Here is a 72,089-nt window from a genome sequence, read left to right on the forward strand (position 1 = left end):
AAAATTAGCTCCATTTCGATTTTCTTTTTTGAAAATGCAAATTGGTTTATTGGTTGGCCGAATTGTGCCACGGATTAGTGTGGATGGTGTATAACAGCAAAGATGCAAACTTATCCAGATGCTTGTTTTAGTGATTATCGCCACGGAGACTGCCCCTACATCAACACAGATTTCAATTCCTTCACCAAACTCGTGCATTTAAGGGAGCCTTCAGTAATTACAGGGGGTGGGCCGGGGGAATTGGGGGTCTCTTTTTGTAATCCTATGTTGGGGACAGAATCACTTTTGACAGGAACTGATTTTATGGCCAAACCTTTGATTGTCCGTGTGAAATTTCCTAAATCACCAACGAAATGTGCCGATTATTCGTAAAATTATTTGTAGTTTCATCATAGACTGCCAGGTATAATGAATCAACATTTCGGTGAAATTCCAAAATCACATTTCTTGCACAACCATGGACTTGTAACGACCGTAGTATAATCAAGTACATAAATATCAATGATGAAGCATAAATAATTGCATAGATTTACTTAATTTTGTATTTAAAAAAATTATTCATATTTTCAGTCATGTATAGTAAATATGCATTTTGGTGAAATTCCTTAATCAATGAATAAATAAATTTAAAAAATAAAATTAAAAAAAAATCAAATTTCTTGCACAACCATGGGCTTGTAACCACTCTCGTCTAATCAAGAACATTAATATCAAGAATCAGGCATGCAGAAATGCACAGATTTACCTTATTTTGTATTGAAAAAAAATATTCAAAGTTTCATCATAGACTGCCATGGATAGTGAATCAACATTTCGTTGAAATTCCAAAATCACGTTTCTTGCACAACCATGGACTTATAACAATTCTAGTCTAATCAAGAATATTGATTTCAATAATCAAGTATAATGTACAGAGTTACCTATTTGTGGATTGGAAAACAATTATTCATAGTTTCATCATAGACTTCCAAGTATAGTGAACCAACGTTTTATCTGAAATTCCATAATCAATTTCTTGCGCACAAATGCACATTTTACTTCCCAATTCTAGCAAAGTATATTTAAATACATCATCAAACATATATACTATACAGATATAGCATGTTTTGTGGGAAAAAATTGTAAATAATTTTCCTGATAGATTCCATGTATTATGATTTGATATTTTTGGATGAAGCACTATATCAGCCACATCTTGCCTTCTTGCACAAAATATGGTGACCCTCCCTAAAATGTATGAAATACCATATTTCTTCAAAAATTCTTGCCTGATAAATTGCTACTGTCCCTCGAAAAACACCAGCCCTCCCCTCTGTAATTTTTCCCTAACTAACATAACAATTTCATATATTGTTATTTAAATTATGTAAATGTGTGTGTGTTTGTGTGTGTGTGGTTGTGTGTGTGTAGCAGCTTCTGCTTATTGCAAACATAAAGTAGCATCGCACGTAACCAGCATACTTTCTTGAAAGCATTATGTCTCATCAAAAATGACATGAAAACTCTTTTTTTCCTATATATTTTCTAAATTCAGAGAAGCTAACTATTGGTATGGTAGAAATAGTTTACTTAAATGATGAAGGAGGTATATATTTGGGGCAGAAAACCTAAAGTTTGGTCTCCTAAGATATTTCATTGTTTAATGTTCAATTCTCCTTTATCATGTTCTGTTGTTTTTTCCACATTTGTTGACTGTTAAACCATTTAACCTCACGAGTCCTGTATAGCTGACATTTTGTAGAGCTTATAAGGTCAGTCGGTGGCATCTGTCTGTCTGTCTGTCTGTAATGTATGTATGTATGTATGTATGTATGTATGTATGTATGTATGTATGTATGTATGTATGTATGTATGTATGTATGTATGTAGTGTGTGTGTGTGTGTGTGTGTATGTATGTATGTATGTAGTGTATGTATGTATGTATGTATGTATGTATGTATGTATGTATGTATGTATGTATGTATGTGTTTGTGAGTGTGTATGTATGTATGTATGTATGTATGTATGTATGTATGTATGTATGTATGTATGTATGTATGTATGTATGTATGTATGTATGTATGTATGTATGTATGTATGTATGTATGTATGTACGCACGTACGCACGCAAGTACATAAGGTATTTTTACAGCTGCTTTCTCACTTTCTCACTTGTGTGTGTGTGTGTGTGTATGCATGTATGTATGTATGTATGTATGTATGTATGTATGTATGTATGTATGTCAATTTCTATCCTTGGACTATTTCACTACCAACATTGTCATCTCCTACAAAACCTGACCTTGCTAAAACAATTATCTTGCCTGCATGCTACAGGCACATTCAAGTCTATCTTAATCAGTACACTTCAACATAATCAAGTAGTTATAAACGATTTTATGTTATAGCACCCTCCATAGCCATTTCTGTATTTTCAATGCTCAAATCCAATTTGAATACAAGACATTTTCAGTATATATCACCACTTCTATTAGGGAGCCTTCAGTAATTACAGGGGGGTGGGCCGGGGGAATTGGGGAGGGTCACTTTTTAGAAAACAGTTCAAGGGGGAGGGTCACTTTTTATAAACCTATCTTGGGGGGAGGGTCACTTTTGACAGAAGCTGATATTATGGCCAAAACTTTGATTGTCCGTGTGATATTTCCTGAATCATAAGGAAATCACCAACAAAATACGCACACACTTATAGACCGCCATGCATAGTGAATTGACATTGGGTGAGATTCCAAAATCAAATTTCTTACACAACCATAGACTTGTAACCACTCTAGTCTAATCAAGAACAATAATCTTAATAATCAAGCATACATAAATGCACAGATTTATCTAATTTTGTACTGAAAAAAAATTATTCATAGTTTCATCATAGACCCCTATGCATAGTGAATCGACATTTTGGTGAAATTCCAAAATCAAATTTCTTGCACAACCATGGACTTGTAACCATTCTAGTCTTATCAAGAACAATAATGTGAATAATCGAGCATGCATAAATGCACAGATTTATCTAATTTTGTACTGAAAAAAAATTATTCATAGTTTCATCATAGACCCCAATGCATAGTGTATGGACATTTTGGTGAAATTCCGAAATCATATTTCTTGCACAACCATAGACTTGTAACCACTGTAGTCTAATCAAGAACAATAATCTAAATAATCAAGTATGCATAAATGCACAGATTTATCTAATTTTGTACTGAAAAAAAATTATTCATAGTTTCATCATAGACCCCAATGCATAGTGTATTGAATGACATTTGGTGAAATTCCAAAATCAAATTTCTTACACAACCATAGACTTGTAACCACTCTAGTCTAATCAAGAAAATTAATATCAATAATCAAGAGTACACAAATGCAAAGATTTACCTATTTTTGTATTGGAAAAAAACTATTCATAATTTCTTCATAAACACCATGGATAGTGAACCAACTTTTTAGATGAAATTCAGAAATCAATTTCTTGTACACAAGTGTTCATTTTACTTCTCTATTCAAGCAAAGTACATTTAAATACATTATCAAACATATATAAAATACAGATATAGCATGTTTTGTGGGGGTAAATTGTCAATAATTTGCCTGATAGACTCCATGTATTATGATTTGATATTTTTGGATGAAGCACTAAATCAGCTACATCTTGCCTTCTTATAGTTGCACAAAATATGGTGACCCTCCCTAAACTGTATGAAATACCATATCTCTTCAAAAATTCTTGCGTGATAAATTGCGACTGTCCCTCCAAAAACACCAGCCCTCCCCTCTGTAATTTGTCCCTAACATAACAATTGAACCAATTGTTATGTAAATTAGCTGATACTGTTTTAGTTATTCCCGGGGAGAATACCGCAGTGGTTGGGGGGGAGGGTCAAGTTTTAGAATGTCGGACAAGGGGAAGGTCACATTTTAGACAGGAGGATGGGGGAGGGTCACATTTTACGGTACAGGTGTTCGCGAAATTCCCCCGGCCCACCCCCCCCTTGTAATTACTGAAGGCTCCCTTAAAAAGACAGCAACATTCTTTTGCCTATTTGGCACTTCTGAACTTAGAAACTGCAGTTACAATCACATTTGTACACTTTTACTGTTGCCCATTGACAAATATATATTTCATAGGGAATATATCATACAGAAATACTTGTTTAATATGTACTGTATGTTTTTCACTGTAAACAGTGAGGCATTTCACACACATCCATGCTATAAGGAATGACAGATGGGTAAATAGCAGTCAGTAGAAAGAAGCCAGTACACTTCGGCCAAAAGCCAACTTCAAGTTGGACTAAAACATTCTAAGCCCTCCGAGCTTCAACCCAACTCCTCTAAAACCGACGTGGACTTAAACGTTTCATGCAATTTCATGGGAATTGATTCATGGGAATCAAAGAAAAAAATACCCCAGCACGATTTACTGCTATTACACACGAGCTGAAAAGTACCCATTCACTTCTACGCGCGCCCGGAGTGAAATTCAAACCTACTGTGATAGTGGGACCATGAGGGCGCAAAGGATGATTTTCCGATCATCGGCAGTAGGAGCCTCGGTCGTCTCAGGTCGACCTTCGTCGGGTCAGATTTTCCGCTTTGCCTGAACGTTTTGAATTTTTAACTGAAGGGAGTCTGCTAATAAGTTGCATTTCGCCTAAAATTCAATTTCGGTCGGTTGAAATACATAAGAATCACATGTTTAGAATTACAACGCATTTCGTCACAATATTTCAATTAGTCCGGTCTTGCTCAGTGCCCTTGAGAGGTACTCGTGCCATACTAAAACGTCTTTTTGGGTTCGATCTTGACAAGTCAACGTTTTCTGCCAATTTCAATCTGCAGCTAAGTGTTTATTTAACGACAGCAATGCGAGCTTCAAATTCCGTACTCATTGATCATGACGTACTATTTGGACTTGGGACAACCAACTACTTTACAGGCCGTAGAGAGGTATCCTTTATATAAGTGTTCATTTGGTAAATATGATAAATTAGAATGCCAGGTAGGATTGTCTAAGACTGATATGAAGACCTCTTTGTGTGTCGTGTACCATGCCCCCGTTGAATAGGGTAGGTTGGTCAGGAACCTATTTTCTATCTATCAGGTCACTATAAAGAACGCGATAAAATTCTTGCTCCCTTATTGTAAATAACTTTTGGCATGTGCAAGGAAGCAAACGATATGATATCAAAATTCACTGTGGGTAAAAAGTTGAATTCTCACCACAACATGATTTTGAGATACTGATATAGTGATCTCATAAATACTTTTAAGACAAATGTCATCGCGGTCATGGCATAAAATTATGTTTGTTCGTGAAACTAGCTGAACTCATTCGATTTTTCATCTATTTGGACATTTCTGACATTAAATTCCTGTAGGACCTGAACTTTCACTTTTGCTTCTGTAATCTTGCGTGTTTTACCCGTACAAATCCGCCATTTGGAAATACGACTCACTTCAATGGCAAAATCATATTTTGGGTACAGAGATTTGGTGATAGCATCATGCTGTTATGGAAATACACAGAAAAATCGGAATTTTTATTCGTGCTTTCCGGAAAATCGCTCATATTTTTTCCTTTGCTTTGGCATAAACACAAGAATATTATACATTCCATTACGGAGTAGTCACACACACATTATTTTGTTGCCAAGGACGGTTGTTACCGGACAAAGAGTGCCGGGTAGTGTTTGGCAAATCAGTCTGGCTTGTTTCCGTTTTCTTTAATTCAAATACCAGCTCGCCTTTTTTCACTTTCGGACGAAAAGCTGTCAGGTAAGTATTAAGATATACGAGAAATGGCACACCATGAACATCTATCATAAAATTCAAAGTCTGTAGATCTGATTTATCTTCTCTGACTCTTACTAGCATGATCAATAGTCCCTGCCTTGATATTTGTACTCAAATGTCATCATTCTTTATATCTGCTCCGTCAGAAACGCGTGAGTAATTTCTTTGTGTCTTTCTGTCTCACTGTATCTCTTTCACTCCCTCTCTCTATCGATCGATCGATCGATCGATCGATAGATAGATAGATAGATAGATAGATAGATAGATAGATAGATAGTTATTTATTATTAAACACATAACTTCCCTCTGAAGGGAAGAAAAGGGTTACAAAAACAAAAGAGGAAGTTACTCAAACGAAACCAAAAGTGTTTCGAAGTAATAATACGAAAAGAAATAATTCAAACCCAAAAAAAAAACCAAATCAAATGATGATTACATTTCTGATAGGCGTTCCATTCTCAATTTCATACATGTAGATATGTATTGTGCTAGAGGAATTGATATGCTAGTATTTTTCATTATGAATTCAAATTTGTTAGGCATATCATAAATGCGGTGTTATATTTTGCAGCTGCAGCAAACAAGAGATTTCTTTGGCTGGTGTAAAATTTGCAAGAAATGATGAAATGTTGTTCATCTTCTACAAATTTACTATCGCAAAGTTCGCAGATTCTTTCATGTACCGGAATTTTATTGTGGCGTCCTGTTTAAATTTTTAATGAATGATTACTTAATCTAAATTTGACAAGACTGTCTCGGAGATCAATATTATTGATAGTAGTAATGTAATTTTCAAGCTCGATACTTGTTTAAATATTCTGTATGTTCTCATTTATTTTTTGCATCTTTATTCGTTCTTTTATCATCTTGGATTTCTCTTTCCCACAATTCATCGTATGTGCCTTTAAGTTTGCCATAAATTTTGGTCGATTCAGACCTAGTGATAATGTGATCGGAATTAACAAGTTGCATTTCCCCGATATTAGTACAGATTGACTCAATCTTACAATACCACTTGCTTTTCAGAGTTTTGTTAACAAGGAATGCTTCCTTTAACAGGCAGTGTTCGCTATTATTAAGTCTATTAAAGTATTTGATCATCTGTTTTTGAATAAAATTTCGATGGGATAACGACCAAGTTCACTGTATGTTGCAAGTTTTGATGTGTTTCTTGAAATTCCCAATAAGAATCGGCAAAAGCTGAGGTGAACGTCTTCTATAGCTGATTTGGAGGTACACTCGTGTCCCCATACCTCACAACCATACACAAGAATGGGTCTGATAAGTTTATCAAATAATGATTGTGCTAATGGGACATTTAGATTTCTACAAATTTTTTCTTTTAAAAGGTACACTGCTTTCATACCCTTTTTCTTAAGATTTTCCTGCCCTGTTTTAAATTGCACTTAAGACCAAACCAAGGTAGTTAAATTGTTTGACTATTTTAAGCTCCTTGCCCCCAATAAAGAATACGTGATTATCCAAATATCTGTTAGACTTATTAAATATCATAATATTTGATTTATCCGTGTTGACCGTTAAGTGCCATTTTGTAGTGTACATGGCTAATTTGTCCAAACAATTTTGTAGTCCTTTTTTGGATTTTGATAGAATGACGATGTCGTCAGCGTAGAGAAGACAGCTGATGCTAGTCTTATCAAGGGTTGGTGGGTCACAATTATCATTATCAAAGATGTTTGGAAGGTCATTAATGAACAGGTTGAAGAGTGTTGGACTTAGGTTACATCCCTGTTTTACCCCTACGGTAGATTTGAATTGTTTGGTTAGACCACCATTAGTTTTAATCTTGTACGTCATATTGCTATATATGGATTTTATAATATTATACATTTTGCCTGTTATATTGTTTCTCAAGAGTTTAACGTTGACGCCACCATTCCAAACACTGTCAAATGCTTTTTTTTAAAATCGATGAAGCACGCATATATTTTAGTACATTTTTTACTTTTGTTTGTATTCGAACATTCACTATGATACAGATACTTATTGACAATGGTTTGTAATATAAACATGTTATCGGAGGTACGGCAGTTTTTCCGAAAGCCAAATTGTTGTTCAATCAGTTTCTTGTCTGTATTCAGGTATTCTGTCAATCTATGATTTAATATACTAGTGAATAATTTTCCTAAACAGCTTGAAATAGCGATTCCTCTATAATTTGAAGGGTTTGTTTTTGAGCCTGATTTATATATTGGGACAATTAGACTAGTATTCCATGATTTGGGCATTACTCCAGAATTAAGGACAACATTAAACAGTTTTCCAAGAGCACTTGTGAGATAGTAACCTCCACATTTAAACATTTCATTGCACAATTTATCTTCTGCAGATGATTTATTGTATTTGAGTTGCCCTACAGCGCGTTGAATTTCATGGTTTAGAATAGGACCGTTTAAGAAGTCGTTTTGTTTATCATAATCTGATTCAAGGTTCTCAAGTTCTTCCATAATGTTAGCTTCATTTGTGATGTAATGAATAATATCTGGATTATAATCGTTGTTAAGCAGCATTTTGAAGTGGTTCAACCAATCAGAAGGAGTTACAGACTCAATTGCAGAATTACTGTCACAATCTTCATTCATTTCGCGTAATAACTTCCAAAAGTGTGATGAATTACCTCTAGAATGTTCTAAATTAAATATTTTCAATCTTTTCATGTCATTTTTCTTACTTTTGATGAGTTTCTTCCATTGTTTTTTCAGGTAAATGCTCGTCCTCGAATCGAAGGGTCATTAGGGTATTTCTGTAGCAACTTTAATGCGTTTTTAAGCTGGTCACGAAGCTTGAAACAATTATGATCAAACCAGTTATTATTTGTTTGACGTTTTGATTCCTTGCATATTGTTATGTAATCCGGAATCTCGTTGTTTGACTGTGTGTCTTCGTTTAGGTGTTAAAAAGACTGAAAAGACAGGTGGTGCACCATCTTCATTCGGTAATTCTTCACAATGATCATTTTTATCGCTCAAGTCTTTTAGTTGACATTTCATTGCTTCAATATTCTGGTTCTGTTCTCTTTTTAGGCACTCTTTTTGCGATTGGTATGTGTTTTCAATTTCATTGAGCTTTGCATTAGAGTAGTCCCTCAGTTTTTCTTCCGTCCTTGTCACTCTCTTGTTTAAAAGCCGTTCAATGCTTTAAAAACAGTCTTTCAGTTGAATATCTAACGCAGTTTGAGTAGCCAGGATTTTATTGTCAATAATTTTGGATAAGTTGACCACTGATTTGTTTATTTTTTCCCTTTCCTTTTTCATTTTATCGCTATCTGTTTTCAAAACATGAACTGTCTCCTTAATATATTTAAGATCAAGCATGTTCTATGATATTATACGTTTGTCTTCGCTGTACAGATCAACAATCTCAGTATATTTTTCTTCCAGGAGCTGAATAATAGTATCGTAAATCTGCGTTTTCTGCTGCGCGTTTTTTAGGTGATCTGCCATCACAGACTGCGGCAAGACAGCTTCTTGCCTACTGGAGTAACATTGTTAAGTGTTTCTATAAGCGATTTCTCAAAAGCGGGTTTATCTTAATTTTGCTCACAAAACTCTTAATGAACACCAGAATGCAACTGACTTGTTTTTGTTTCAGCTTCAGTGTCTGAACTGTGATTGCCGTTGGCGATAGGTAAAAAATCGTCAACATGGTGCTCTTCATTTTGTTCATCTGGATGGATTACGGAATTTAGAGAGCCAAAAAACCTCTCAGCGTCTTCCCTGGTTTGAAAACCTTTGAATAGTGCACTTGGATACCTATCAACGCTTTTATAACACTCTTCCCATGATTCAAAAACGCCTACGGATCTGCCTTTGACTACGGCGTAGAACTTGGACTTACTGTTCTGTTTCGTTGTCTTTGTTTCCTTTGTTCTGTGTTTATCGGTTTCACTTCGTCTTCACAGGCCAAGTCACGGTCACGGTCACGTAGTCTGCGAGTTCGTTTTTCTTCAGCCATTCTTGATCAGATAGTTCTTGAGTTCTTTACAATCAGGTGTATGTACATTCAGTCATGAAATATTCCAAAGTTACCAAGACAATCGATAAAATTATCGAGCGCTCGACACACGCGTCATTTCAAGATGGCGTCGACGTCCATATCACACAACGCACTATATTGGCGAGGTTGATATTAATACTTTAGGGAGCAGAAGACAAAATGAAGAAAGATTTATCAAAGTTACGAGCATTTTCCCTCTAAGTTACCAAGATAGAGAATAGATAGATAGATAGATAGATAAAATGCTGTTTTCACTTTGGTACATGTGCACTCTTTTTTAACCGGTCCGTGAAATCTCTCTGTCCGCTGTAAATTTTGATATGATATATTTTACATTACTTTTATTAATTCTGTATAATATGTCGTCTTCTTTCAAAGTGGTATCAAATACTCGGTGTTTAACTGGTCAACATGCCTTTATGTTATTGTTGTTATTGCTGTCATCCGAATTTTATTTTAGTCCGGGCCAGCATTTCCTGTCAACAAGACCACTGCCAATTTAACACAACGCACTATATTGGCGAGGTTGATATTTCATATTTCAAAATACTTTAGGGAGCAGAAGACAAAATGAAGAAAGATTTATCAAAAGTTACGAGCATTTTCCCTCTAAGTTACCAAATAATATTAGTAATGTCTGACTATGGAAGAAAAGAGAAAGCAATACCTACCCTTCTGAGGTGTTTTCTGGAATGAATGCTTTTGTTACATGTAAAACGGTAACCATGATTAGTCACAGACAATGAGGTCTTTCGCCTGTATCTGGATAGATAGATTGCATGCATTGTTTCTCAAGATATACTATCTGAAGAAATGCCTGGTCTCACTAGTTATAATCGGAGATCGTATCGCTATCGCTAGTGGAATCATGACGGTTATGGCTACCCCTTAACTGACCATTCGGTTGGTGGAAAATAATTTCACCAGCATGCTTCTTTTCTAGTGTGTCCGAAATAACGAAGTCATGCATGGTAGACCAATTTTCCTATCTTGCATTAATTACAATATATTTTGTGTGAAACATTGAAAGAACTCTATTTCTAAAAAATATGCTTATTCGTTTATTTAAAGGCATATATCGAAAATTACCTAAGAGAACACTTGAAAGGTGGACAAAGGAGAAAGACGGTAAGTTTCAAAGACAAGATGACTTGACGATTTCTACGCGTAAGTGCAATAATAGAGTATTATTTTATTGTTATAAATAGACAGAACAAAACTATTATTGGTGGCCGGTTTATCGTAATAGAAAATCAAACGAACTTTCCGAGGCGAAAGAATTGTTGATGATAAAATAATGAACATGTTGCTATTATCAATATCTAACTTTATTTGTTATGATGATGATGACGAAGACACTCTTTTCCCAATATCAGTTCGTTGGAAGTAATGATTTTGATTCTTTGGCATATCAAATAAGCCCCGGACGTCGACCATATTGTATACAAACACATGTGACTACATTAAAACTTACTCCCCGAGTATTTCCCTATGTAGCATTGGGCACAGATAAAGAAAATAAGCAATATGTAATCGGTATTAATGCTTACAATGCTGTATATTTCGGTAGACAATTTTGAGTGGTATAACGAAAAATGAGCAAATGTTATATTTCATAGATCTGGAGATGTTTTGATTCTAATGTTGAAGAGGGATCTGATGAAATGGAACCTTTGAATTCAGCAGATACAACCATTGAAGTAAGTACAGCAATCAGCAATACAGCTGGCTTTTTTTGTATCATCCAGAGTAAATTTGCGAAACCGCGTGAATTGTTGTCCAACGATAAACACACTTTTAGTGTATTTCATATATTTGATTTGATATATACCTTTTGGAATCTTGGCAATGGTAAATGGTGATTAAATGAACAAGAAAGGAAATACAAAGATTATGATGATGATTGCAGTGATGGTGGTGGTGGTGGTGGTGGTGATACATTGTAACATGTAATATGACCGTGTATATCTGTATTCAGTTCGGTATAGTACCGATATCTTAATATTGAATCTTCTTCAACATAACAACGTCTTTGTGAACGTTTGGTTGCTTCCGGTATAAGATAACAGTTAGCAAGGTAGGCTAGTAGCTATCGGTGACTAGGCTTTAACATCCTTGTCGGAATATCACCAAGCTTTGTAAATATAGAACGACGGAATGCTAAGAATGCAGACTAAAAACGCAAAATAAAAACGTTCTGATATTATTAACGGAACTCTCAGTAGGCCCTGTGACATACATTGCGACGATATCATATAGAAAACCTTGGAACATGGCTTTTAGCTTAACCTCTATACTATGTATGGTTCAACGTCAAGATGTACAGAATTACACACATATACAGCCAGTTTTTGAACATGTTTGAGTCAGTAATTCTTTGTCACAATGGGCACGGTCCCTCCACAAAGTCAAGACTATAACTACCACCACTACAACCAGCACTACCACAAGCACCATCGACAAGACAACAAACGATTTAATAACAACAGCAAAGTCGCCACCATAATATAACCGCTGCTTCGAGCTTGCTAAAAAAAACGACTTAATGTTGAGGTAGAATGTTTAGCATCACCGCATATCATATTTTCCCTTCAGAAACTTGCAAAGAGGTACCTGTCAGAGGTAGCCGGTATCTATGTCTATCAGCAACTTCGAAGACGCCTGATCAATCCATCGACAGGACAGCGACACTCGCCTCAGGGTCCGTGCTTGTGTCAGCTGGTTGACGAACTCTTCTTCAACAAACCACACACCGACAGAAGTCCCGACATTAGTCTATTCAAGCGTCAGGTCTACAGCGACATTTTCAGACTGAACTTTTAACGACGGTTCTTGGGATTGTTTTCGTATCAATCATTTAGCGCAATGATGTGAAAGTACTATGTGCACCTACATCAATCTTTCACTGCAGGAGGCACAAATATGTAATTTCTTATGCAGTACTTTTCCAACTACTCGGATGGTGTGGGAAATTTTGCCTTCAAAATCCTATTCCATGGACTCTTCAAATCACTAACGATTTTTTGTATACCATAATATCATCTGATGTCAGTGTAGGACTGCCCCAAATCCACACATATGACATCTAGATTTTACATTGTGTTGTAACATTGTTTATATCGAATCTATTAGGCCTACATCAACTTTGGGTGATCATCCATTTGGCTAGCCTCTCTATACAATGATTGATCTAGTGTATGTTTAGAATACATTATAAATTGGGATGATCACACATGTGCAGGGGCTATACAATACAAAAGGGGCAAACAATAATTGATCTAGCTAAATATTATTAACGACGCCGTTTGTATTTCGTTTCACTTTCACTGTTTAAGAATAAAAATGCTTGATAGAAAACTACAGCTACAATATTTTAAAGGAATCTATGCAAACAGAGAAGCTGCACAGCAGCTTTTAGTTATGATAATCTTTCACAATATTGTTTTTCTATTTCTCTGTTATTTTACTTCAAACCTTTAAGAGATGCTATTTTACCTCGATAATATGAAGAAGTATATCCGTGCAGTCAATGACAAACTTCAAGTTAAGCTTTTGGTTGTTGAAATTCCTCAATAAAAACTACAAACAAATCAAACAAATCTTTGTAGTTCTGGTCTATGTCATATTGTCTGAAAAGTAAAACAACAATAACGATATGTTACAGCAAGATTGGATGTTAGCCTTAACTTAACTCTTACATATAATGTAATATAATACTTATATGCATGGGATAATGTTGTCGTCTGAGAACATATACACAGGCTGCCATTCCTTGCTATAACTTATGGAATATATAAAAAAGACAAATTTGTTTACATTTATAAACGTTTTACTCCATTTTTGCTTATATATGACAACTCCTGCCATGAATGAGACAAAATGACTCATAGTAGCATTTCCTGGAAGATGAGATGGATTATTATGATAAATGAGATTTTATCGACTGGTTGATACAAAACAAAACTTCACATCTTAATGTCGTCCACTAAATTCATTAAGTTATTAATTAGGGTAATTGTCATTCTCTTGTTTTATTATTCACTTTAAATCCAAAATAGCGAATTATCATTCCTTTACAATTAGCTAAGCGTTTAAAATAACAATTCTTATCTTACGTATTATTAATCTCTATACCATATTTGACCAAGTAAAGAGATTGAAGTCGACTTCAAAAATACTCTGTCATCGTAAAATACTTTAACAAAACATTTAAATATCATAGTACGAACCAAAGTGAACGTTAATTGTTAGATCGTATTTAGAGTTTGTTGAAAGTTCATTCGTATAGTTCGCTGAACCATTGATGCCTCAAACGTCATTACGATACTCACGGGCCGCTCACTGAAGAGGTCGGTGATTTTCGCAACTCTGATTGCATTGTTCTTCGTTGTTCGATAAATGTTGATCAATTCAGTTGATGCTTCAGTAGTCGGTTACTTTAGAGATATATCGCATTGGTTCATATTACATGCACATTAACGTTGTTACTCACACAGTCGAAGTTTAAGGATCATTTTGTCGTATTCAGTTCTTCTTGTCGTCATAGATGTTGGTTTCTAGTTCTCCGTCTTCGTGCAGTTTGCTCTGTACCCGTAGGATTCTTCGACCATGTTACTACTTGTTTCCTTTTCATGGTTGTTTCTCACCACCACGTCACTATACGCTTTTATGGAAGGTTTTTTTTGTTGAACTCGCCTTGGCCTGCTGAGCAGAGAGGTACTTTGGGATCATCAAAATATTGACATGTCATAATTAATATTCAAACGTCACTGTGACACATTGCAAAACCACGTGAAATTCTCATTTCCTTCATTAAGTGCTGTTTTATTTTCATCGTTTTAACATATATTCTTATTTTCCGTAAACACTCTCGTAAAAACGCAATTGGCGTTTTGTGCGTTTGTCGCAATTATGGTTTGTGTTCGTATTGACCTATAATTTTGATCTTGTCGTTTTATAATAATTTTACTAGTATCGATGACCGCTAGGTGTGAGATAAGATATCTCAGTAACAGCATTAAGCGGTTCACGAAAATTCAACAATTTCAAAATTGAAGTTGTTTCTTGCTACAAATTTTAGGCCTTGTTATGTCATTGCGTAACGTTTTATCTACAAAAGTTTTAACGTTGGCAGGGCAAGCTTACAATCACTTAGATATTTCTTAGGTGCAAGTCGTAGAATTGGACACTATAAATTTAAGTGCCATTTTAAAATTTCTGATTTGTTCGTTACAGCAACTTTGTGTTACTGGTAAGAAATATGGGGACAGCATTCTTATGACATAATTGAAAAAAGTCAAAGAAAGTGGTCAAAAAGAGCCAGTGGTCGGAGAATGTGGGCGGCTTCCCATTTTCGTTTCAAAAGTAAAACGTATTAGTTACTGTTTCATCGGAAATACATTACGTTATATAACCTTGATTTACTGGAGAGACATACTGAATATTCTCAGTTTTAATCATTGAAGATCTTTCGTTTGCAAATCTGTTTTACAGCTTATTGATGGAGATTCGTGTGAAGTGGTTGTCAGGATGATGTAGGAATTGTTTTTAGGGGAATTGTTACTAATATCTATAATGTGAAATGAATCTATTATTTCATTGATCACCAATAAATCATCAATAAATAGATTACACTGTACCCGTGCTTTTTGTAGCAATATTCACCTAACCTTGTTCGACAATCCTTTGCATTGATTTCGTACAGGTCTACAAGAAGAGACAGGTAAAAACACTAGCACGTGAAGACAACAGCAAGATATCAGCAACTCATATGAAAGGTGTCGTCTATTGTTGGTCGGGCTTGAATGCTAAGTTCTCATTCTTTGTATGTAGGCCCTGATAAAAAACAACAACAATTTTTATAGCATCGTAGATTTTAGGTAAATCTATTAAGCTGACCATCTTGTCTTTTACAAAGACATCAACGAGATATATCTTCCATTCAGGTAATCTGGTTTATTGCAAAGAAAATTTGATTTAGCCCGTGTTTTACCCTGTGTGAGTATTTCTTCATGAAAACACTGTAGTAGAGAAGAATAGGTGTCGAAGAATGTGTTGATGAACACTGCAAGATGCCTTTCTGACGATTCAGGAATCAAAGAGGGTGAGATGAAAGGTCCATATATGACCAGAAAAACAGCGGGTGGCAGAATGTATAATATGCTGGCGCCAGATACAACAATAAAGGCATGAAGTTTCATATTTCAATGCAAAAATTTGAATTTATTTATTTACATGTAAAACATTTTGCCGATCTTTTCCTTTTGAGACGATAAAGAGGAATCTGAACACACAATTGAGAGAAAGTTATAATTAAAGTCACTGGTCCCAACCACACTTCCCTGGCCAAGCTGATTAAAATCCTACGTAGAGGTACACTGGTCTTTAGTTTTCAGTCGTTAGTTTGCCGGACATTTCTGCTTTCCTGGCGTCTCTTCATGTCATGTGTGGAGGCGTTGCAGGCAAAAGCAGTACACATGGTGAATTCGTTGTAGAATAGTTTTACCCAGCGTACGATCGAACAATTTCCTGAATCGTGTAAGTTCCGTTACATTTTCAAGTTAAAATATTCCTGATATTTTAAATCTTGGCAAAGCAGTTCTTCGGCAAACACCTGTTTCTCGCTCTACAGACGTACATTATTCCCGGACTAGCAGTAATCTTTGATATTCACTTAAAAATCATATACCCAAAATAATTTTACATGTACTTGTAGTTTCACAAAGCAGGCTTAGACATTCAACATGAAAACTCAGTCGTATAGGCAGACTTTTGAGAAAATAGATTGTAAGAAACTCGTACTTTCCTGTTACCCGACCAACCCTCTTTTAAAACCCTTCGATTCTTAACTTTTGTACTGCACATTTGAAAGCAACCTTTTTGCCTAAAATTTATGGTTTTCGATGGTTAAAAAATTTATATTTTCGAAATTTAATCACCAAAATTCAACAATACATGGCTCTTGTTTCATCGTCATAACACGTAGGTAATTAAAAAAAAAATTATTTGAATGAACAATCAGGTACATGTATGTATCAAATAGTCTCGGTGTATCTTTGACGATAAATGTATTCTTCTTTGTATTTAGCGTTCCTCATAAAGTCTCACTTCAATGACATAACTGTCAGTTTCCGAAGTCCTTTAGTGAGATTTGTCAGGAATGTTTTTTAACAGGATGAAGTGGAACTGTTGCCATTATTCATGCTCAAACCATCGGTCATCACCAATCAATTAATGTTAAAGCAGCTATAAAATAATTTGTACAGAATGTGAGGAAAATAACAGTGAATAGCATCGAGTCCAATATAAAAATTAAGCCTGAGCGTTCTGTATGTATGTATGTATGTATGTATGTATGTATGTATGTATGTATGTTGTATCTATGTATGTATGTATGTATCTATCTATCTATCTATCTATCTATGTATATATGTACAAGTGCGCCACTGTGCAATCTGGTGCAATCTGAGAAGTGTTTTCTATTTGTCTTTCTTACTAAGTGAAACCATCTCGACCATCCCGAGGGAGAGGCCATGAGATTGGAGTATCCCCCTTTCGCCTCGAAAATTTTGAGAAATTGAGTAACTCCCCATTCTTTCTTTCCACTTTTGAGCATCCCCTTGAAGCTTTCAATTTTTGAGTGACCCCCCCCCCCTCAGATTCCTTCGACCCTCCCCCAGGCCGTAAATAACGACGGCTCCCTTACAGTGTTCACCGCTCTGGAACGAATGTGAATTGGATTTGAACTTTGAACTTTGCCACACATGCCATAGCAACACTATTTTGTAAGCAATACTTTGCATGGGTACTTCTCCAGGTAGCCTGTTGACAAGCGTTTGGTTTACGTCAGTACCGTAGCCTTTGCGCTGGTAAAGCGTCGAGGAAACGTTTCTTTCTCGAAAGACATCATTCCTTTTGTTGACAAAGTATCGGCCCGATAGGCAGGGTTCTTCGTCGTCCTCGTCAACGTAATTGACTTGCCTGTTGACTGGTATACAACATGGCCGCCACTAAATTCTGCATCGAGAATGAGGTTGCTTCAGCGGAAAGGGAAAGTACCAGGAAAAAAGGTAAACAGTCACTTTGAAGTTGTCTGATTCAACCGTTTTTCTCGTCTATTATTTCGAAACTATTTGCCAAGTCAAAATAGATACAAATAGGTTACGTATTTTAAGTTGTAGCCTATATCGAAAACTGAACACAATCAACAATACCCCCTGATGACATGGAAACACACTTCACGTGAACCGCTCGTACTACCTGCGGGGCTAATGCTCGTAGGGTCAGCTGTCATCCGCATGTCATGTTGACAGCAAAAACCACTCTCCACACATGAAACTTTGAGCTGAACAAGCTACATTGGTATTGGTAAGGTCACAGTAACAATGAGCTAGGGGCTGCTATCCCATGAAGTTAAACAATTGACACTTAACAACAAGTGGTGGGAAACGTTAACTCGTCACGGTCGTGCGACCGGTTGGCTGTTAAGTCTGCAACTGTAAGTCGTTCTGGCGAAGTTGAAGAAAATATCGTAAGATATCGATATTAGAGTGAAGCAAGGGAAAAAATAATGACTTCTTTTAAGGCTAAAAGTATCCGAATAAGGCCCACTTACTCTGAAATAAATTAAAATGAAAGTGAAAATGAAATAATTCCAACTTTTAGGCTTTGTTGCAGTATGCCATTAAATTCGCACGGTGTCTTAGGGTCACACGATGTTAGAATATCTAAGCAAGCTACAGAAGGCCACTTCTTCCCAAGCACTTTCACAAAAGAAACACGTTGGGTGAACCGAATACAGGTAAAAGCACAATCGTGCTAATTGTGATTTGCTCGCAATGACGTGCATTACATCATTGTGTCATCTGAGCAGCTCGACTATAGAAAAGTCAAGTTTTCCTTGAGTTTCCATGGAAAACTAGTGACACGTTCAATTAATGAATATTTATATATATATATATATATATATATATATATATATATATATATATATATATATATATATATATATATATATATATATATATGACAAGTACCAATTTACTTGGCGTTATTTGCTGGGTGGTCCAATTCTAGAAATACAGATGAACTGAGCAAGTTTCAAATCCTTATGCGATTTTCAATTTGGCTGTACATGTTTGTTCATATTTTCTCAAAGTATATATTTTCTCAAAGTATGAATTTGGAAGGCTGTCCTAGTAAACTGCCTTTTTAAACTCTAACAACTGTCATCAATAAACGTATAATAATAACATTATTAAATTATATGGAAATCCTGCTAGTGACGTACCGTTTTAGTTTTAGTCTTTTAGTAATCGTATATTGACGCACGCTCGTATCCAAAAACAATGCACCCATACTAGGTCCACATTGCACCGTATACATTCCCTTTTATCCTTTTTCACAACTCATATCCTCAGCAGAAACGGAAGATTCGACTGTAGAAGACGTCGCTGTCCGTGAGCGAAAAGCTATCACCTTTTTCTGCCATAACAATGACAAGGGCTGGGTGGAAGAAACAACTGAAAAGCTTGGCGATCAGTTCGCTTACCAACGTGGCGACGCAGATTTCATAGGCGGCGTACCGATTCCAGACAACATTCTGCGGCTGATTCGAGAATGCGACACGATAGTTCTGGTGTTGTCACCAGATTTCCTGAACAGCCAATTATGTAGATACGAGGCACAACTTACCGTGAGTGAACATTTGTTCAGAGAGCAGAAGTTGGTAATTCCAGTGTTGCTAAGGGGTGATGCCATTCCGGACTTCATCTCTCCTTGGCCTCACCTCGATGTTGAAGACATAGAGTTTTGGGAGAAGTTTATGGACGAACTGACACGAGGTATTGTCAAAAGTATATTGAGTCCCACAGTTTTCGAAATTTGTTTCATGTGTACAATAAGTGTTAACCATTGCACATCTCCTTAACTTTTGTCGGAAGCACTTTAAAAATATGTAGCCACAATATTACTAAAATATAAAACCACTCTATATTTGTTTGCTTAATTGTCTTTGTCATTCTTTATTCTATAATATGCATGTATGTATGTATGGATGAATGTATACCAGGGCGGGATGTAAAATAATCAATTTATTCATTAACCCTTACTCAGAGATATAATAGACGGAAATGTATAAACACATATTTTCTTATATATATATATATATATATATATATATATATATATATTATATATATATATATATATATATATATATATATATATTATATATATATATGGCGAGGACATTGGCGCAGCGTATCGCGCGAAGCGGAGGGCGATACGCTGCGCCAATGTCCTCGTGCATCCTTTGCGGTATTTTCGTAATAACCTTATTATTATTATACATCTTACATTCCTGATCGGGGCATCAAAATGTCGGAGTAGTGACCGTTTTCGTGCAATGTCAACAATTTTTCTTCCGATTTTATCGCGCCTACCTCGGACGCGCTTCTGCAAGTTTTGGAGTGTGTGCACGTGCACTACACACATACATACGTACAGAGCGCGCGAGACTTGTTCTGGCACTCGTCCAAGGGGTCCCTTGAAACCGTTCTACAGTGAACGCGCAGATACAGCCGCAGGGAATGGGGCGCCTTGAATCCGTACGTGTTACGGAACGGGCGAGCGTCCCGTACGGCTTGTCTAGCTCACGCTAAATTCTATTGTTCTCGATGGTAGATGTATAATAAATATGTATCTAAATATCTATCTATCTATCTATCTATCTATCTATCTATCTATCTATCTATCTGTCTATCTATCTATCTATACATATATATATATATATATATATATATATATATATATATATATATATATATATATATATATGTATATATATATAAACACAAATTACCTCACGTACAAAGTAATAGTATCTGTTACTTAAGTTTCATGCATCCTGCAATCTTCAGAACCTTGTCTGATGATTGTAGGATCCATGAAACTTAAGTAACATATATTATTACTTAGTAGTTTAGGCATTTGTGTTATTATTTATAACGATCTGCTTTTAGCATCGAGCACTGTCATTTCCCTCGAGGACATCTGTGTACTTGACTATATATATAGGCCTATACTCTGTATAATGAATATATATATATATATATATATATATATATATATAGATATATATATATATATATATATAGATAGATAGATAGATAGATAGATATCCGTTGCACGTGCAACTGACACATACAGTGATACAAAGTGCACATAGGAGTAACACCTTGTTTTCCGTGCACTAATTGACAGGTGACCTTGACCAGGCAGACAATTGCAAATCATTACAAAGATTCTATGTGAGACGAGAACAAGGTAATCACCACTCATTTGTACACAAATTAATTATTACCTACGTAAATTAAACGGTTTCGGGTAGTATTCTCCTCGAAAGTGAATAGATTAAGCTTTGGTCAAACTTTCCTCTTCGATCATTCTCTTGCCAAATCAGAATACAAATCAGGGGTCACTGTGCAAAGTTTGATACACGAAAAAATAAATCTAACGTTTACTGATATTTACTTCATCCGCCCTGATTATTATTAATAATATATCCGATTATCCAGATTATTAACCCAGGTGTTTTCTGCATTTACAAATTCACTTACGAAAGCAAACTTTGGACAGCGTAATGTAGGGATGAAGCAACAACATAGTGTACGAGGCGAAGCCAAGTACATGTGTAGTGCAAAGTTTGCTGTCGTCAATTATAGGCTAGCACGGGATAAATAATTCCGTAACAAAATTTAGTCCGGTCTTTTGATGTTCTTCATAGTAGGCAATGTTTGCAAGGCAAATACATTTTATCCTAATAAACCTATGCGAAAAGAATATTGTATTTTTGCTATGCAGAACATAAAGTAACGAAAAGATTTTAAAGTTTAAGATATTTTTCCCTTAACCAGATACATCTGATTATGTTTTAGACCAGTTTAACGGGAAAATGGTTCTAAAAGTGGGGTCTCGAGGTCACGGCTGTGGAGAGGGGTATGACTATGATTCCATATTCGATGCGTTATACAAAAAGGGAATACGGGTAATGTTTCACTGTACTTTTTTTACAATTTGTTTGTCTCATATTGCAACTCGCATCGGACAGTTAATTGTCATATTGGTCTTACAATGTTATTCCCATTATGTTACAAACCAGAGGTATGATTAATACTATTTCATATATGGTTTTGATTACCTCTGTGATGAATCAGACAGAAGAAGTTGTTAAATTTATGTTTCAGTAAACCGGTAAGTAAATTTGAAATGCAACCAACAGCCACGATCTGGCAACATGTGAGTAAGAATTTTTTATGACACTTTTTTCTGATAGCGGTGAACTATAAGGTTTAAAGTGGCACTAGTTATAACTTTTGATTTATTTTCAAATATTTTTGTTTCCTTTTTTGAATACTGTCTCTTGTTTTGCGTTCAGAATCACCTCAAAATACCTAGTGTACACCTTGTCAAGAGAGAATGTAATAAGATAATTAAGGTAGATCGCACCTCGGGGACAGATATTCGGACTCTCAAACTTTTACAATTCTTTTCTGATATACCACTTGTGGGGGTTCATTTTAAAGCTCTTGGTGAAAGAAAAGTTTTCACCAGCTTAGTTTTTTCGAAATTCGAAAATTTTATTTTTCTCGATAGAGTTAACTCAGGGATGACGGCCATTTTGAATTTCTAATATCGGTAAATCTTCTGGGGTAATTTGTTTCTCTTGTACCAAAATTTGCACGGTGACCCCCTATTTTTATTCTTGATTTTGAAAGAGAATGATTGAAAGATTCCTTGAGGAAAGTTAGAGCAAAAGTTTAAATCTTTCACTTTCGAGGTGCATACTACCTTAATAGTAACATAATAAAAGTGTAATGTTATTGACTGTTGAAAACTGAATTTCTGTCCCGACTAACATTCATTTGTCCATAATAACATACACTCAATGTCGCACGTTTGCATGGCCAGTACTGTATATTTTGACAAACATTAGAGAGAAAGATAATTAGAAAATTTGTTGGTTCAATGGAAGAGAAATAATGGAAACGTCATCCGTTACAATTATTTTCCTTGTAAAGGACAAATCAAAAATGACGACGGTACTTAAATGCAAAAGTGTAACAAATTACCTCTTTGCTAAATACAAACAGATTAATTCCTTTGTGACTTCTAGACAAAATGGAATGTTCCTATTCCGACTTGCTTTCCTGCGACGAGGTACAGCATGGCACAATGTACAAAAAAGCTGCTACCTTATCTACATAAAAGGAACCGCCGACGTCTAAGATTTCATTACAAAAGCAGAGTTTGAGGTTCTGCACAGTTCACCAGTATTTCAACGTGTTTCAAGAACTAAAACGACAAAAACCACTTTTCATGTCTAATAAAATTCATGAAAAAGCTTCAAAAAGAGCGACATTGTCCCTTGAACAATTTTGTACTCTTATGATTGACGTCAGCGTCTCTCTTTCAAGCATCTCGATTACGTATCTTGCTGCTTGCCGATTTAAAAAGTCTACACTGTTTCTTTTCTCACAGATAGACAATGAAAACCGCGAGAAAGTAAAGAAAGCAATGGAAGAGGTCGGATTCAACAGTTGCATTTGTTGCATCAACTGCTGCACTTCAATATGCACTCTGATCGTTGTAGTGATGCTGTTCTGCCTTGCTTTACTTTTCATGTTAAATTTCTGGTTCACTACTGCCAATCTTGCCGACAAACTGCAGAACACTTACTTCACAACCGCTTTGTTGATATTTACTTCTATTGGATTTATACTTTTATTTTTGTATATAAAATATTCGACGGACTCTATGAACTGGTAAGTAATTTCTGTCATATAAGCACTTTAAATATGACTTTTTCGGGGTTTTTTGGTATACTCATATTAAACTCAGCCCTAATCTTAGTTTATCTCGGTTCAGGCCAAAAATCCAAGACAAAATAGAAAAGAGACCAACACGGTCTATAATCGACGAGGAAGAAAGTCATCTCAGCTAAAATGGTGAGATTTAGGTCATAAGACTAAAAACTGATCAAATAAGCATTACCATTCAAATTACCTTATCATCTATTCCCTGAGACATTTATTAGTGACGGTATGTAGCAGGATTACCCTGAACCACTGATAGGAATAAGTAGTACAAGGTGTCTAGATTGGGTTGGCGTACCCTGCTAGCATGCCAGATCCATCAAGGTTAATTCACACAGTTGCGTAAATTTGTGAGTGATACAGTGACTGACTGAAAATTGACTCAACAAAGTCACAGATATGAATACTAGTCTATCATTCGTCACTTGAATGACACAAGTATAACACTAGCAACAACATCTCAAAATAAACCACAGAACTTTTTTCAGAGATCTAATCGGCCTACTTTCCATCACCATCTCACTTCACTAGTTTGATGTTATTGAACTGCCTGTGTGTAATACTTGTAAATCTGACGAATCACAAGGCATGTATGTATGTATGTATGTATGGATGTATGTATGTATGTATGTATGTATGTATGATGTAGTATGTATGTATGTACGTACGTACGTATGTATCTATGTATGTATCTATGTATGTATATATGTATGTATGTATGCGTGACCGCCGGGGCATAAAGGGAGCCGTATTTGTTTACGCCTGTTCTACGGAATACAAGGGGGTCGCTGAATAAATTGAAGGCTACTAGGGAGGTTGCTGAGATTGTGGAGAGAAGGAAAGGTGTGGCCGTCTTTCAATTTTTGCTGCAAATTAATCGAAACACCGTCAGATTGCACCGTTGCACACATCAATTTCTCAATATTTTCGATGCGAGTGGGGGACACCTACCTCTTTTGCTCTTCCCCTTTGGGTGCTCTAACACTTTTACTTAGTTAGTAAATAGGCAAATTGACACCACCTCTCAGATTTCACCGGACTACCTTATGGCATATTCTCAAAATTTTCAAAGGATCTGGGACAAAAGTGAACTGTTATGAATTCATTCTTTATTTTCACAGAAGCATACATTTAATTTGACTTCAGTTGAATAACCATTATGATATTAACCATACCGTATTACGCTTTTCAACGGAAGAAGGCAGCTGTAGGAAATACATTGCTGGCAAGGTTGAAAACAAATAATGAATGGATTGAAAAAATACTGACTTTGGCTCTAATATCATTTACAGAAATGTAAGGTTTTGCAAATGACACAAGAAAGTCGCAGATTTTTCATTCCTGCATATTCTTTGGTCGTCAATCTCTGGGAAACTGAGAACTGTTTTTTACAAAATGTATTGTCATTGTTGGTTGTTGAATATGTGACTCGAATACCGATCATGCAAAAAGGACTCATAAAAATATCAGTGTTCAATGTCATTTTCAAAGTGATTTACCGAATACAAAACAAATTGAAAAATTTCTCAAAATTTCGATGCGATAAGGGCGACACCCCTCCTCGTGCTCTCCTTTTTGGGTGTTCGAACAGTTTTATTGAGTGAACTACAAATTGAAAACACCTCTCAGATTGCACCTGACTGCACCATTGCACACATCAATCCCTCAAAGTTTCAACGCAAGAGATAACCGATAATAATCTACCAGGGTACACCAGGATTCGAACGGTCTTTACTATTGCTGTATTGTTGTAAATTTTACAAATACATGTATTGATATTTAACATTTTTAAATGTGAAGGAGTTCAGTCAAAATGTCTGTGTTAGAGAGGGGGTTACTCAAATTCATCATGGTTGGCAGGGTAGGGTTACTCGAAACATCAGACTTTCGGATGAAACCCTCCGACCCCCTGCCCGTAAATAATGACTGCTCCCTAAATAATAACGGTTCCCTGAGCAGTTATAGCATAGAACGAAGATGTATACATATGTTTAATTTTATTCTGTAACGCTGAAATCCACGTCGGTTTTAGGAGGATTTGGCTTGATTTAGTGCTTAGAATGTTTTGGTCCGAGTTGGCTTTTGGCAGAGTTGATTTGGGCAATTAACAAGTGTAATGATTTCTTCCAACTCAACCTGCTGTTTACCTATCTGTAACTCTAGCATAACTGTGTGTGAAATGCGTAACTGTTCACAGTGAGAAACGTAAAGAACATAAACAAGGACAAACTGAAACATTTTCATTAAAGTGTTAGGAAATGACTCTTTGGTGGATGTGGAAGACCAACGTATTTCGACTTTTAGACGATGGCCCGATAGCTGATATTCGGCCTGAATTAGTCTGGCCGTCGAATGAAACGTGAACGTTTGAATGATTACCTATAGGGTATCTGCTAATAAGTTGCACTTCTCTTAAAATTCAATTTCGGTTGAATACATCACAATGACATATTTAAATTACAACGCGTTTTCCGTCACTGTATTTCAAATTATTCTGGTTTTGACGCCCTGGAGAAGTAACTCGGAAAATAGATGATTCAATGGGTTCGAGCTTGAGCATTCAATGATTTCTGTCGATTTGAATCTGCAGCTAAGTGTAAATGTAACGACAGCAATGCGAGCTTCCAATTCCGTACTCATAGATCATGACGTACTCTTTGGATTAGCGCAAACCAACTACTTTACAGGCCGTAGAGAGGTATTCTTTATGTAAGTGTTCCTTTGTTAAATATGATAAATTAGAATGCCAGGGAGGATTGTCTGAGACTGATCTGAAGACCTCTCTGTGTGTCCTGTACCATGGCTCCGTTGAACACGGCAGGTTTGTGTGGAACCTATTTTCTATCTATCGGGTCACTATAAAGAACGCGATAAAATTCTTATTCCCTTATTGTAAATAACTTTCGGATTGTTCTAGGAAGCAGACTACATGATATTGAAATGCACTGTGGGTAAAAAAGTTGATTTCTCACCACAACAAGAGTTTGAGATAGTGATATAGTGATCTCATAAATACTTTCAAGATAAATGTAATCGCGGTCATGACATAGCTAAATTCATGAAACTAGCTAAATTCATTCATTCTTTCATCCATTTGGACATTTCTGGTATTAAATTACTGTACGATCTGAACTTTCATTTTTGCTTCTGTAATCTTACGTGCTTTATCCGTACAAATCGGCCATTTTTGAAATGTGACTCACTTTGGTGGCAAATAGCATCATGCTGTATGGAAATGCACAGAAAGAAATTGCATTTTTAACACAGGGTGTTCGTGCTTTCCGGGAAATCGCTATTTTTTCCTTGGCATAAATACAAGAATATTATACATTTCATTATGGAGTAGTCACACACACATTATTTTGTTGTCGAGGACGATTAGTCTTTGGCAAATCAGCCTGGCTTGTTTCCGTTTTCTTTAATTCAAATACCAGCTCGCCTTTTTTCACTTTCGGACGAAAAGCTGTCAGGTAAGTATGAACACATACGGAAAGATGACACATCATGAACATCTATCATAAAATTCAAAGTCTGTAGATCAGATTTATCTTCGAATTCTCTTGCTAGAATGATCGATAGTCCCTGCCCTAATATTTGTACTCAAATGTCATCATTTTTGATATCTGCTCCGTCAGAAACGCGTGCATAATTTTTCTGTCTTTCCCTCTCACGCTATCTACTTCATTATCTATAGATAGATAGATAGATAGATAGATAGATAGATAGATAGATAGATAGATAGATAGATAGATGATTGATTGATTGATTGATTGATTGATTGATTGATTGATTCATTCATTCATTCATTCATTCATTCATTCCCAGTTAAATGTTGTCACTTTGGTACATGTGCATCTCTTTTTAACCGGCCCGTGAAATCTCTCTAGCCGCTGTAAATTTGGAGATGAGATATTTTCCATCATTTTGTTAATTCTGTAGTATATCGTCTACTCTCAAAGCGATATCAAATACTCAGTGTTAAACTGGTCGACATGCCTTTATGATATTGTTGTTATTGCTGTCATCTGAATTTTATTTTAGTCCGGGCCAGCATTCCTTTTCAAGAAGACCACTGCAAATTTTACAAAACGCAGTATATTGGCGAGGTAGGGAGGAGAAGACAAAATGACGAAAGATTTATCAAAAGTTATGAGCATTTTCCCTCTAAGTTACCAAATTATATCAGTAATGTCCGACTATGGAAGAATAGAGAAAGCAATATCTTACCCTCCTGAGGTGTTTTCTCGAATGAATGCTTTGGTTACATGTAATGGTAACCATGATTGGTCACAGACAATGAGGCCTTTCGCCTGTATCTGGCTAGATTGTATGCATTATCTCAAGATATACTATCTGAAGAAATGCCTGGTCTCACTAGTTATAATCAGGTCTTATATCGCCATCGCTAGTGGAATCATGACGGTTATGGCTACTCCTTCACTGACCATTCGGTTGGTGGAAAATAATTTTACAAGCATGCTTCTTTTCTAGTGTGTCCAAAATAACGAAGTAATGCATGGTAGACCAATTTTTTCCTATCTTGCACTAATTACAATATATTTTGTGTGAAACATTAAAAGAACTCTATTTCTAAAAAATATGCTCATTCGTTTATTTAAAGGCATATATCGAAAATTACCTAAGAGAACACTTGAAAGGTGGACAGAGGAGAAAGACGGTAAGTTTTAAAGACAAGATGACTTGACGATTTCTACACGTAAGTGCAATAATAGAGTATTATTTTACTGTCATAAATAGTCAGAACAAAACTATTATTGGTGGCCGGTTTAGCATAATAGAAAATCAAAAGGAACTTTCCGAGGCGAACGATTTGTTAAAGCTCCTGTAGCTCTTTAAATATGTTGACCTGGAAAAAGGCTTTCTTTAAATGATATAAACTTAAAGGATATAGTCTTTTACTACTGAAAAATTGGACAAGTGAACATAAATTTTAACCGATATCTTGATTTCCCGCCATTTTTAAAAACTGGTAATATTACAAAGAAAACAAAGCATATGATGTTCCAGTGAAAAACATTGAGCATTGTGCATTATATTGAACTAATCTGTTGTTTCTGTGAAGATTCAAATGCATATATGCACGACGTACAATGGTTTTGCTTTATTTGCATGAGGGCGCCATTTTACGTTTGGGCAACGTTTATTATTCATCTTGCTCAAAATTGCGCATGCAGTCCCAGTGGACAGATAATTATACTTGTATATACACTCCTCAAAGAGTACATTCCCACGAATTTGTTTTAGTTTGGAAGGAAAATCACAAAAATAATGCTAAAAGTTACAGCTTTTGGGCCTTTGATACTAACAAAATGAAAATTTCGCTATCATTAAAATAAATATAGTTATGATGCTGACGAAGACACTCTTTTTCCATTATCAATTCGATGGAAGTAATGATTTTAATCCTTTGGTATATCAAATAGGCCCCGGACGTCGACCATATTATATATAAAACATGTGACCACAATAAAACTTTCTCTCCGAGTATTTCCCCATATTGTATTGGGCACAGATAAAGAAATGAGCAATATGCTTACAATGTCGTATATTTCCGTAGACAGTTTTGAGTGGTACAACGAAAAATGAGCAAATGTTAATTAAATAAAAAAACAATATCATATTAGAAAAAAACAAGTTAACAATTTGTATTTCATAGATCTGGAGATGTTTTGATTCTAATGTTGAAGAGGGATCTGATGAAATGGAACATTTGACTTCAGAAGACACAACCATTGAAGTAAGTACAGCAAACAGCAATACTGGGGTTTTTATCACTCAAAGTAAATTTGTGAAACCGCATGCATTGATGTCCAACGATAAAAACACTTTTAGTGTATTTCATGTATTTGATTTGATATATACCTGTTGTCATCTCGTCAATGGTAAATGATGTATTAAATGAACAAGAAAGAAAATACAAACATTATGATGATTGCGGTGGCGGTGGTGATGGCGGTGGTAATACTTGTAACATGCATGTAACATGACAGTGTATATCTGTATTCACTGAGTTCAGTATAGTACCGCTATCTTAATATTGAATCTTCTTCAATTTTAGAGCGTACGTGTGAACGTTTTGTTGTCTCAGGTATAAGATAACCGTTAGCAAGGTAGGCTAGCTATCGGTGACTAGGCTTTAACATCCTGTCGAAATATCACCAAGCTTTGTAAATATAGAACGACGGAATGCTAAGAATGCAGACTAAAACGCAAAATAAAAACGTTCTGATATTATTAACGGAACTCTCAGTAGGCCCTGTGACATACATTGCGACGATATCATATAGAAAACCTTGGAACATGGCTTTTAGCTTAACCTCTATACTATGTATGGTTCAACGTCAAGATGTACAGAATTACACACATATACAGCCAGTTTTTGAACATGTTTGAGTCAGTAATTCTTTGTCACAATGGGCACGGTCCCTCCACAAAGTCAAGACTATAACTACCACCACTACAACCAGCACCATCGACAATACTGAGACAACTAACGATTAAATAACAACAACAAAGTCACCACCATAATAACCGCAGCTTCTAGTTTGATAAAAAACGATGTAATGTGGAGGTAGAATGACCAAATGTTTTGCATTACCGTGTATCACATTTTCCCTTCAGAAACTTGCAAAGAGGTACCTGTCAGAGGTAGCCGGTATCTATGTATATCAGCAACTTCGAAGACGCCTGATCAATCCGTCGACAGGACAGCGACACTCGCCTCAGGGTCCGTGCTTGTGTCAGCTGGTTGACGAACTGTTCTTCAACAAACCACACACCGACAGAAGTCCCGACATTAGTCTGTTCAAGCGTCAGGTCTACAGCGACATTTTCAGACTGAACTTTTAACGACGGTTCATGTGGATTGCTTTCGTATCAGTCATTTAGCTCAATGGTGTGAAAGTACTATATGAATATACATCTACATCAATCTTTTATTGCAAGAGGTACAAACATGTAATTTCTCATGCAGTACTTTTCAAACTACTTAGATGGCATGGAGGAAAATATTGCCTTCTGAATCCTATTCCATGGACTCTTCAAATAACTGACGAATTTTGTATACCGTAAATATTATCTGATATCATTCTAGAACTGCTCCACATCCACACATATGACATCTAAATTTTACGTTGTTACATTGTGTATTTCGAATCTATTAGGCCTACATTAAATTTGGGTGATCATATATGCAGCTAGCCTCTCTATACAAAATCCAGGGAGAAATTAATGGTTGATTTAGTTTATGTTTAGAATACAGTATTATCAAAAAGGGCAAACAGAGAAGCTGCATAGCAGCTTTTGGTTATGATAATCTTTCACAATATTGTTTTTGTTTTTCTATGTTATTTACTTCAAACGTTTTAGAGATTGTATTTACCTCGATAATATCACGAAGTATATCCGTGCAGTCAATGACAAACTTCAAGTTAACCTCTTGGTTGTTGAAATTCCTCATTAAAAACTACAAACAAATCTTTGTAGTTCTGGTCCATGTCAATTGTCTAAAAGGAAAAAAACAATTACGATATATTACAGCAAGATTAGATGTTAACCTTAACTTTACTCTTACATATAATGTAGAACAAGACATATGCATGGGATAATGTTGTCGTCTGAGAACATATATACAGGCTGCCATTCCTAGCTATAACTTATGGAATATATAAAAAAGACAAAAATGGTTACATTTACAAACGTTTTACTCCATTTTTGCTTAAATATGACAACTGCTGCCATGGGTGAGACAAAATGACTCATAGTAGCATTTCCTGGAAGATGAGATGGATTATTATGATAAATGAGATTTTATCGACTGGTTGATACAAAACAAAACTCCACACAATGTCGTCCACTAAATTAGGGTAATTGTCATTCTCTTGTTTTATTATCTACTTTAAACCACAAATAGCAGCTTCTATTCACAACATTCATAAATATCCTGAAAATTGTCTTGTACAAAAATAAAGCAAGACATCAAGTTTTGCTCTTCTTTAAGTATACACAGACAATAAGGTAGGATTCAAATCTACAATTTCATAAAATAAATTAGTAATATCGTTAGTAAATGATAGTAGTGTGTGTGGGTAACACGAAAAGGTTGATTTCTGCTAGCCGTATATCATATGACACCAGTCGCCTTGTACAAAAATGTATCTAAATTATTCAACTGGTAGGATTACACTCTAAGTTACAATGCGCCGGTTGCAATGCACACTCTCAATATGTAAATCCATACCGTGAATTAAAATATGAATTCTCAGTTGTTTGGACAGTCGAACAACACTTCCTTGATTGGATGTAAGATTTTGCGAAATATAACGACAATAAATACAATTCGTCATCGAATTATCATTCCCTTACAATTAGCTAAGCGTTTAAAATACCAATTCTCATCTTATATATTGTTAATCTCTATACCATATTTCACCAAATAAAGAGATTGAAGTAGACTTCGAAAATACGCTATCACCGTAAAATACTTTCACAAAACATTGAAGTATCATAGCACGAACCAAAGTGAACGTTAATTGTTAGATCGTATTGGAGTTCGGTAACGTTGAAAGTTCATTTGTAGAGTTCGCACAGTTCAGTTGATGCTTCAGCAGTCGGTTACTTTACAGATATATCGCATTGGTTCATATAACATGCACGGTGTTACTCACATAGTCGAAGTTTAAGGATCATTTGGTCGTCTTCAGGTCTCTTGTCGTCATCGATGTTGGTTTCTAGTTCTCCGTCTTCGTACAATTTGCTCTATACTCCGTAGGACTCTTCCACCATGTTACTATTTGTTTTTTCATTTCATGTTTGTTTTCTCACTACTATGTTACTATACGCTTTTATGGAGGTTTTTTTTGTTGAACTCGCCTTGGCCTGCTGAGCAGAGAGGTACTTTGGGATCATCAAAATATTGACATGTCATAATTAATATTCAAACGTCACTATGAAATTCTCATGTTCCTTCATTAAGTGTTGTTTATTTTCATAATTTTAACGTATATTCTTATTTTCGTCCTGGCTTCCGTTAACACCCTCGTAAAACGTAATTAGCGTTATTTTGCGTTTGTCTCAGATATGGTTTGTATTCATATCGACGTATAATTGAGATCTTGTTGTTTTAATTAATAATTTCACTGTATCGATAACCAAGATTCATTAACCTTGTGTGAGATAAAATATCTCCGTAACAGCATTAAGCTGTTTACGAAAATTCAACAATTCCAAAATTTAAGTTGCTTCTTACTACAAATTTTAGGCCTGGTTTTGTCTACAGGACCTTTAACGTTGGCAGGACAAACTTACAAATTTAATCACTAAAGCATTTCTTAGGTGCAAGTTGTAGAATTGAACACTATAAATGTATGGTGTCATTTTAAAATGTTCGATTTATTCGTTACGGCAACTTTGTATTATGGGTAAGAAATATGGGGACTGTAATCTTATGACATAAAACTGTTTCGTCAGGAGTACATTACGTTATATAACCTTGATTTACTGGGGAGATATACTGGATATTCTCAAAGTTTTAATTATTTAGTGATGTTTCATTTTCAAATCTGTTTTACAGCTTTATTGATTTGTATGAAGTGGTTGCCAGTTATGATGTAGAAATTGTTTTTATGGGAATTACTGTACTTCTATAATGTGAAATCAATCGATTATTTCCTGGATCATCAATAAATCATCAATAAATAGATTTCACTGTACCCGTGTCTTTTTGTAGTAATATTCAACTGACCTTGTTTGACAATCCTTTGCACTTATTTCATACAGGTCTCCAAGTTTAGACAGGTAACAACACTAGCATGAGAAGACAACAACAAGATATAAGCAACTCACATGAAAGGTGTTGTCTATTGTTGGTCGGGCTTGAATGCTTAGTTTTCGTTCTCTGCCCTAATAAAAATATAATTTTCATCACATCGTAGATTTTTGGCAAATCTATTTAAGTTGACCATCTTGTCTTTCACAAAGATCACAAGATACATCTTACATTCAGGTAATCTGGTTTATCACAAAGAAAATTTGATGTAGAACATGTTTGAACTAGTGTGTCAGTATACATATTCAAAAAAACACTAGAGTAAAGAAGAATAGGTGTCGATGAATGTGTAAATGAACACTGCAAGATGCCTTTCTGACGATGCAGGAATCAAAGAGGGTGAGATGAAAGGTCCATATATGACCAGAAAAACAGCGGGTGGCAGAATGTATAATATGCTGGCGCCAGATACAACAATAAAGGCATGAAGTTTCATATTTCAGTGCAAAATGGGAATTTATTTTATTTTGCCTATCTTTTCCATTTGAGAAGATAAAGCGGCAGAATCTGAGAAAGTTATCATTAAAGCCACTCGTCCAAACCACAGATCCCTGGCCAAGCTGATTAAAATCCTAGGAAGAGCTACACCGGTCTTCAGTTTTTAGTCGTTAAGCTTACTTGCCACAGCGACATGTCCGCTTTCCCGGTGTCTCTACATGCGATGTTTGGGAGCAAGTAGCAGAAAAATTTCCTGAATCATGTAAATTCCGTAACATTTTTCGTTCACGTGTTCACACACGTGAGTTAATGTGGCCAGCGATGTCTGTCTGTGTGTATGTCTGTCTGTGTGTCTGTGTGTCTGTCTGTCTGCCTGCTCGATATCTCAAAAACGGCTTGTCAGATCAGTATCAATCTTGTACGTAGATGCAAATTGCAAATGGCAAGAACTGATTAGTTTTGGTGGGTGTTGCTTGCTTACTTTTTGCTCATTTGCATAATTAATGATTCTCGAAAAAAACGGATATACACTGAGAACGACTGCATACTATTTGATGAGATTTGCTACAAATGTTGATCACACCCAGATATATCAGCTGTGAAAGATATTATATATTTGAATTTACTCGATCAAAATTGACGATATATTGAAGATACTATGATTTAACATTACTGAAAGTCAGTAAGCATTTTTACTTCAGCCAATTCCTAATTTGCATATTTAATGAACTTTCCTAATTAGGGATATTTATCTGAATTGAACAGGCCAAAGTTGACGCAACTTGCTATGTACATTCAAGATACTGTGATACAACGTTTTTGAAAGAAATTAAGCATTTTTACCTCAGCCACTTCCTAATTTGCATATTTTATGAGAACATTTCATTCAGTTCCTAATTTGCATATTTAACATATTTAACAGACCTTCCGTTCCGTTGGTCAAATTCGCAAACTTTTGGCCCTTCCATGATTCTCACCATCAGATCATTTATCACATCTTAACTCAGAAAACTATGTTTCGATGTTTTAATCGTGTTTTGGGTACTGAACCCACGTTCCCATGGGACAGATGAGACTGGAATCATGGTTGCAATTATGGCCGACTTTGTCTCCATGAAATCATGGAGACATGGAAACATCACTGCTTCTCGATGGCTGGCTATGGTCGCTGGTTTGCTTGCTTGACGTCTTTTCTACTCTCACTTTTTTCGATAGTGCAAAGACCCTGTCGATGGTTCGATGTCATATTTGGAAGTACTGACTAAACCATAAATAGCAATTTGAAAAAAAGATCGTCTGATGATCGCTACAGAGATCACATGTAGAGTGAAGCTCTGAGTAACACCTGTTAGTCCTGTTTTCTACTTGTTATCAATTTAACCGTAAATCGCTCTGCCATACGGGTATTGGGCACTGTTTTATATATATATATATATATATATATATATATATATATATATCACAAAAACCGTTGACTAGTAGAACCTTCAAGTCGTATTGTTCTAAAGTCTTCCTTACTTCCATTCCCAAAGAGAACTTGTTTAAAGCAACGTTTTCGATGTGGCTAGCACACCTTCATCAAGCTTAACAGTTAACGCAATGTACAGAAACAAAACTTATTACAATACGCCTGTCCGAGATAAACAAAAGAGGGGTAATCGAATGACGAAACGAGCGGGCAATGAAAAACAAGGCATGTTTTTATATATATATATATATATATATATATATATATATATATATATATATATATATATATATATATATATATATATATATATATATATATATATATATATATATCTTACATATATAAGACTGTCGAGCTAAGAATCCTTTCACTACTTCTTCTGTCTGATGATTACAGGATGTATGAAACTTAAGTAACAGATATCATTACTTTGTACCTGAAGTAATTTTGTGTTATTATTTATAACGCTCTGCTTTAGCATCGAGCATTGTAATTTCCCACGAGGACATCTGTATACTTCGATATATATATATATATATATATATATATATATATATATATATATATATATATATATATATATATATATATATATATATATATATATTATATATATATATATATATATTTTATCGAAGTATACAGTGTCCTCGTAAGAGTAAGAAAGTACATTGCTCGATGTTAAGCAGAGCGCTATGAATTATAACATAAATTTCTTCAAGTACAAAGTAATGAAATCTGTTGCATACTGCAATTTTCAGATATTGCAGGATGCATGAAACTAAAGTGACAGAATTTGATCACTTTGTACTTGAAGTAATATGATATATATATATATATATATATATATATATATATATATATATATATATATATATATATATATATATATATCTAATCCCATGGTATTTTTCTGTTTGAAGTCATCGTATACGAGTGGTTTTCGCGGAGCGGCGAGAAGTTGTGCGGCTCCGCGAAAAACACTCGTATACGATGACGTCAAACAGAGAAAATTATCATGGGATTATATATATTTATCACATGAACAGTCTTCTTATTTTTCTTTTGACGTTGATGGATCAAAATTATTGTAACAAATTGCATGAATTTCGTCGCGCTTCGTTCTTATCTACGCGGAGTACTTTTATTTAACGGGTATAGCGGCCCGTCACCCAGGAGATACATTCATTCATAAATCCCATCAAGCTGAAATTTGATACATGAATGGTATCTCCACCAACCAGACGTACGGATTCGGTCACGTGAACGTGTCAATCATTGTCTCGCGCTGTCGATGCCAAGGCAAGTCGGCCATCGGCGGACATAGCTTTCACCTCGCTAGCGACGGATAGCCATAGTGATTTAGAATATTTACGAATAGATTTATTAAGTAAAATGCAACGACATGATCGAAACAGTAATTCTCATTCTTAGGGATGCCGTGGCTTTTGAAAATATCACACAAGTTTTCGACCTTGGCGAGCGCGAAAGATTCAGTTCGATGACACACATAGTAGGCCACATTGCATGTTTGTTTGTGGCCACAACGCTGCCGTCACCGGTCTCCGCCGGTGTCAACTCGGATCCTGATCTCTGTCGTCAATGTTTTCTTCTGACGGACTTTATGTTTGCAGTGACACATATCTCGCCCGTAGATACATCCTAATTTTGTTACTTGACGGAAACTCTGTTCTGTTGTGAGTGTTGTCTGAGTCAACTTTCGAAATACAGCGCTGCACTGCAGAGTTAAGATTACAGCTTGACAGCTGTCTTCGCTACAGCCTAACGCTGCAGGTTTGATTCCGAGCGAGAATTTACGGAACTTTTTGTGTGATGAAGGACATTTATCGTTGTTAGTCGAATGACTTTATGCTTTTGCCTCCTATGTCGTTTTCCCGAAGACTGTACTGTACTCATTTATTCAATTGAACTTACGTTGAGGTGTATAGGTTTCGGGTTTATCGCCAACCGGGATCGACATGTACGACACCCACAGTCAGCCTTGCCTTACGACTCGACTGAAGCCTAGCCGTGACGTTACTGAGCCATTAAAATAAAATGATCGACGGAATCCCCATTCGATTCTCGGGATAGCTATAGTTTTAGCGACTCGAATTTTCGTTTGACATGCCTTCTATGTTTCCATGTGTGGAATTGTTGGGTCAACTTTTTGTAAAAATGTCATTAGAGCACGGCATCGATCACGATAAATCGGTCTGTGTCCGTCGCGATGTGCAGATATGAATGGTACCATGCAGGAAAAAAGTTCCGGTTGATGACGTACAACAGGGGTAATATATATATATATATATATATATATATATATATATATATATATATATATATATATATATATATATATATATATATTATATATATAATACAGGGCTCGAAATTAGCGGTAGTCCCGCGTCCACAGACTACCAACTTTTCCCTGGGGCTAACAAAGTCCATGAAATGGTAGTCCACACGGACTACCAAAGCCTGGGGCATGAAGTACTTGGCGTGCGATGTCCGTCACTTTCGGACGAGCTAAATGCAGTCAACATGCAGTTTAATTTGTTTGAAGCAATTATCTTTCATCTATCGAGAGTTTTTTCTGGTGACTATTACAATTTTCACTGCTATGTTGTTGTTTTCACAAGATGCCGAGCGTTTGATACTAGAATGTTGAGTTGCTTTTCTGTGTGCAGTCTTTGAATGCCAGTTCACACCATACTGCTGATCGGCAGCATACAAGACGTACTTGTGTCAATTTTGGGGTTTGGATGATGAAATTTCACAAAACTGTCACTTCTATATCAAGATATTGTGTAATCAGTTTGATTTGAAATAGTAATATAAAACACTGTGTCAGTTAAGCTTGGCTGGGTTTCGCTGTCTTTTATCTATGGTTGTCGATCAGTATCAATGTATTACATTCTGTATAGAGAGACTCGGGTGTAGCAAGGCATGCCAGTTCATAAAGATCATGAGAATTTTTTTTTCTGTTTTTTCTTTACTCACGTTGCTTTTTCTTTGGATGTATAAGCCGATTTTGAAAGTGATAGAAAGTGTTAAAATGTACATAAATTAGCATAAATTAAGCGTTTGTGAGACATAACATGGGGTTTCTCAAGTTGAAGCACCTAGTTTTACAGCTGTTTTGTGTTGCTGAACCGGGGCTAATACTCAGACGAGTACAATATCCCTAAACTAAAATACGCATGGGCTACTAGCCGTTGTTACTGGGCTACCAACTTCAGAAAATGGTAGCCCAAGTGGACTACCAGGTTAAAAAGTTAATTTCGAGCCCTGTAATATAAGCTTCATGAATCTGCAGTAGAAACTGTCAGATCACGTTTAAAACACTTAAGTAACAGATGTAATTACTTTGTACTTGAAGTAATACAAACATAAATGCATGCATACATAGATACATAGGGTCACATAGATGCACGCACACACACACACACACATACATACATACATACATACATACATACATACATACATACACACACACCACACACACACACACACACACACACACACACACATACATACATACATACATACATACATACATACATACATACATAATTCTATTTTCTATTTTACCGGTAAAAACACATTGAAAACACCTTTCAGATTGCTCAGACTGCACCATTGCACACATAGATTTCTCAAATTTTTTGCAGGATCTTGGACAAAACTGAACTGTTGTGAATTCACCCTTTAATATCACAAAAACATATTTTAAATTGAATTAAGTTCAATTACCATTTTGGCATTTAACCATACCGATTCAGGTTTTTCATTTGAATCTGGAAGCTAGAGAAATGGCACAATAAGGTCACAAATTTTCCATTCCTGCATATTTTGTGGTCTTCAATCTCTTACAAACTGAGAATTTTTTTTCACAAAATGTATTGTCATTGTTTGTTTGTTGAATTTTGTGACTCAAAAACTGCTGCAAAAAAATTTACAAAAATATCAGTGTTTAATTTGAATTTCAAAAAGTTTTACAAAATGCAAAATAACTTGAAACATCTCTCAGATTGCACCATTACACACATCAATTTCTCTAAACTTTCGATGCCAGAAGGGGGGACCCCTTCGCATGTTCTCCCCCTTGGGATGATCTAACAGTAAAAAAGAACACCTCTCAGATTGCACAAGACTGTACCGTTGCACACATCATTTTCTCAAAAATTTCCACGTAAGATAAGGTACACCTGCCTCTGACACTTCCCCCTCATCCTCTCTTAGTATTCTTCCCGCTGTACTTTCAAATTCTGCCCTGGAGTCAGATATCCTAGTAAAAACCCTGCCATGATACCAATCCAAATTAAACAAATACAATGTGTTGTATACCGGTTATAGCGTGAGCTTTTATACCTGTATTTTGTTGTGACTTTGAATTTCGTTTGTTGGTTTCACCTTTTCAACCGTCATGAGACAACCGATCATCATGGTAATCTAGCACGGTCCTACATCAGGATTTGAAAGGTCTTTACTATTGGTGTTTTTGTACATTTTACAAATACATGTATAGATATTTAACTTTCTGAGTGGGAGAAGGGTCAGTCAAAATTTCTGAGTTAGAGAGGGGGCTACTCAAATTCATCATGGTTGGCAGAGGGGTAAGCTTACTCGAAATTTCGGAGTTTCCGATGAAATTCCTCCGACCCCCAGGCCTTAGATAATGACGGCTCCCTAAGTCATGTATTTCTGCGAACCACTCTTAAACAAATCAAATATTCCCATCCTCGGGCACCGTGACGCGTGGCCATATGAAAGTTTCAATCGTCATGCCCGCCTCATCCTTGCGACTTGCACAATTACATGACATACTGGCAACTAACAAGATAAGGTTAGGCGAGTCCCAAAACCCGGACCGAGACGAGTCGAGACGAGACCATAATGACCCCTCAGGCCAAGCGTTGTAAATACATCATATATACAACACTACAGTAAGCTTGCAGTTTATTGATAGTGTCAAAGATTGATGCACAAAGCAAGATATAGCACAATCAACGATTGGAACAACTGAAAAAAGATTTGTTTAGGTTTTTCAACTTGAGTTCAAGGCGAGCTTGAAACATGCGAACTGCGTCGGCATTTTGGCTTATAAGCGATAAGCGCCAGATTCAGATTCTACTATGATATCTACTGTGAATTCAAAATAGGTAACCTTGTGTTAGAAACATACATACAGGAGATTTAAGTAATCATTTTTTAGAAATTAGATTCACCATTTATAAACACATTAAAGGAAAGTAAACTGAGAGCTCATATGTTTAATTTTAATACAGTGGCTGCACCATTTTTCTGCATTACCGATAGTACATTTATGTACGGTATGTTATGTGTGCGGAATTTGAGGCAGCCTCAGATTAAGATTCAGATTCGGAGGGCTATGTAACCACTGACTAGAATGTACGAAAATGAACAAGCATAAGTCGATGGTAGGAGTGGGATATCACTTCTTTGACTAACTAAGACAGAAGTGGAACAACGTCCTTTTTCCCGTGGCATTGATACAGATGCTGCCTATGTGCAAAAAACCGTAACTTTTCTATCAGTAAGATAGGAGGTCTTTTGGTCTCGTCTCGACTCGTCTCGGTCCGGGTTTTGGGACTCGCCCACTCGAAATACACACCACGTGAACCGCTCGTACGACCTGGGGTAATATTCAAAGAGTCAGCTGTCATCCCCACATCATGTTTACAGCACCAACCACTCTCCACTCGGCCATAGGAATGAAACCTAAGTTGAACAAGCTATATACTGAGTATTGGTATAAAGGTCACAGTACTACAATGACAGGGTCTGCTTAAGGTATATAGACGCGTCTCGGGGACTGAAATTCGGGCCTTCAAATTTTATCAATTTTTTTTCTGACCTACCACATGTGAGGGCTCATTTTGAAGCTCTTGGCGAAAGAAAAGTTTTCACCGTCTTAGTTTTTCGAAAATCGAAAATTTTATTTTTTCCCATAGAGTTAACACAGGGATGGCGGCCATTTTGAATTTCAAATATCAAGAAATCGCAAGTTATTTGTCTCTCTAGTATAAAAGTTTGCACGGTGACCCCTGATTTTTATTCTTGCTTTGGTAAGAGAATGGTTGAAAGTTTCACTGAGGAAAGTTTGAGGAAAAGTTTAAGTCTTTCACTTTCGAGGTGCATATTACCTTAAATGAAATTTAGTGACCAGTGGTGGGAAGCGTTAACTCGTTTATAGTATAGTTGGCTTGAGAGTCGGCAACTGTAAGTCGTTCTTGCGAAGTTGAGGAAAATATCGTAAGCTATCGACATTGGAGCGAAACTTAAGACATGACGAACAGAGAGAAAAGGAAAAAACAATGACCTCAGTGGAAGGCCAAAAGTATCTGAATAAAGCCCACATACTTTTTGTAAACTCATTGTGAATGAAATATGAATAAGCATGCAGAGTTGGAACATTGCTATCTTTTTGTAACTCAAACGGCTTAGTAACAGAAACAGCGATGAAAATGTAATATTCAAGCGTATCAATATGACTGTATGTCACAACATTTACGTTGTTTTTCATTTCTAGAAACGCAGATGAGTTTAGCATGTTTCAAATCCGTATTCGACTTTAGATTTGACCGAGACGTTTTGTCATATTTTCTCAAAATATGAATTTTGAAGGCCGTCCCACAAAACTCCGTTTTAAATGATAGAGAAATTGTCACCACTAAATGAGTAATATCATTAAATTATATGTAAATCCTGCTAGTGACGTACCGTTTTTGACACTGTGTTAGTTTCAGTCTTCTATAATGCCCGTATATTGAAGAACGCTCGTATTTGAAAACAATGCACCCATACTAGGTCCACATTGCACCAAATAAAGGCTTTTTATCCTTTTTCACAACTTACGTTCTCGGCAGAAACGGACGATTCTGCTACAGAAGACGTTGCTATCGTGGAAGCGACTGTCCGTGAGCGAAAAACTATCACCTTTTTCTGCCACAACAATGACAAGGGCTGGGTGGAAGAAACAACGGATAAGCTTGGTGATCAGTTCGTTTGTCAACACGGCGACGCAGATTTTATAGGCGGAGTATCGATTCCAGACAACATTCTACGGTTGATTCGAGAATGCGACACGATAGTTCTGGTGCTGTCACCAGATTTCCTGAACAGCCAATTATGTAAATACGAGGCACAACTTACCCTCAGTGAACATTTGTTCAGAGAGCAGAAGATGGTGATTCCGGTATTGCTAAGGGGTGAAGACATTCCGGACTTCATCTCTCCTTGGACTCACCTCGACGTTGAAGACTTAGAATTTTGGGAAAAGTTTTTGGGCGCACTAACACGAGGTATTTTCAAAAGTATATAGGGCCCTATAGTCTTGGAAATTTGTTTCTGGTGTACAATAAGTGTTAATTATCGCACATCTGAGGTCTTCACACACATCTTCTTGACTTTTGAAAATTGTCAGAGACAAAGGTATTTTCGAAAGCACGTCAAAAAGATTTAGCCGCAATATTCCTATAATATAAAACCAATCTGTATCTGTTTGCTTAATTATCTTTATCATTCTACATTCTATAGTCTACAGAATGTATGTATGTATGTATGTATGTATGTATGCATGCATGTATGTATGTATGTATGTATGTATGTATGTATGTATGTATGTATGTATGTATGTATGTATGTATGTACGTACGTACGTACGTACGTACGTAAGTATGCATGCTTGTATTCATGTCTGCACGCATACAAACGAAAGTGGCATGCTACGAACTGTGGGACCCTGTTCTCAGCTATGTTTTTCTGTATGTATAGTAGGGGCAGATTGTAAAATTAATTAATTTGCACATTAACGCTTACTTCAGATACATGCATACATACATACATACATACATACATACATACATACATACATACATACGTGTGTATATGTGTGTGTGTGTGTCTTGGTATACCCTTTGCGCATGCAACTGACACATTTTCCTATCCACCATTGAACAGGCGACCTTGACGAGGCAGACAGTTGCATATCATTACAAAGATTTTATGTGAGGCGAGAACAAGGTAATCACCACTCATTTGTACACAAAATTAATGATTAGCAAGGTAAATTGAATGGTTTAGGGTAGTTTGCTCCTTGAAAGTGAATTAATTAAACTTTGGCCAAACTTTCCTCAACGAAACCAATTCGATCATTCTCTTACCAAATCAAGAATACATATCAGGGTTTACCGTGCAAAGGTCGTTACTGGAGAATAAATCTAATATTTACGATATTTACTTCATCCGCCCAGACTATTATTGGTATGTATCCGCTCATCCAGTATTTTTGCTCAAGACTGACGAAAGCAAATTTGCACAGCGTAATGTAGTGGCGAAGAAACAACATGGAGTACGAGGCGAAGGCGAGTACAGTATGTTGTGCAAAGTTTGCATTCATCCATTATGACCTAGCACGGGGTACATTATTGCTTAAGGTAGTATGCACCTCGACAGTGAAAGACTTAAACTTTTGCTCTAACTTTCCTCAAGGAATCTTTCAATCATTCTCTTTCAAGATCAAGAATAAAAATATTTTGTACTAGAGAAACAAATTACCCGAGATTTACCCATATTAGAAATTCAAAATGGCTGCCATCCCTGTGTTAACTCTATGGAGAAAAATAAAAATTTTCGAATTTCGAAAAACTAAGCCGGTGAAAAGTTTTCTTTCACCAAGAGCTTTAAAATGAACCGCCACATGTGGTATATCAGAACAGAATTGTAAAAGTTTGAGAGTCCGAATGTCTGTCCCCGAGGTGCGTTCTACCTTAAACAAATTATAGTCTTTAGCTGTACATGTTCTTCACAATATGTTGTGTCAGCAAGGCAAATACGTTGTATTTTAATATACCTATGCGGAAAGAGTATAGGGGAATATTTTGCCACGCAGAACAATAAGTAACGAATATATTTAAAAGTTCAAGATATTCCTTTAACCGGACACATCTGTTTACGTTTCAGATCAGTTCAACGGGAAAATGGTTCTCAAAGTAGAGTCTCGAGGTCATTGCTGTGGAGAGCGGTATGACTATGATTCCATATTCGATAAGTTTAACATCAAGGGAATACAGGTAATGTTTCACTGCACTTTTTTATGTTTTTTTGCCTTACATTGCAACTCACATCGGACAGTTAATGGTCATCTTGATCTTTCAATGATATTCCCATTATTTTAGTTATGATTAATACTTTTCATGTATAGTTTTGGTTACTTATGCGATGAATCACACATAAGAAGTTATTAAATGCGTGTTTCAGTAAACCAGTAAACAACAGCCGCGATTTTGCAACATGTGAGTAAGAATTTTTATGACATTTTCTGCTGATACCAGTGAACTCAAAGGTTGAGAGATGCACTAGTTATAACTTTGATGGGTTTTCAAATATTTTTGTTTCCTTTGTAAAATACGGTATCATGTTTTGCTTTCAAAATCGCCTTGAAACACCGAGTGTACAGCTTGTGAATACACCATGATATAACATAATTAATATGTAATGTTATTGTTGACTGCTTAATTTCTGTCCCGACTAGCATTCATCTATCACGACAACATACACCCACACAATGGAGCACGTTTGAATGGCCGGTACTTTATGCTTTAACATACATACATAAGAGAGAAGGATAAGAAAATTTATTGGTTCTACAGAAGAGAAATCATAGAAATGTCAAGCGTTACAATCATTTTCCTTGTAAAGGGACAAGTCAAAAAAGACGGCGACACTTAACTGCAAAAGTAAATTATATTACCATGCCCTGCCCATTGCGTTTTAATTGGTCGAGCGGAACCACGTGTGTGAAGACCTCAAAGTGGTCCCTGACTTCAAAGTGGTCCCCATCCTAAATGTCCGGTAAGATAGGGGGTTAAACTCAAGTCTGACGACACCTACCGCATAATGGACGCTTTTGTTGTCACACGGACGTTTCCGATGTAATATCAGCTGCTATTTTAGTATTTAATACCTAGAGTTGGGAAAATGTACAAAATAAGGGCTGAGCACAGAATTAACAATGGGGAGGGCTAGTGTCTATATCAATCATGACTATAAAATGACTCATTTGAAGTCATATCGATATTTGGAAGTCATTCTAATCGCTGCTCGTAAATACATAAACGGATATGAAATACAATTTGCAGCATTGCTGTGGCGTATCAATCGCACTTGCGGGTCAAAAATTCATCGCCACAAGCCAGCCCATAGACATTTTTGGTAGTTTACTGCGACCGGTACTATAACACTGGTCAGTTCACGACCCATTGTCTACTTCTGCTAGCTACCTCAATAATATAAACATGTATTTTCAACCGTTTTCCCGTGAGCCGACGTCCACGAATTCTGCAACGTTTGCCCTCTCGCGTAATTGAATACTTTGGGTCTGTCAAAAGTTCAGAACCGAGACGAAACAGTCGACGGCTCTTAAAAAAAGCTGAAATTATAGATGTTGCCACATTCAACATAATTAACGGAAGTAGGAGATGAGTCATAGATAGTCAGAGATAAAGTAGGTACATGTTCATTTATTCAAAGACTAAGCTATTTCATTATTTTGCGAGGTAAATAAAAAAACCGATTGGTGTCGTAGTAAACTACAGGAAAGGTCTATGGACAGATTAACAGCGGTTCTGAAGCGATATCCCTTGACACGAATGCAATCTATAGGCCTCAGCATTATGCTACGAATTGTCATGGGACACATTTGAAGTCAAGAGGACGCTTTTGAAGTCAAACTGATTTCTTTATTCTTTACTAAAAGTTTGAAAAAACAGGAAGTGTACTCTTGTCTTATTTATACCTGATACTTAACAGGTCGCATATTCAATTCTAAAATCAAAACATTCTTTCTTTAACATAAACGATTGAATACAGCACAGAGAGCGTAAAATCATCACAAGTCTTTGGGGACCACCTTGAGGTCAAAAGGACACTTTTGGAGTCAAACTGATTTTCTTTATTCAATACCAAAAGTTGGACAAAATCAAAGAAGTGTACTATAGTTTTATTAATACCTGATACCTCACAGGTCGCATGTTACATTTTTCAAGTCAACACATTCTGTCTTTAACATAAACGATGTTGAATACAGCAGAGAGACCGTAAAATCATCCCAAGTTTTCGGGGACCACTTTGAAGTCAAAAGGACACTTTTGGAGTCAAACTGATTTTCTTTAAGCAATACTAAAAGTTGACAAAAATCCAAGGAAGTGTACTATAGTCCTATTAATAACTGATACTTCATAGGTCGCATGTTACATTTTTCAAGTTAGAACATTGCTTCAATTACGCAAAAGAAGTTGAATAAAGCAGACAGAGTGTACAATCATTCGAATTTCCCGGGGACCACTTTGAAGTCAAAAGGACACTTTTGGAGTCAAACTGATTTTCTTTAAGCAATACTAAAAGTTGACAAAAATCCAAGGAAGTGTACTATAGTCCTATTAATAACTGATACTTCATAGGTCACATGTTCCATTTTTCAAGTTAGAACATTGCTTTAATTACGCAAAAGAAGTTGAATAAAGCAGACAGAGTGTACAATCATTCAAATTTCCCGGGGACCACTTTGAAGTCAAAAGGACACTTTTGGAGTCAAACTGATTTTCTTATTCAATACTAAAGTTGACAAATATCCAAGGAAGTGTGCTATAGTCCTACTAATACCTGATACTTCACAGTTCGCATGTTCCATTTTTCAAGTTAGAACATTGCTTCAATTACGCAAAAGAAGTTGAATAAAGCAGACAGAGTGTACAATCATTCGATTTTCCCGGGGACCACTTTGAAGTCAAAAGGACACTTTTGGAGCCAAACTGATTTTCCTTATGCAATATTAAAAGTTGGACAAAAAAGGAAAGTGTACTATAGTTTTATTAATACCTGATACCTCACAGGTCGCATGTTACATTTTTCAAGTCAACACATTCTGTCTTTAACTTAAACGATGTGGAATACAGCAGAGAGACCGTAAAATCATCCCAAGTTTTCGGGGACCACTTTGAAGTCAAAAGGACACTTTTGGAGTCAAACTGCTAAAAGTTGACAAAAATCCAAGGAAGTGTACTATAGTCCTATTAATAACTGATACTTCATAGGTCACATGTTACAATTTTCAAGTTAGAACATTGCTTCAATTACGCAAAAGAAGTTGAATAAAGCAGACAGAGTGTACAATCATTCGAATTTCCCGGAGACCACTTTGAAGTCAAAAGGACACTTTTGGAGCCAAACTGATTTTCTTTATGCAATATTAAAAGTTGGACAAAAAAGGAAGTGTACTATAGTTTTATTAATACCTGATACCTAACAGGTCGCATGTTACATTTTTCAAGTTAGAACATTGCTTCAATTACGCAAAAGAAGTTGAATAAAGCAGACAGAGTGTACAATCATTCGATTTTCCCGGGGACCACTTTGAAGTCAAAAGGACACTTTTGGAGTCAAACTGATTTTCTTATGCAATACTAAAAGTTGACAAAAATCCAAGGAAGTGTACTATAGTCCTATTAATAACTGATACTTCATAGGTCACATGTTACAATTTTCAAGTTAGAACATTGCTTCAATTACGCAAAAGAAGTTGAATAAAGCAGACAGAGTGTACAATCATTCGAATTTCCCGGGGACCACTTTGAAGTCAAAAGGACACTTTTGGAGTCAAACTGATTTTCTTTATTCAATACTAAAAGTTGACAAATATCCAAGGAAGTGTGCTATAGTCCTACTAATACCTGATACTTTACAGGTCGCATGTTCCATTTTTCAAGTTAGAACATTGCTTCAATTACGCAAAAGAAGTTGAATAAAGCTGAGTGTACAATCATCCGAATTCCCGGGGACCAATTTGAAGTCAAAAGGACACTTTTGGAGCCAAACTGATTTTCCTTATGCAATATTAAAAGTTGGACAAAAAAGGAAGTGTACTATAGTTTTATTTATACCTGATACCTCACAGGTCGCATGTTATATTTTTCAAGTCAACAATTCTTTTTAATTTTCCTTAAAAGAAGCTGAACATAGCAGATGGAGCATGTAATCAAGTGGAATTTCCGTGGACACCTTTGCGGACATTTTGGTGTCATATGTATTTTTTCAATACAATACCAAATGTGTGATAAATCAGTAGTATTGTAGAATAATCCTACAAGTAACTCTGTCTTATAAACTCAATCTCATACACACATACAAATGGACGTTGAGCATTATTTAGCCAAAAAAATCTTTATTTAACTGTACATAAATTTTAACAGTAGAGTAAAGCACAAGAGCAGTTTTTCTCTATAAAGTAAAATAACTACTTTCAATAACCGGAAAAATGAGATAAAGGGCATCAATTTCACAAAAATAAAAGCACATTACTAAAGGCCAATGCAGTCCTGTTGTGCTATGTAGAGAAAGCTTTTGTGACACATATGTTTATGGAGATAGATACCTTTGATAGCACATTTCAAAAAATGTCAAAAAAGCTGCATTACCACTAATACAAAATTGAAAATATTATTATAATTTGAACATCACAGTAAGATTATCCCTGAGAACAAATCAGCCAGTGGTATGAGATGAGTAGTGTTTAGAGAAAGAGATTTTTCGATCAATAATGGAAAACATAGCATCAATGACACTTGGCTCTCATTTGATTTGATGAGGCAGGCCACAGTGTGTATACTTAACTATGTTACCCTTAGCAACATGCATACAAAGTTTCATAGCCATTGGAAGAGGGATTTCAGAGAAAATGATTTTTGACCAAATATGGGAAAAGTTGCGCAAAAATGCCTATATGAAAATATTCACCAAAATTTGAAGACACTCAACCGAGGTTGCCTCTAGATACATTAAAAACAAATTTCAAACCAATCAAAACATTTACTTCAAAGAAAATTATTTTTTGACCAAAATATTGCCCCAAAATGCAAAAAAAACCCAAAAACACAAAGATGAAAATTTCACCACAATTTAAGAAATCATATAGAAAACAACTCTAGAGTCAAGAGTATTAAGTTTCAAAGCAATCCAACAAGAAATTTGAGAGAAAAACATTTTTTGACCAAAAATTGGAAAAATTGCCCCAAAAATACAAAATTGCAGATTTCATCATATATTCAAGATATCATATTTAGTTCATCTGTAGGAACCTGTATACCAATACCAAATATCAAAGCTGTCAGATGGGCGGTTTTGATGAAATAAAGTTTTGACCAAAAATGACAAAAAAAAAATTCCTTAAAAGTACAGATTTGCATATTTCATTACAATTTGAACAAATCTAAGTTGGGTTATCCCAAGGGACCTATATACAAAATAACAAAGCTGTCTGACCAGCGATTATGAAGAAGATTTTTTACCAAAAACGCCTTTTTTGGCGCTAATTTGCATATTTTCAACAATATCAAAAAATACCGTCAAGGACAGTGTGCTCACATTCGGTTTGAATTGGTAAATTCAAGAAATATTTAAACCAGAAAAACAAGAATGACAAAAGCAAATAAGGTCTGCAACTTAGGTACTGGAGGTCGTCTTTGGGAACATGCATATCATCTTCTATAGCAACGGGACAAGCAGATCCTACATACAGAAAGCAATGTCAACAAAAAAATTAGCCAGAGAAGCTTGACAAAAAGAAAAGGTGGGAGAGTGGGGAAAAAATAAAGAGTGGGAAAAAATGTACAAGGGATCTGGTAAAAAGTAATGCTACCTCATCAATCTTCTAGCCCCTACCCCCTCCTGAATATCAAATGTTCCACCCCTTACATAAAACCAGCGCAGGAAATGTATTTACAACCTTGGGGATGTTTTAATTAATGCTATGAGTGCTATTATTCAAATGTAAACAACACTTAAATCAGTTACAGATAGTGAAATGCCTTCCACTGTGGGGGGGGATTACAACATCTGGAATTATCCTGGATCCTAATTTCTCATCAGTTCTTATGTGTCTTAACATGCAAAAGTTGCAAAAATTGGTTCGCAATGAAAATATTTACTTCAACTTTGTTTTCTGGATCAAATTTTACTACAAATTGATATTAAATATGACAAAATTATGTTCACAGCCTTCGAAACTCTCTCACAACATATCCTGGGTTGGTGTAGGTCATTTAAGGTCACAAACTGAAAAAATTACCTAAAATATAAAAATTTGGGGGTTTCCCAACACTTTGAGCAGAAAATTTATCAAATAACATCCCCCGGGACTTTTGTACCAAATTACAAAGCTATCAGACAAGTAATTTTGAGAACAAGTTGTCTGTCCAGGAGCTTTAAAAAGAAAATATTTTTTAAGATTTTTTGACCAAAAATGACAAAAATTGCCCCAAAACAGTAATATTTCCAATTTTGTCGTAACTTCAACAATTAGAAGGGTAACACCCTTGTAAACATCCAATCAAAATTTGAGAGCAATTGGGCTAGCGGTTTCTGAAAAGAAGAAATTTTACTTAAAATGAGAAAAATAACCAAAAAATTCAGCAAAAATACAAAATTCGAGATATCTTTACAATATTCATAAAACTGATTTTCATCAACCTGAGAAACCTGTATACCAAATATCAAAGCTATCAGATTTGTTGTTTTTGAATAAAAAAATTTTGACCAAAAATTCGGAAAATTGCCCTAAAATTACAAATATGAAAATTTCAATTCAATTTGTATAAACTTGACTGAGGTCATCCTGAGGAACATGTATACCAACTTTCAAAATAATCAGATGAGTGGTTTCAGAAAAAATACCGCAATTATACGGTGTCGCTCAAATTTGATCAGAATTGGTATATACCAGTATGGGTTACCAATGATCAACAATAAATGTTGTTTCTATCTGTTCAGTGGAGGAAAATTCTACGTTGATGTTATGGCAATGATTTCTGCACAGTACAACCAGAAAAACAACAAGAAATATTTAAACCAGAAAAACAAGAATGACAAAAGTAATTAAGGTCTAACTTTTGGTACTGGAGGTCAACTTTAGCAACATGCATAGCAGAAACAAGCCCCTCTTAGTTTAGTATAAACTGTCTTCCCCATCTACTGTCTATGGTTGCAGCTGGTCTGTTGATATGTAACAGTTCATAAACAATGACAGGAAATGAGTCAAGATCAGTGGAGTTTGCCTGTTTCTCACTGGCATGCCTCCTGCACATTTGCTGGATTTCACTTTTTCTTACCTCATTTGCACATTTTTGACACTGATGTGTTCATTTGAACAAATTCACATCTCAACCCCTGCATCTACCTGTACACCAAATACTGAGATGGTAGCTTTGGCGGTATGGGAGCCTTTGTGTGTGACGGACATACATCTGCACATACCCACAAATATACAGACATACAGACATGCAAATCGGATGCAAATGAACTGATTCAGCTTATATGATAACCTCACATTGGTATACCAAATGTGAGCTAAAAATTAAAAACATAGGGCCAAAGTCCCTGAAGCTACTATAGACATGGATACAAAATTAAGTATTTCCTGACTGTATGAAATTATCTCACTAAGGTCATCCTAGGGACACGTAAACCAAATATTAAAGCTGTCTGACCAGCGGTTTTGAAAAAACAAGCGACTCGACAGTTGACAGAGCTCTGCTGTGTTATGTAGAGAATAACCTTTTATGACACATGTATTGATGAAGAAGGTGGATATCTTTGATAGCTCATTTCAGGATGGCTGACCAAAAATGGAAAAAAATTCCGTAAAAATACAGATTTGCATATTTCATCAGACTATATATTAGTCTATAATAGCAAATAAACGAGAGTTATTTACATTCTAATTAAAGTAAACAAGACTTGCTTAAATCAAGATTTACGTCATAATAAAACAGCATATCTGTCAGGTTATACAGAATCTTGAGCTGGTTTTAATCTTTTAATATCAGTATTTTCATCCTATCAACCAAGCACATTTTAACTTTCAAATTAACATTGTAACTAAGTTCTGTTGAATAAGTTGAGACTGTATGTACTCAGAGAAAGCACACTGAAGAGACAAATGTTTGTAACTTAAGAAGTTCAAGGTCATCAAAAGCATTATAAGGAATCATGTTACACTTTCATTGCACTGTTTACACAGATTGCATAATTGCTATAAATAGCACGAGGAATCTTACAGCCCAGCTTTACCATAAAAACCCTATCACTTTGACCACTCTTTTAATTGACCACTCTATTTTTTTCCTCAAAAAGTAATCTTATTTTATCTTACCAAGTCAACCATAAATGAAAATTAGAACTTTCTCTATCTCTATTTATTTTGACCACCCTATCATGACAAACTATTATGAGCAATTTCTTTTAGATAACATAAATGGTGGTTCAGAATATATCAAAGTTGGGATTGAGGAAAGTTGCCTTTACATGTTTTAATCCTCCAAGCTGTTAAGCATTTCACTATGAACTGTCAAAAAAAGTTGAACTTTCTGATAATTCCACACTAAAATTATTTTGCCTTTGATGATTTCCTAATTAATTCAATTATTTAAAATCATATTAATTATTTTTTTTCTGGGTGAATTGATAGGGTTTATACAGTACAAGAATTACATACAATGTAAGTCAAATTTTGACCAAAAATGACATAAAAATTCCTTAAAAATACACATTTGCATATTTCATCACAATTTGAACAAATCTAAGTTGGGTTATCCTTAGGGACCTGTATACCAAATAACAAAGCTGTCTGACCAGCGGTTATGAAGAAGAAGATTTTTTACCAAAAACACCTTTTTTGGCATTAATTTGCCTATTTTCAACAATATCGAAAAATTAAAAAAAACAGTTCCTCAAAATCATATTTTTCATCTACACAACAAATATCAAATCAGTAAGTACTGCGGTTCTCAAGATATTTGAGTGGACGGACGCCTCACAAACGGACATACATACATACATACATACATACATACATACATACATACATACATACATACAGACTGACGACGGACGCCGGACGGATACCCATCCCAATAGCTTCTATAGACTATATAGTAGCTAAAAAGTATATTCTCAAATCATATTTTTCATCTACGCAACAAATATCAAATCAGTAAGTACTGCGGTTATCAAGATATTTGAGTGACTGGACGCCTCACAAACGGACATACATACATACTGACAACGGATGCCGACAGATACCCATCCCAATAGCTTCAAAAGACTATCGTATAGTAGCTAAAAATGAAAATTTCACCACAATACTAACGAAAATCACCATAAACATCCCGCATACAGACTTTCAACAAAATCTAGACTGCCGTTACAGAGTTTAAGCATTTGCTGGATTTTCTCTGTTTTCTACCACATTTCTTTTTTTTACCTCATCATCATATTTTGAAGACTGACACTTTCATTTGAACAAATTCACATCTCCACCCCCAGGTGCACCAGTACACCAAATACTACAATGGTAGTGCTGCGGTTTTTGAGTTTTCGATGTGCACGAAGATAGCATGCACACATACTAACATACATAAATGTAGACACCGCTGACCTACCATAAAAACTCTTTTTGGTATAATATACATACATGTATACACCAAATGTGAGCTAAAAATTGTCCTGAAAATAGAAAATTGTGGATTTATCAAAATTTGAATATTTCACAATTTGATCATCCCTATGAACCTGTATAACAAATATCAGTGCTGTCAGACAAGGGGTTTTGGTGTAAAAAATTCTATTTTGTTTCAGCCAAACCTTAAAGCCCCATACAGCAGCAAATGTGTTGTAAACCAATCTCAAATTATCCTCAGTTTTCAAAGGGTTTTCTTCAATAAGACACATTAAAGACCAAAAAAGTGTACAACACTGTAGATAGCCTAAGAAGTAGCATTTAAATTCAAACTTTTAACATGATTTTAGATTTTCCGAGAATTTCAAAAAAAAACAAGTCATTGACAATGACATAGTCCCCACTTGTAATAGGAGTATTAGTCTTGATGGGGCAGGGAAATGTGGTCATTAAGAAGTATCACTGGAGTGTATATGTTCAGATCTATGGTCACATAGGTCTATGTCATGTTCCCAATCATGTCTAAGTTATGGTTCTAAATCGGGAAAAAAGATCAGACCTCTAGCTGTATTGGCCAGCCAAGAAATACATATGCGCATAATAAATGAGGTACAAGATGTGACATCTTAAGGTCTATTATCCTATCAAAATTGAAGCGTAAAGAACTTGTGGTTACTGAGTTGTGCATATATATGTATAATCAAGGTCAAAGGTCACCGAGGTCACGTGACATTTTGTCAAAAAAATTGTATTGCTAAGTTATCCCTATATACCAAAAATCAGACCTCTAGCTCTATTGGCTCGCTCAAAATTAGATATGCACATAATTAATGAGGTACAATATGTGGCGTCATAAGGTGTCCTATCATACCATATATGAAAGGTTTAGCACTTGTGGTTACTGAGTTATGGACAAATATGTATATTTGACGTCAAAGGTCACTAAGGTCACGTGACATTTTGTCAAAGTGTCTGAGATATCTGCGTGAACGGATGGACTCACGGACGGATATGTCCCAATCTATAAGCCCCCTGGACTTTATCTGTGGGGACTAAAAACTGTGTCACTGCATCCTTTTTGCAATATGAATAGGATGAGGGAGTCTATGGAGAGCTGCCTTATACATGGGAGTCTATGGAGGTGTAAACTAAAAAGTCCTCTAACACGGCCAAATTTGATCACATTGTGAAACAAATTGATGTGCATCTGTATGAGGTAGGGTACTATCCTTGTACCAAGTTTGAACAAAATCGCTCCAGGCGTCTCTGAGATATCTGTGTGAATGGACGGACGGACACACACACGGGCCGACAGACGCACGGACATGACCAAACCTATAAGTCCCCCCGGACGGTGTCCTTGGGGACTAATAATCATATGACAGGAAAATAAAGATTACAACAAATAGTTGGCATTCGTGTGTTGTGCATTAAGTAAATGGCATCATGCTTGTTTCTGGTATGATCATGGTGTGTATGTGCGGGGAAATACTGTTTTTTTTACTTTTCTGTTGGTCGCCAATTTTTGAGTACGTCACCAGTTTATTATTCAGCCTGTTAAAACGTGTAGGCATGGTCCAAATCAGCAAGCAGTGATAACTCTGATCTTTCCACATCATTCCAAGAACTCTGTTATCTGGAGAGATTAAAATTGAAAAATTTATTACCAGTAAGCAAATCAATCCAGTCATCATTATCAGAAGATAAAATGTATGCAAATTAAGAAAGAAACACAAATATAATCTCTTTTTGGTATTTATATACACACCAAATATGAGCTAAAAACCGACTCAAAGCAGGTCTGTTCATTATAAGCACATATGTAAAATTATGACTACGGTAAGTATTGAAATGGAGACATAACAAAATACATAAATGAGTACACTATAGGTGTAACCGTAAAGACTCAAATTGTGTGCTGAACACACATGAGGCTGAGATTGGGGATTTGGCTCAGCGGTTTTATCTATGGCTTCTGCGCTAGGTGACTGGTGCTATACGTTGTGAGTTCAAATCCGACTGAAACCACAATATATTACAAAAGTGTATGGACACAAATTCCATGAGCACAATCATATTGTATTCAGTTTAGATTGTCAGCTTGAATTTACAGCTAGACATCAGTTAAGACTGATGACACAGTCCTTGACGTAAAAGAACTTTGTCATTCAAAGTCACTGAAATGTACGTTGTACCAATGATGTGAAATGACCTAAGTTAAAATGAAAACAATGTCAAGGCATGTAGAGTACGAACTCAACACATGGAAACTAGACAATATGGCTGCCTCCAAGTGCTAAATTTGCTTTCCTGTGCTGCATGATACAGCCTTGGGGCTTAGTGGGCCAGGGTCGGTGTGTTGGAGTATATTTCTATTCTTTCAAGTATCATCATAAATTCCTGACAAACTGTGTTTAAAACCCTTTCCCCAAGATTCGACGGACAGGTAAAAAAAATCTAAGTTGGCAAAGAGCAGTCAGGGGGGGGTCACTTCTATTACTTGCCAATATGTATATGCGCCGCCCAATGGGGTGGGTATTTCAGCAACTTGGTCCAAAATGGGGGGGGGGGAGGTGTCAATTCCACTGTAAACCATGGTCTAAAATGGGGTTGAAGTTTGAGTGCCACACAAGAACAAATTTCAACAGTCTGTTCCCATCTCGCTAGCAGGGTTCTGAGCTGCACTCAATAAAGCATGGATATCTTTTCTGTGGCAGGGGAACCATTACAGAGACCCCCTGGCTTAAAGTAAATATGGACTTTGTTTTAAAACATTGTCACTGATTTGTCAGAACTCTACATATGGCAGATTTTTGCCCAATAGAAAATACCAAACAAAGTGGCTCTACTGCTCCTAGTATTATTCAGGTCGACCATGGCCATATGAAGTAGTATTGCTTTACAGACAAACAGCGAGGTTTGTTGTGAATTGTACATAATTTTAAAAAAAAACACCACTCAGACTGTAACTGCAGATAACTGAAAATTTGCAGAAGCTGGACCAAAATTTGGTGAGAGTGAAAGGCATTTTCTTTCACAAAATTTGTTAGTATTTCCTCATGATTTTTCGGAATCATGGCTTGGCCAGCAACAAAATAGCTCTAAAGGCAGTATAAGCTTACAGTGGTAGGCTTTGCCGGGGCAAATACTTGCTTTTCCGTTTTAAAAATGTTGACGCTATGACTGTTGACCTGGGTCAAAGGTCATAAAGGTCTAAAATGGGGTCCTAAAACAACGAGATTTTAAGTCTAAAATGGGCCCTGGTATTTATACCTGCGGCCGCACACCTCTACTACTTCTCTGAACAAGTACTCCCACCTCCCCCCGAGAGAGGTACAGCAGTTCTAGCTCTGCGTTATATAACGCCGGAAACACACAGCATCGTACGCAGGCATGAAGGCGCGACTTTGCACAATTTTTCAATATCAGATATTTACAATCTATAAGTATCGAAGTTTGACATATCGACGATTTCGGGACTAGTATCGATACTAGACGATACTAGAATGAACTGTGGTTGTCCCATGGGGAAGCCGGATCTGTGAAATCTCCGATATTTACCCGATATTTATCGGCGATTTGGGGACTCTAATATCGATACTAGAAGATACTAGAATGACTTGCCTCGTGCCTCGGCACGCCGGATCTGTGAAATCTCCGATATTTACCCGATATTTATCGGCGATTTGGTGACTCTAGCTTCGATACTAGACGATACTAGATTCTGTCAAATCGCAAGTAAATATCCGATATATATCGGAGATTTCACCACCTCACAGTTCTGGCCAAACCCGACTTCCAAGGACTGACTCTAGCTTCGATACTAGACGATACTAGATTCTGTCAAATCGCAAGTAAATATCCGATATATATCGGAGATTTCACCATCTTACAGTTCTGGCCAAGCCCGACTTCAGCGACTTCCAAGGACTGATTCTAGCATCGATACTAGACGATACTAGATTCAGTCATGGATGTAAAAAATCTATTTTTTACATCCATGATTCAGTCAAATCGCAAGTAAATATCCGATATATATCGGAGATTTCACCACCTCACTGTTCAATCTAAGTTCGATATTGTAGAGTCTAGTAGCCCTAAATATCGGATATCATATAAAAGTGCAATGTCACGGTGTCCTCTACGCAGGGCCATCATTCATTGTGCGATGTTTCTGTGTAAGTTCACAGTGTAATTTGATTTTGGACGAAGACAATCAGCACTCGCACACAGGCGTTCTGTTTACTGGATAGTTTGTATAAGTGTAGTTTATGCTACGTTCCGATGTTCTGTTCCGTAAAAGTCTACGGAACAGAACGTCGGAACCATGGTCGGAACGTAGCATAAAACAAACTACCCAGTAAATAGCTCTGCATGGCCATGGCAGGGCTGTGTGTTAGCGGCGCGGCGTTATACGACCTCCCAACACATGTGGTGGGAGGCCGTATAACGCCGGTAACACACAGCCCTGCCATGCAGAGCTACCCAGTAAACAGAACGCCTGTATGCGAGTATGAAATATAACGTCGAGCAACAAGATTGAAATTAATGACTGTTTGAGCTGGTACTCACTCAGTAAACTGCTAGGCCATATGGACATCCGCATATCCGTACAGTGATCGGTGGGTCGCGGTCGCTGGTCTCGACCGTGCCGTGTGCAGCGCAATCTCCCATGATGCTAATATGAGACACCCTAACCAGGTGAAAAAATTGGACGCGCAGTTCGCATTGTAAAATGCATCGGAATTTTGAAAAAGTAATAAAAGTGAGCGCATATATCAAAAAGGACCAAAATAACAGATTAGTATTGGCAATGTTACAAAGTTTAACAACTTTATGCAAATATAGGAATGGAAAAATCCCTGGACTGCGTAAAATTTCAGTTCAATTACAACTACGGGGACCACTTTGAAGTCAGGGACCACTTAGAGGTCTTCACACACGTGACTGCCAACAAATACACAGTAATGGTTTGTTTTCATGCCCGTGAATATGAATAATATCGTAAACATAGTAACTTTACGGCTAAAACGAAAATTGTGATTTGTACAAAGATCATAATCAACCACAAAATAAAATGGAGCATTTGTGGGCCAAGTTTAGACGCTTTTTTCAAAAAGATCTCCGGATTTGCAAAATTTTTGCAGCGCGCGCACTACTCACTGACAGGTTCTGGGGCCACGTTGTCGTTCGCACGGGAAATTTTCGTAACTTTTGACGGTTTTGGGGGATTCGTTGATAATATAATTGAAATAACAGACTCCGCGCTGACCATTAACGTTTATTTATGGGCGCGGACGAGAGGAAAGCCAAATTAACAGGCTCGGCAAGCCTCGCCCGTTAATTTTTGGCTTTCCTCTCGCCCTTGCCCATAAATAAACGTTAATGGTCAGCGCGTCGTCCGTTATTTCTATAATATAACCCCTTTGCTAAATACAAACAGATGATTTCCTTTATGACCTCCAGACAGATAGAGTCGTTCCTATTCCGACTTGCTTTCCTGTGACAAAGGACAACATTACCACAATGTTCGGGAAAGCTGGTATCTTATCTATATGAAAGGTATAACAAAGATTTCATTACAAAAGCTGGCATGAGGTCCAAACTTTATGTAACAGTGTATGTTCAGCCATGCATGGTGACTGACAGTGTGACACTTGGATTTTTGCCCTTGATTTTTTTGGTACAGACCGTAAAATGTTTGTCTGGCTGCAAGCAGAGTTTAGGTTGTGTACAGTTGACCAGTTATTTTAACATCTTTCAAGCAGATAAATTTATGAAAAAAAAGCTAAAAAACGAGCGACTTTGTCCCTTTAACCATTTTGTGCTGTTATGATTGTTATCAGCGTTTCTCTTTCCAGTATTTAGATTATACGTACTTCTTGCTACCTGTCGATCTTACAAGTCTACACTGTTTCGTTTCTCTTCTCACAGATAGACAATGAAAGCCGAAATGAAGTAAAGAAAGCAATGAAAGAGGTTGGATTCAATCAATGCACTTGTTGCATCAAGTGCTGCACTTCTATATATACAATGGAAATTTTATTGATGCTGTTATTCCTTGTGTTTTTTTTCGTGTTCTATTTCGCGATCACTGGTGCCAACCTTGCTGGCGAAGTACAGAACACTCACTTCACGACCTTTGTGTTCATAATTACTTTTATTGGAGTGATACTCTTACTTTTGTATCTTATGGTCTTCTTCGGACTCTATGAACTGGTAAGTAACTGCTGTCATCTAAGCACTTAAAATAAGATTTTTTGAGGTTTTTTGTCTATTCATATTAAACTCAACCCTAATCTATGCTTAACTCAGTTCAGGCCAACCAACCGAAAACCAAATTGAAAGGAGGCCAACCCGGTCTCAAATCGACGATGCATAGAGTCATCTCAGCTAACATGATTGGGTTTATATGTCAATATGATGAAAAACATGATCACATAATAATTACGATTCAAGGTATATTTCTCGTCTGATCGTTGAGACATTTATTGGTTACAGTATGTAGTAGGATTGTCCTAAAGCACTGATATGAATAGGCGACACAATTCCAAAGCGTCAAGAATGCGTTATCGTACCCTGTTAGCATGCGAGATCCATCAAGGTTAACAGTTGTGGAAATTTATGACTGATGCAGTGGCTAAAAATTCACTCCACAAAGTAACAGATATGTATACTTGTCTATCATTCTTCATTTGAGAGACAGAAGTGCAATCATCGCTACAGATCTCCAAATTTCCGATAGAGCTATTTTCAGAGACCTAGTTGGTCGACTTTGTATGTATGTAGTATGTATGTATGTATGTATGTATGTATGTATGTATGTATGTATGTATGTATGTATGTATGTATGTATGTATGTATGTATGTATGTATGTATGTATGTATGTATGTATGTATGTATGTATGTATGTATGTATGTATGTATGTATGTATGTATGTACACCCGTGGCCACTTTAGTGTTGATCAAGGCTACTTGATACAGAGAAATTCTGCTTGTACAAAGGCAACTAGCTCTGTCTGGGGTCGATTGGCACCCTGTGTTCAAGATTGAGATACAATGTAACTTTACATGCAGTGGTACATGTACAAGTCTTGTTCATTTCCATTTCCCCAGACACACTGTCTGCATGGGACATACAATTTTACTTGATGCTACAGCAGTGAGCTCATAAAAGTGTGTTGCCTCGATAAACTAATTATCGAATAAAGGCTTTCATAAATGGAAATGGTATCTTGTGTCTCAATTTTAGCAAAGGGTGCCAATGGTTAGATCTCATTTACAACCCTTAGCAGGATCTGTTTTGTCTTTATACAAGCAGAATTTCTGTCTGTATCAAGTAGGCTTGATCAACACTAAAGTGGCAACGGGTGTGTGTATGTATGTATGTATGTATGTATGTATGTATGTATGTATGTATGTATGTATGTATGTATGTATGTATGTATGTGTAGGATCTACAACCCCTACGTAGCTTGGGCCCCTGATTTACACTCTCTGGAGACTCGTATTAAGTTTAAATGGTGCTTTATTAACTCTATATAGTCGCAACACCATTGCGTAGTAATTACAAAATGCATATAGTCCACTTCACTTTGTATGTGCTTGACGCACGCACACACGGTTCTGAATAGCAAATATACAAAATTGAAGGTAAGTCTCGGAGTAAAGCAAATACAGTAAAAAATTCACAAAAGAAAACTCGACATACATATGAAGTGGTGTCAGAAATACACAGGTAAGTAACTTTCAAAAGTAAATTCCAAACTACTTCATGGCGCGTAGCTGTAGTCCAACAAACATCCAAGCCTCGCCTCATACAATATATATCTGCGTCGAAAACAATTTCCACTAAACTTGAAGAGACAGTACGGTATTCAGTTGAGTATCCAGTTGAATAACACAGGTAAGTCTTACCTCAGATGGTGACGTCTTCAGGGGCAGTAAATGCAAGTGTAGAGAGAGTGCACAAGAGAGACAGCCGGCTGCTAGCCCAAGAAAATGACTGACTTCGTACACGTTGGCAAATCTAATGTATACTTGATCATTATTCAAACTGCTGGACAGCATTTATTTGCAAAATGTGAAAACTGTAATTCAGGAAACAGTATGCGGGGAGAGCAGATGTGGTAACTGAATGTAAGAAATGAACTGAAGCATGCACAACAGCTGTGTGCATGTGCACCTGCACACAACCACAGTGCAGGGGATGACCAATCAAGGACTTGCACTTACACACCCGCCCCAAAAGGCGCACCATCCAAGAAGCCTTTTTCACTGCATTTCTGTTCAAGTCCTAAAACAGACAATAAAGAGTTTGTACATGTATTTAAATCAAATTTCATGCAATTAACTACACTGAGACTCTCCCATATCCAATAATTTCGACATTTTTTGCACAATTTTCACTGTTGTAAAAACAAAAATTCCTTTGAAATATGATCATGATAATGAAATGTATGTCTTTTGTTTTAGTCTAGTTTTAACACACGATGAGTTCTTTTTACATGTCAAGCGCTGAATCAAGCAAACAGAGTTTACGGACATCTCTCCGTAGTCTCCCTCCAGAAGTTTTAACTAGAACTTGTCGGACACAACCATTACGATCTGGGTAGGTTTGCTCTATCAATCCCTTTGACCATTGTCCTCTTGGGGCATTTTCATCGATGATTATAACCAGATCTCCAACAGCTAGATTTCGTTTAGGCTTCAACCATTTTTGTCTCTGTTGAAGGGATGGTAAATACTCCCGGATCCACTGCTTCCAAAACAGGTTTGCCATCTGTCCAGCATGTCTTCGTCTATCATTGGCAGTATATCTGGCTACAAGATCGACTGGTGTTGTGCATGGATTTGGTCGCAGTAATAATAGGCTATTTGGTGTGAGTGGTTCAAGGTCGTTCGGGTCATTTGACTGATCAGTCAGAGGTCGATCATTGATTATCTTCTCAACTTCTGCCATTAAGGTAAGTAGCGTTTCGTCATCAATCAGTCGATTTCCCACGATTGATCTTAGAATTTTCCGAATGGAACGTATCATCCTTTCCCATACCCCTCCAGCGAGGCTTGCAGCAGGTGGATTAAAGTACCACTGGATATCTCTCTTGCGGAGACTGTCAGTTATTTTCTCTTGATTCCAGCTTGCCAAAGCTTCTTTAACTTCAATTTCAGCTCCCCTGAAGTTTGTTCCATTGTCGCTATAAACTGTGTTTGGTGGGCCACGTCTACTCACAAATCTCCATACTGCTTGGATGAAGGAATCTGTGGACAGGGTGTGTGTTACTTCTATATGTACTGCTCTTATAGCAAGGCATGTGAATATACATCCGTATCTTTTGGCTGTTCCTCTTCTCCACTTTACCTTCAGAGGACCAAAGAAATCAACACCTACTGAAGAGAATGGTGGTTCTCCCGGAGTAACCCTAGCATGTGGCAGTGGTGACATTACTTGTGTTTCAGGTTTTGTGTTCCATATTCTGCATGTCATACATCTTTGAATGACTCGCTGGTCCTCTCAAATCCAGAATCTTCTACGGATGCTGGCTAATACATGATTGGATCCAACATGGCCTTCTATCTCATGATAAAATTTTATGATTAACGACGTGACATAATGGTTATGTGGCAAAATTATAGGATGTCTCGCTTCCTTACTTATTGGAGCGTAGTTTAGCCTTCCACCTACACACAGGACGCTGTTTATGCAAATTGGACTGAGTTTACGTAGAGGACTGGTGTATCCTTCACTGTCTGGCCTTGTACTTTGTGACTTCGATTTCGTGGCCAATTCCTTAGGAAAGGCTGTTTGTTGCACTACTTTGACTATCTCCACAGTAGCCTCTGATATTTCTCGCACAGTTATGGGACCAGTTGGAACCAGATCACCTTTGCATTTACCAAAGTGAGCTAGTAGGTACTTCTTAAAACGCAGAATCCATGCAACAGACTTGCAAAGCGTGTACCATGAAGAAAATCTTCGAATCAACAGGTTGACGACGTCATCACAGGTTGTTTTAGCTCCTTTTACAGCCGTGTACACTTTTGCAGTTTTCAATTCTTTGTCTTCTACTGATATTGTTGGTAAGTCGTCAGGCTGGTTTGGCCAGTTCTCTTTGAGTTTCCACAGAAATTCAGGACCATTAAACCAGAGTTTTGATTTCTGTTCAGTTGTATCGAATTCAATACCACGTGATGCACAATCCGCTGGGTTAAGTTGAGATGGAACATGGTGCCACTGGTCGGGTGATGTTGCATCGTGTATTACCTGGAGACGATTGGCTACAAAGGTTTTGAACCTCCTTGTTGAGTTATGGATGTATTGGAGAACTATGGTGGAATCTGTCCAGAAATTTTCACAGTGGATTGGTAGTTGTATTTCCTCTCGTATTTGATTACCGACGTTCACAGCCACTGTTGCTGCAGTTAACTCTAACCTTGCAACTGTCATCGTCTTCAACGGAGCAACTCTAGATTTACCAATGACAAGACTACAGTGAATTTTACCATCATCATCGATGAATCGTAGATAAGAAGCAACTCCATATCCTTCTAATGAGGCATCTGCAAAATGATGTAGTTCAACAGCTTGTAGTTTGCCGAAGCCGGAAGGAGTGTAACAACGGGAAATTACCTTGGTTTTTAATAAAGGTAATCTCTGGCGCCATTCATGCCATGCGTCAAGATATTTCATCGGTATCTCTTCATCCCATTTACATTCTAGTCTGGTCAATTCTTGTAGGATACGCTTTGCTGGTAAAACGAATGGTGCTATCAATCCCAGGGGGTCGTAAACTGAAGCGACAACTGATAGTATACCTCTGCGAGTCTCCTTCTTTGTTTCATTGCCAATTCTGAAGTGCAAGGTATCCTCATTTACATCCCACTGAACGCCAAGAGCTCTGTCAATAGGCAGGTCTTCTAAATCTAAATCCATTACTGATGGCGCTCTTTCTTCAGATGGAATTGAAGATAACACTTCCTTGCAGTTGGAAATCCATTTTGTGAGGTGAAAGCCTCCTCTGGATAAAAGCGCTGAAACTTGAGTGATGAATCGCTTTGCTATTTCTGTAGTGAGCACAGATTTCAAGTAATCATCAACATAGAAATTGCGGTATACCGAATCGACAACGTCTGAGTCAAAGTCACTTCTGTTATCATCAGCTGTTTTCTGAAGTGCATAAGCTGAACAACTTGGCGATGATGTAGCTCCAAACAAATGAACTCGCATTTGATGGTCCACTGGCTTCTTAGAGAGGTCTCCTTTAGGCCACCAAAGGAATCTTAGCGCATTACTATCTTTGGGAGTAACATGAACTTGAGGAACATTTGTGGAACACCACTAACTATCAGTGGTTCAGGATGGTCCCACTTAAATTTGTAAATCTCAAATGTCCCATGGACCTGGTAATGTATTACCTTGAATGAAAATGATTATTGGACCAGTTTTATGTCATATTGTTTGATATCTGCTACCAATGCAATTGGATATTGACGAAATCGTAGCAAGACTCCAACTAAGGAATTTGTTAAGTCCGGACCTTGTAAGAGCTGATCGTTCAATGAAGTACCACCACACTTAGCAGCACAGTCAAATACAACCCTCACCTTATCTGGTTTATTCGGATGGACCACTGGATGATGGGGTAAGTACCATAACAATGTGTCATTCTTATGGGTTTCATCAGACACTTGTCGTGCATGACCTTGTTTTATGTAATTGTCTATAGTTGCGCTGTACTTTTCATGAAGAGCAAGAAGACGTCTTTTAAGCGCATTAAGTCGCTTCTCCGCTATGTGTTTATTACATGGTAAGCAAGGCGTGTCATATCTCCAGGGAAGATTCAACTGATAATGGCCATTCTGTAAACAAACTGATCGGTCCATAATTGCCTTTGCCCTTCGATCTTCTAATGACATACAGTATTTAGTCTCCACCAAGATTCTGTAAAGTCGGCATTATACATCCGATGTAACTGTGAGGAAATAGGCTCTAGACACTTGATTGGAGATTCACAAATTATTGCTCACCTGGTGCATGTTGATAAAGTTGATGGTGGCATCACTGTCTTTCTTTCCTTTCATCGGCCCAATCACCGTCCAGCCAAGAAGTGTACGGATTGCGTATGGTTGCTTCTTCCACCACGCTTTTCCTCTAGTGCCCAATGTGCTTCCGGTACATCGTTGCCAATTAGGATAGTTACCTCCTTTTCGTCCAATTCTGGCAATTCAATACCATTATGATGGCGCCACCCTTTCATATCTTTCATTTTAGGAATGCTGCTGGCGTTGATCGGAAGCATGTCTGTAGTCCACACCCTGTTGAGATGTACACATTCAACGCCATTCAAAGCTCTCAAATCCACTTGAACTTCTCGACCATGTTTTGTGCTTTCTGCATCAAGGGTGGATAGGGTATAGTTGATGGGTTTTCCTCTTAAACTAAGTTTTTCTGCCAAGGATTCAAGGCAAATTGTGGTATCTGAACCACTGTCCAGGAAGGCATAGGTATGAATTGCTGGTCCACCATCTGATCCACTCACCTTAACTGGCACAACTTGTAAACTGATGCGAGGTTGGTTCGTCTTGATAGCTTTACAATTGGCGGTTGCACTAGCACCATTGGTGGTTGAAGCTGTTGTGGTTGATGTACTGCTGCTGCCAGAACTTGCTTGATTCATTTGGCGAGATGCTGATGACACTGGATGCAATAATGGATTATGTGGTTTTCCACAGCCGGTTACTAGACAAAAGAATCCACTCTTACAGTTTCTTGCAAAATGTGAGGTTTTGCTTCTAAGCAGAGATCGCACAACCTCTGTTTTCGTACAAAGTCTCTCTTCTCATCATAAGACTCTCCGGCGAATTTCCGGCATCTGTGAAGTTTGTGTTGACCCTGACAAAAATGACATTTGGCATCCTTGTTAGATCGGTACTTAGCTCTTTCATTTGGCTCACCACTGACTTCCTGGTTACCAACTTGTGTTGTCATGGTAGTAGCCTTTGTAGACTGGTTCGGTACCTTGACTCTTGATTTTGTGTCTTTGTCCACATCAGGTTTGGAACCTACCAGCTTCCCAAATCTTGTATTTGCTATGGCGGCTTGCGTCTCCAAAAACTCTGTCAAATGAAGAAATTCGGGTTCAACACCACGATATATTAGCTTACTAGCTTCTTTAGCCCATTCTGCCTGCAGAAAAGTCGGAAAGCGTCTAACTATCTTCTCTAGTGTATCCATTGAGTTGATGTCAGCCGTATATTTCATTTACGTGAACATAAATGACAGTTTCTCACGTTATGAGCAAGCTGTAGCAACTTACCGTTTCTGAAGCTTTGATCTGTGGTCCTTTTACAACGTTGTCTATAGCTGCATGAACGATGATGTGCTTCTGACCGAAGTTATGATGCAAGATACTTCTGGCCTCCCGTAACCATCTTTAGGTGGCAGGATAACACAGATCTTAATTGCATCCTTAGCTGGTCCGGTAAAGTTTTGGATAAGGTAGGTCAGTCTGGCATTATTGTCGGAGACCATTTGTTCTATATTTACCTCAAAGTTCCTGATGAACACCGGATATGAGACGGGATTACCATCAAATAACAATAATTTCCTCTTAGGCATATTCAAATTGACTATAAGTGCCTGGGTGGTTTGGTTCTGTTGTCTGACAATGTTCAACAAGACGTTATCTCTGTCATCATAGGGCAGATATTGTTTTGGTACCTTATTTGGCTCAGGTCTATGGGCTGGGTTATCTGTGTTATGGTCTAATGGTCGCCATTCTGGTGCATGTGGGTTTAATACTGGAACAGAGTCTTCAATTTCTTGCTCTGCTAGACTCTGGTTTTCTGGTTAAAATCTCCCCTCAGATACAGTAGCCTGCGTGTTCACCTTAGGGGAGATATTGGTCCATCGACAGAGGTCACTGGAGGGTTTAAATCCTGACAAGATTGGAAATACCTTTCAATCTTTTCACTCTTACTGGCTATTTGTATACAACAACTCACAATAACAGAACCATAGACGGACCAATTTCCCTCTTCAACTAGTTCAACCTCCATTTCCGCGTATTTGACCTTTCTTCGAACTTGTAAAATCTTTAGAGTTGATTCGTGTCTTTCCTTCTCCTCTCGAATTTGTAGTTCCCTCATCTTGGCTTTGACCTTTTGTTCCTCTGTCATCTGGTTCAATTCAAGCTGAGCTTCTAATAACTTTCTTCTGGCTGTCCTTGAAGCATGACTAACCTTTGAAGTCGACACAGAAAAGTCAGATCCCGCAATATGGCCGCCATTGGCTGTTTGACCGTCACTACGTTTCTTCTTACCACTGCCATTCGGATTAGTCTTCTTAGGAGTTCCCTTTGAATGCTTAGAAGTCGTTGATCTAGGAGAGTCTGCTGGAACATCAAGAATTGCACTACCTGGGTTTGCATCTGCATTAGGTATAGACATCTCTTCATTCCTTACTTGCGCACCATCTTCTGGCACCAAATCATGAGGCGAAGTCGATACAGACATACTATGAATGTAACCCAATTCTCAAGAAGGTGATCCAAAAACTCCTTTCTCTTGACTTCTAATTCATATTCAAGCTGTAGACCTGTTTCTGGCTCGGGCAACAGGCGTTGATACTCATTGCAAGTTGATTCATAGGACGTAAAAAATCTATCTAAATCCTCCCTTCTACGCATTACTGTTTGATAGTCAGCTGAGGATGATATCAGAGTCTCAATATCCAGTGTTGGAAACTACCGCCCGTCCTCCCGTCCGAGACGGGTAACTTTTCAGTCGGACGGGAGGAAAATTGTACTTCCACGTCCGTGTGTCGGGCTCTCGATAGTAGCCCATACGGGACTGTGCCCAGTAATCTCATCAATCAGCTGCTTCTAGATATTGTATAAAATAAACGAAATGTAGTACCGGTATACCAATACATCCGACTTCGACGCGCTTATGCTACTGAAACTGTGCAACTGTGTGACGCCGGAACGCAATGCAAGCGAGACATGTAAACACGGGTAAAAAGGAAGTCGCTCATACTAGTAAATCTCACACTATAGCGAGATTTGCACGATATCAGCCAGTGCTATAAATATAAAGATATAAAGGAAAGATATAAAGGATATAAAGGAAAATGAGGGCAACTCCACACATCGACTCTTCCAAGATTGTTTAGTATTATGATATGGTGAATAAAAGGATCATTGCATTTATTTTGTGTGGAATACATGGCGAGACACCAGTGAATCGATAGTGCTTTGACCCTAGTCATGTGATTTGGGTCCCCGGTAAACCGGTTTGTTGATTGAGTGATTCGTCTTAACGGTTTTCGGAACCAAAAATGGGGTTCCTTCATCAGTCGCTCTCTTGTTTTGTATCCCATCCGCTTGGTTGTGTGATGAAGTCCTCGAGGAGGAGAAGCCAGATTCGTTATTGAGAGAGTCAGCCACTATTGACTGACTCTATAGTGAGCGATCCGGTGTGTGGTGTCATATTATAATTAACATGACCCAGCATCGACCGGAGTTTCTGGACGCTTATAAGGATTTTGTTTTAGGGCATATTTTGAGCGTTGCTAGTGCTCGTTATGTGAACAGTAAATGTTGTACTAATCTGTCAACGATTAGTTTGTTTTAGGCATTTAAATCGATTATCCGAACTTTTAGTTTTGTGTCAATTTTTCGTGGACTTTGTAATAGATTTCGGGTCGATATTGGTGCCTGCTTTCCGGTGTTTGAAAAGCATGTTGTGAAGGGCTGCTTCGAGAAATAAATCTTGTTTCTCTGTGTTTAGCCATTCCCAGGTTTCATGGTTTCGTTAACAATATTTGCTGAAAACGGCCTTTGAAATCGTTTTGGTCTGAGGAGAGTATTGGTTTATTTAATTCATGCCGCCAACTTTGATTACTTTATATGGCAGCTCTCTCAGTTTTTGATTTTCTTTGCCAGATGATGTTTTCTGTATTGCTCAGCAATCTTTTCAGTTTGGTTGATTGTAGTAACAATTCGATGACAGATTACATCTTGGTTTTATAGGATAAAGTGGCATAAAATGGAGACAAATTTAAAAAAATTGTTTCCCCGTTGTTAAAACCGCTATCGTGAAACCTTTTAACTGTTTGAGCGATATGGGCAAAGTGTGTTTGAATTAACTAATTAATTAGACATAGTGTTATCAGCATTGTTATTGTAGAAATTTTTTTCAAGTCTGGATTAGAATTCATTTCAAACAGTGGAATTCAGAACAGTTTGTTTGTAAGATCAGAGTTAATACTCATGTCGAAAATAAAGTTGATTCCAGTTTGAAGTACATAATGGTTTTGTGTTTTTTGAATGAATGGATTTGTCAAAAATTCAGGACAGGCAACTTTCTGGCAGGACAGGCAAGTTTTGAAAGTTACCAGTCCTGATGTCTGGCAAATATTTTGGCCAGTTTCCAACACTGCAATATCCATATGTATCCGTGTCATGTGCCCTTTGTAAGCAACAATTGATCTCTTCAACTTTTTAGATAATCAATTTGCTAACCTGCACTTCTTCTCTTGCAGAAGAAACACTAGCAGCAGCCTTCGACGAACAGCTACTCTCTTCAGACATTGATGCCGCAGAACCAGGGTTACTGGTTGTCACGTCCTTACGCCATGGCTTCTATGGTATGCTCGCACACGGTTACACCATCAAAGAAGAGATGGACGTCATCTGAGAACTATGTAGGATCTACAACCCCTACGTAGCTTAGGCCCCTGATTTACACTCTCTGGAGACTCGTGTGCAGTTTAAATGGTGCTTTAATAACTCTATCTAGTCGCAACACCATTGCTTAGTAATTACAAAATGCATATAGTCCACTTCACTTCGAATTCTGTATGTGCTTGATGCACGCACATGCGTTCTGAATAGCAAATATACAAATTGAAGGTAAGTAAGTAAAGCAAATACAGTAAAAAATTCACAAACGAAAACTCTACATACATATGAAGTGGTGTCAGAAATACACAGGTAAGTAACTTTGAAATTTCAAACTACTTCATGGCGCGTAGCTGTAGTCCAACAAACATCCAAGCCTCGCCTCATACAATGTATATCTGCGTCGAAAACAATTTCCACCAAACTTGAAGAGATAGTACGGTATTTAGTTGAATATCCAGTTGAATAACACAGGTAAGTCTTACCTCAGATGGTGACGTCTTCAGGGGCAGTAAATGCAAGTGTAGAGAGAGTGCACAAGAGAGACAGCCGGCTGCTAGCCCAAGAAAATGACTGACTTCGTACACGTTGGCAAATCTAATGTATACTTGATCATTATTCAAACTGCTGGACGGCATTTATTTGCAAAATGTGAAAACTGTAATTCAGGAAACAGTATGCGGGGAGAGCAGATGTGGTAACTGAATGTAAGAAATGAACTGAAGCATGCACAACAGCTGTGTGCATGTGCACCTGCACACAACCACAGTGCAGGGGGTGACCAATCAAGGACTGGCACGTATGTATGTATGTATGTATGTATGTATGTATGTATAATTTTTTTACTGTAACCCAAACGGGATTCGAACCCCCACACACTTCACAGCAACATCGCCTAGCTGCTAGGCCTCACACAAAACCGGTCGGCCAGCGTTTCCAACCCAAAAGAGTTGGTCACGGCAACCGACTTAGATGTTACAATCCTGTGTGCGACCGAGCAACACAGTGTGCATGGAGCAGACGACACACAGACACAGTACAAACACACATATAGTGTATGTGTATGTATGTATGTATGTATGTATGTATGTATGTATGTATTTATGTCAATTTTTATCCTTTGACTATTTCACTACCATCATTGTCATCTCCTTTACCTGACATTGCCAAAACAATTCTCTCGCCTGCTGCTACAGGCACATTCAAGTCTACCCCAATCAGTACACTTTGAACATATTCATCAAGTCGTCATTAACGATTTTATGTTATAGCGCCCTCTACAGCCATTTTTGTATTTTCCATACTCTTATCCATTTGTCCAAATGAAAAGAAGGCATTTTCAGCATATGTCACCACTTCTATTTAAAGAGATAAGGGAACAATTATTTCGCCTAGTAGGCACTTATGGACTGGAAACTGCAGTTAC

General features: G+C 36.9%; 1 protein-coding gene and 2 long non-coding RNA genes across 3 annotated transcripts in view; all 3 read left to right on the forward strand.

Annotated features, from left to right (window-relative positions):
* The first annotated feature begins 4,624 nt into the window (after positions 1-4,624).
* Positions 4,625-11,508, forward strand: LOC139115008 (uncharacterized). The gene is made up of 4 exons (XR_011548012.1): positions 4,625-4,945; positions 5,738-5,773; positions 10,880-10,936; positions 11,428-11,508. It is a non-coding gene; the product is annotated as an uncharacterized lncRNA (long non-coding RNA).
* Positions 11,509-17,571: 6,063 nt separating this feature from the next.
* On the forward strand, positions 17,572-33,412 carry LOC139114490 (uncharacterized). The gene is made up of 10 exons (XM_070676259.1): positions 17,572-17,877; positions 19,228-19,650; positions 21,071-21,133; positions 21,745-21,854; positions 23,348-23,631; positions 26,273-26,391; positions 27,724-27,788; positions 28,304-28,360; positions 29,360-29,440; positions 30,325-33,412. Exons 1-6 carry the CDS (start codon positions 17,808-17,810, stop codon positions 26,274-26,276), a joined length of 954 nt encoding a protein of 317 aa, XP_070532360.1. The 5' UTR covers positions 17,572-17,807; the 3' UTR covers positions 26,277-26,391; positions 27,724-27,788; positions 28,304-28,360; positions 29,360-29,440; positions 30,325-33,412.
* Positions 33,413-60,090: 26,678 nt separating this feature from the next.
* Positions 60,091-72,089, forward strand: part of LOC139114495 (uncharacterized) — an 18,139-nt gene continuing 6,140 nt past the window's right edge. Inside the window, exon 1 of the long non-coding RNA XR_011547879.1 lies at positions 60,091-60,198. This is a non-coding gene — a long non-coding RNA (uncharacterized lncRNA). The remainder of the gene's footprint in view (positions 60,199-72,089) is intronic.

This window comes from Ptychodera flava, chromosome 16, assembly GCF_041260155.1.
Source record: "Ptychodera flava strain L36383 chromosome 16, AS_Pfla_20210202, whole genome shotgun sequence".
In the NCBI taxonomy this organism is placed as follows: domain Eukaryota; kingdom Metazoa; phylum Hemichordata; class Enteropneusta; family Ptychoderidae; genus Ptychodera; species Ptychodera flava.

Coding starts and splice junctions, on each gene's coding strand:
- LOC139114490 (XM_070676259.1), top strand. CDS start 17,808: ATGGCCGCCACTAAATTCTGCATCGAGAATGAGGTTGCTTCAGCGGAA. Junction 21,134..21,744: donor CTATGTGAGACGAGAACAAG/GTAATCACCACT, acceptor ATTATGTTTTAG/ACCAGTTTAACGGGAAAATG. Junction 21,855..23,347: donor TATACAAAAAGGGAATACGG/GTAATGTTTCAC, acceptor CTTTTCTCACAG/ATAGACAATGAAAACCGCGA.